We start from the raw sequence: 72089 nt of genomic DNA, 5'->3' as shown, positions 1-72089 counted from the left end.
TGTCGCAACCTGAAAAATACAGTGTGCGAAAAAAAAAACCGGCGAAAGAGAATGACAGAAGAGTCGCCACCGTGCGTTATTCATCCCAATGGAGGGAAAGGAAACGCTCGAAGTAAACCTGAAAAAGGAAAGGACAAGACAGGGTCTCGCAACCAAATCTTGGGTTCGGGAGTCGGTTATGCGAAGGGAAGGTATTAGCACCCCTACGCATCCGTAGTACTCTACGGGATCCACTTTTGTAGTTCTTGTCTAAAGGGTGTGGGTTTATCTTGTGCTGTTTGCCAAAAAAAACAAAAAAGGGTTAAATGAAAATGACTCGCGCGGATGTTGCATCCACTGCATACGTATCTCATCTGAATATGAGAATCAGAGTCTTCGTAGCTCGGCTGACCTATGGGTTGGGGGGATGTGTGCTCGCTAAGACATCGCGTCTTATGCCTACGTATCTCATCTGGAATGAGAATCAGAGCAAGTCGTAGTTCGGCTAACTACGGGGTTATGGATTGGGTTTTGGACAAACGACGTCACTACGCAATCTACCGGATGCTCGACCTTTGGAGACTTACTCGCCTGTAGTAGAAGGAGTAAACGTGTTGCTTTGGGTTTTAGGGTTTGGGATGCTCGAGGGCAAACAGGCAGTCCTTGACGAAGGAACCGCGCTAGATGCGGGGATATGAATACAAAACACAAAACATGTATCTCAAAGTAAAATGCCACCAAAGGGCCCAAACATTGCCTCCTATCGAGGTCTTCCAGCTAAGAAAGCGATAAAGTACGAGAAAAGGAAAAAATTACCACACGGATAAAGATCCGAAGTTACAGCAATTAAAGGATTAGCAACCCTGAGATCTCTCCAGCTAGACCATCAAAGAAAATCAGTCAATACGATTAATCAGGATAAACCTCCGGATGGTATCCCTACAAGAGTATGTGAGCCCTCGCGAAAACTCAATAGAAAGGTTAGACAAACAAGGTGAAATCCAGGGAAAACAATGTCATGGCAACGCAAAGACAGGTTAGAGAAACAAAATAGGGTAACCCAGAGTTGCCCCTAAATCAAAATGTAACCACATGAATAATTCCATCAAAATTCACAAAAGGCTCACAAAAAAGGTATCAAATTCACCCATAATACCTCATACATTTAGAGCATTCAAATTAAAGGCATAAAGATGATGGATATAGGGCAAACCTGATTGGAGAGCTTGATTGAAATTGAGTTGCACCCGTGAGGTTTACAAGTTGAGTTCCCTTCAGGGTTTGGAGGCTGCTCTGAGTTCTCTGTCAGGTCTTCTCTCACTATCTTTTTCCTCAGGGAAACCTCAGAGTGTTTTGCTTCTCTTCCTTCTTTCTCCAGTGAATCTTCCAGTGTAACTCCAAGTGTGTTTTCCTCTACTGAAACTTCAGTATTTATAGACTGATTTTCGTGGGTAATGGGCTCAAATGAGGGAGACCCAAGTCCAAAATAATTTGTTATATTTTATTTATTTATTTTATTTATTTAATTAATTAATTAATTAATTAATTAATTAATTTTATTTTTTTTTTCGTTTTTTTTTTTTTTTCGTTTTTTTTTTTTTTTTTTTTTAGGAAAAATGAAGGGTAAATTTTGGGGTATTACAATTTCCAGTAGCATCGATTGGAGGGAATAAATACTTTGTGTTATTTGTTGATGAATTCACAAGAATGACATGGGTATCCCTTATTAAGTTTAAACACGAGGTGTTTGATGAATTCAAGAAGTTCAGAATGAAGGCTGAGAATCAGAGTGGTTAGAAGTTGAAGATTCTTAGAACTGACGGTGGAGGTGAGTATAACTCCAAAGAGTTCCAGAAGTTCTGTGAGGAGAATGGAATTGAGCATGAGGTTACTGCTCCTTATACCCCTCAACACAATGGTCTTGCTGAAAGAAGAAACCGCACTTTGCTTGATGTGGTGAGAAGCATGCTAAAGGAGAAGAAACTTCCTCAGAAGCTCTGGGGAGAAGCTGTTGCCACTGCAACGTATGTACTCAACCGATGTCCTACGAAGAAGTTGAAGAAAATAGTTCCAATACAGAAGTGGACTGGAGATAAGCAAAGTGTTAGTCATCTGAAGGTGTTTGGTTCTGTTTGCTATAAACATGTTCCAGAAGCTAGAAGACAAAAGCTAGATGATAGAAGCAAAGTGATGATTCTGATAGGGTACCACAGTACAGGTGCATACAAGCTCTATTGTCCAGAAACCAATAAAATTGAATTCAGCAGAGATGTGATTGTGAAGGAATCAGAATTTTGGAATTGGGATAAGTCTCAATCTGATTCTGATGTTAGAACTTTTGAAGAAAGGTCAGAGTTAAGAATTTCTGAAGTTGGAGTAAACTCTGACGTTGATTCTGATTCTGATAGTGATTCTGACTCTGGAGAAGACTCAGAAGATGAAGGTGACTCTGATGATCCAGACTCTGATGACCCAGACTCTGATGGTAATCCAGATTCTGGTGGCAATTCAGACTCTGGAAATATGCCAGCCCCTGAAAATGGTCAAAGCTCTGGAGGAAGTCAAACATCTGAAGCTAGAAACTCTGAAGCTCAAGACTCTGAACAAGTTCAGAGACCACAAAGAATCAGAAACATCCCCAGAAGATATGCAGAATTTGACATGCTGCAAGACACTGAAGTAGACTCTGAAGGAGAAGTTATTCAGTGTGCCATGTTAGTAGACTCTGAACCCATAAGTACAGAAGAGGCTCTTAAGCAGAAGCTCTGGCTGAAGGCCATGAAAGAAGAAGTTGATGCTATAGAGAGAAACAAGACTTGGAAGCTGACAAAACTTCCAAAAGACAAGAAAGTCATCAGCGTCAGATGGGTTTTCAAGCAGAAGTTAAAACCAGATGGTTCAATTGGCAAACATAAAGCAAGGTTGGTAGCCAGAGGATTTCTACAGAAACCTGGGTTGGATTACTCTGAAGTGTTTGCACCTGTAGCAAGACATGAAACAATCAGAATGGTGATTGCAATAGCTGCTAACAGGAATTGGCCTCTGATGCATTTAGATGTAAAATCTGCATTTCTGAACGGTCCATTAGAAGAAGAAGTTTACGTGTCACAACCTCCTGGATTTGTGAAAAAGAATCAGGAAGGGATGGTGTACAGATTATACAAAGCTCTATATGGATTGAAACAAGCGCCCAGAGCTTGGAATCAGAAGATTGATTCATTTTTCAAGAAGCAAGGCTTTCAGAAATGTGAGATGGAGTACGGTGTCTATGTTCAGCATACTTCTGAAGGAAATATGACTCTGGTATGTTTATATGTTGATGATATACTGCTGACTAGAAGTTCTGAACAGGAGATAGCCAAGTTCAAGAAAGTTCTGATGAATGAATTCGAAATGACTGATCTAGGCAAAATGACATACTTTCTAGGGATGGAGTTCAGATACTCTGAGAAAGGTATTATTTTGCATCAGCTCAAGTATGAATTAGAAATTCTGAAGAGATTTAATCTGAAGAATTGTAAGATTGCTGTCACACCTTCTGATACAAATCAAAAACTGGATTCTGACTCTGATGGAAAGGATGTGGACGCTACAACCTTCAAACAGTTGGTTGGTTCTCTGAGGTATATCAAGGGAACTCTGAAGTATGGAGTATTATTTCCTTCTGGAAGAAAGGATGAGTCAGAACTTCTGAGTTATTCAGATTCTGATTGGTGTGGAGACAGAGTTGACAGAAGAAGTACGTCTGGGTACTTATTCAAATTTCTGGGAGGTCCCATTTCTTGGTGTTCTAAGAAGCAACCTGTTGTGGCGTTGTCAACTTGTGAAGCTGAATACATTGCAGGTGCTGTTACTGCATGCCAAGCTGTGTGGATTCTGAATCTATTGCAGGATTTGAAGATTAAAGTAAACAAACCTCTGAAGCTGATGATTGACAACAAGTCTGCAATCAATCTTGCCAGAAATCCAGTGTTGCATGGGAGAAGCAAGCACATTGAGACCAAGTATCATTTTCTGAGACATCAAGTTCAGAGGGGAGTGTTAGAAGTTGTACACTGCAGCACTCAGAAACAGTTGGAAGATGTTCTGACAAAAGCTATCAAGACTGATCAATTTCTCAGATTAAGGGATGGAATTGGTGTTACAAGTTTTGATGGAATATGAATTAAGGGATGGTATTAGAAGTAATTCATATTTATTAGTTGTACTATTTTCTTAGCCCCTAAGTTTGTTAGAGGGTATTTTAGTATTTTATCCTATTCTAGTAACCCTAGTTTTAGCTTATAAATAGGGTGGCAATCATTGTAACTTTTATCATGTTTTGTAGCCGTCATTCTCTTAATAGAATATTTCCGTTCATCATTTATTCTACCTTTGTACCAACAGATATTAATTCAAACTATTATAACTGACAAGAGATATAGTACATAGGAACTCAGTTGGTTTCAACTGACAAGCAATTAAGCATTTAAGAGTATATGGGATATTACAGATTCATTAATGTCATTCTAGATAATGGACTAATTCAATTTAAGGATAAGGAAATGTCATTATCAAAAGTGTTTATATTTTTTTCTAAGAAGTGGGTGTTTCAAGAATCAAGTAGTAGGAAAATTACAAAGAGCTATAAGTAGTTGAGTCAAGAGTAATTATAGTGTCTGTTTATTGAACCAGACTCATTGGGATCCGTTTAATAATAAAGTTACATAATCAAACTACCAAAAATAATCATGGTTTGAAATAGTGGAGCACTAAATAAACATACATGAATACCTCATAAACAAATTCATATGATTTATTGATCTAAAAAAGTTCTAGGTTTGTATGAAGATTGGGCATGAAGATATTAATTCAGACTATTATAACTGACAAGAGATAGAGCACATAGGAATATAGTTGGTTTCAAATGACAAGCAATTAAGCATTTAAGAGTATATAGGATATTACAGATTCATTAATGTCATTCTAAAAGTATTCTTCATTTTTAAACGGACCCGCAGTGAGTCTGGTTCAATAAAGACACAAACTAATAAAATGGTTTAATGAAGAAATTTTAGATTAAAACCAACATGAAAATAAAAAGATAGAAATATAAAAAATTGTCAATTATGAAAGATGTAAATCTCCAATTGATATATGTGATTGTTCTACGGTACTATGCTTTGACGCGTACTTCCTCAATGGAAGTATATCTCATTTTTCTTCTCTCTCTCAGTCTGCAATGATGCTTGCAAGAAACCAAGAAAACGTCATAAGCAAAAAAGCAAACAAAATGTCCAATTCCAACAACTAATAAATAATGATAATCTCCAATTACATTTTAACTCAAATGCCTGCACCCTATTAAAAGATGTTCATTTTTCATATCAAAAGAATAGATGAAAACTTGTGATTCATTAGCAGATGATAAAATGTTCCATTACCTTCAAATTTTTACCAATGGCGAGGGTAATATGCATAGCAGTGAAATCTAATTTCACAATAAAATCAAGCATTTAACATTGAAACTTATTATAGGAAGATGATAGAATATGTAATCCAAAATACATTTATTTCAAAAGAACTTCTGGTTGTTTTTTATTTGTTAATATTTTACTTTTGTTGGTGTTTTCTTATGTTGAACAACAACGCATAAATGTAATTTTATTAGTTTGATCGAGAGGTACTTTTGATTGTTTTTTATTTGTTAATATTTTCCTTTTGTTGGTGTTTTGTTTTGACTTGTTTTTGTTGGGGCCATATTTTGTAAAGTTCTTATTGGCGCTTCATATTTCTGATTTTGTGCTCTCCTTATGTTTAATTTTGGAACCTATGAGTTAGATTGTTTTGGTTTTGTTGTTGTTGCACCATGTATTCCTTTTTCACTTTGAGTTTCTGTAGCATATGTATCTTGAGTTTGGCCCTGAACATGTGTTCCTTATTAAGCTTGAGTTTGAGACTATGATTAAGATCTTATAATTAGTTTTAGGATTCTTCTCTCCTTCATTTTATATGTTAAATGATATTTTTTATATTTTTTATATGAATTTTCATTGCTAAGAGTTACACAGTAATTTTATGAATTAATTTTCATTTTGAAAATATAAGAGTTGTGATGTTTTTAGTATGATAATTTTCGTTGCTAAGAATTACACAATAATAATGAAATCGTTTTATTTCTTTTATTTGATAGTCAATAATCAAAGAGAAAGTTGTAGAGATAGTTATTCCAAGGAATCTTTCAGTGAGGTGTAAAGTTAATTGTTTCATTTTTTCTCTCTTTAACTTTTATGGTGAGATATAACAAAACTGCATGATTAATTAAAATCTAACAATATAAATTTGGTTTAAGTGAATAAATATGATGTCAATATATGTATAATTCCATGTACTTTAAGAAATATATAATGTACAAATTTTATGTCATAACAAATTAATAAAAATCCAACATGGTTTGTTGGGGAATAAAGGTGTCATCAACTATTCTATATAAAAACAGCGATACAACATTTGATTTAATGTATGGTTCTTTTTATAGGGTGTTATGTAAGTGTGTTGATAGTCATATATCAACAAAAGCAAAGGTGGCAGAATATGATAAAAATAACAAATATGTACTTAAAGTTGTTTATGTGTTGGAAAATATTAGCTAATGTGTAAGATCAAAAGATGTATGACAAGATACCTGGCTTGTGAGATAATATATATAAATTCAATCTACCATCATCACATATATCAACATTGCTCATGATTTATAATAATAACATGAAGTTCTTAATTCTCTTTAGCCTCACTTTTATATTCAGAAATGTACTTTCAAATGTCAATCCTCTTCCCTACGAAGCTATATTTAATTTTGGTAATAAAATGGTCTAATGAAGAATTTTTTTTATTAAAAACAGCATGAAAATACAAAGATAGAAATATTAAAAATTGTCAATTATGAAAGATGTAAGTCTCCGACTGATATATGTGATTGTTCTATGGTACTATGCTTTGATGGCGTACTTCCTCAATGGAAGTATATCTCATTTTTCTTCTCTCTCTCGGTCTGCAATGATGCTTGCAAGAAACCAAGAAAATGTCATAAGCAAAAAAACAAACAAAATGTCCAATTCCAACAACTAATAAATAATGATACTCACCAATTACATTTTAACTTAAAATGTTTGCACCTCATTAAAAGATGTCCATTTTTCATATCAAAAGAATAGATGAAAACTTGTGATTCATTAGGAGATGGTAAAATGTTCAAAGGAAAGACAAAACTCAAGTAAGATTCCATTACCTTCAAATTTTTACCAATGGCGAGGGTAATATGCATAGGAGTGAAATCTAATTTCATAATAAAATCAAGCATTTAACATTGAAACTTGTTATAGGAAGATGATAGACTTATCATAATGACTATATATCCCATAATTGGATTAGGGTAGTAAATCCTTAACAACAACTACTTTAAATGAGATTCTTTTTAAACATTTCTAGAAATTTCTTCATACATTTATTACATATGTAACATAATGGTATACTTAATATGATTGTTTGGACATGAGTACCATACAATTTCACAGCAAGAATAAATGATAAATTCTTAATTTGAATAAAATTTCAAGACAAGCACTGCATTTCAATTTTTCATAATGAACTTATTAAGGCTAACATACACAAACTAATACGAGGTTTCGTTAAACTTAACATACACAAATTAAAGGTCATGCTAAAATGGATTGTTACCTGGTGATTAATGAGCCTTCCCTCAATGACCTTCGGCTTCTAGGAAATCACTGACAAAACCTGAGCAATCACAACCTCACCATTTTGCTAAAAGCACAAAATGATTCAAAAAAAACAAAACATCAATCATTAACACAAACACATAACATGCATATAACACACAGTTGATTAGGGAGTAGTAGTGTGACAAATCATAACTAAATATATAGTGTGAAAATGTTGGTTTCTCAAAATCAAAAGAGTCAAAACTTGTTTCATCGGTGAACGAGTTGTTAATAGTGGACCATGAATTCAAACATTCTAGCAATCACGTAGAACAAATCAATTATTGTTCCTTAGCTATATGCTTTAGCAAGATGGAACAGATATACCACCACACCTACAAAAAATACCTCAACGTTCTTGATAATATCTATATGAAAAGGTAAACACTAAATAAACAACAGATAATCATAGGAAGAACCTAAAATACTACAAAGATATAAAGTATGTCTTACCCCCACAAAACCACCATTATAGTGCAAATCTCTAAATCTTTGAAGATCTGGTACCGATTGAAGATCGTATGTTTCTCTGAAGCAACATCTTTCTTGTTTTTCATTTATTTCTCTGGATTAACTTATTCATTGCTCTTTGTCTGTAAATCAGACACATCCTCTTCTTTAACCATGATCTCTTCCTCGTTGCGAAAGAAGGAGAAGAGAGAAGAGAGAATGAGAATAGAGAAAGGGGTGACGGCTAACTTAGGGTTCCAAATATCAAATTGAGTTTTCTTCTTCTAAACATAAACATGCTTTGAATAAGTCAAATAAAATCATTTCAGATATTAAAAATTGATCAAAATCCTGGCCAAATATTAAAACTCCATCAACATTGTCATGTATTCAAGGTTAACATTTTTAGAAAATTTAATGGCAAGGACCATTTTGAGTAACTCAATAATTTTTAAGGGACTATTATATAACATTTTTTAGTTAATTGGTCAAAACAATAAATTAAGTTAAGAGACTTAAATATGCATTAATCCTACATAAGGGAGTGTTAAGAACCAAGGATGAATCCAATCGAGGGAGGGAAATGAGGCTCTAGCCCCCCTCCCCTCTAAATAAAAAATTAACACGTTTTTTTTTATTATGCATAATCGTTGTTTATAATATTTTTAAGAGTGAAGACCCATATGCTAATATTTTTTTCAAACTATTTTTCCCTACTTTTGAACCGTGATTGGACTGTCATGTGTATTATTTTGTCACATGTATTTTTTAATAATTATATGGAAAACCATGTTTGATTTTATAATTTATATTTCTTTTTTAAATACTTATTGATTTTTATTTTTAATTTAAGTTTTACTTTTAAACAATTCAGATTTTAAAATATCAAAAAAATATTGTCTTGGAAGGAAATCGAACCCAAGGACCTTTATTCATTGCTATTTGTCTGTAAATCAGATACATCCTATTCTTTAACCATAATCTTTTCCTCGTTGTGAAAGAAGGAGAAGAGAGAAGGAGAATAGATAAATAAGGGTGACGACTAACCTAGGGTTCCAAATATCAAATTGATTTTTCTTCTTCTAAACATAAACATATTTTGAATAAGCCATATAAAGTCAGGTCAAATATTAGAAACTCATCAAAATCCAGATCAGATATTAAAAATCCATCAACATTTCAGGGTTAACATTTTTTAGAAAATTTAATGGCAGAGACCATTTTGAGTAACACAATAGTTTTTAAGAGTTTTTAAGAGACTATCATGTAAAAGCACAATAATTTTTTAGTTAATTGGTCAAAGCAAAATAATAAATTAAATTAAGGGTCAAAAGATACATTAATCCTACATAAGAAGTGTTAAGAATCAAGGACGAATCCAATCCAGGGAGGGAAAGGGGACTCTAGCCCCCTTTCGTCAAAATAAAAAATTAACACTTTTTATTATTATGCATAATCATTGTTTATAATATTTTTAAGAGTGAAAATCCATTTTGGTCTCTCACAAAAATTACTGAAATTAATTTAATCCACAAGAGAAAAAAAAGATCTTATTTAATTCTTTTGCTAATATTTTGTTTCAAACTGTTTTTTTTTTCTACTTTTGAACCAAGAGAAAAAAAACTGTTTTGATCCACAAGTGAACATGTATTTTTTAATAATTAGCTGGACAACCATGTTGGATTTTATTATTTATTTTTCATTTTTAAATAATAAATTGATTTTTATTTTTAATTTAAATTTTATTTTTAAACAATTTAGATTTGAAAATATAAAAGAAAATTATCTTAGAAAGAAATTGAACCCAAGGACCTTTAAGCAACATCTTATGTCTTTACCATTAGGCCAACATACATTGGTGACAGATAATTCTCATGTGTAGTAATATTAAACAACTTTGAATTTAAAATAAAAAATATTAAATTTGCACCCAATCACTTTACCTTTGTTGTTGATATTTCTAATAATTAAAAATAAGCATTTAAATATTTACTTATTTCAAATAACACACAGATAAATATTTATTTATTTTAAATTAATTCAAATTAAATAATAATCAATCAACTTTAGTAGTAATTCAATTAATTATTAAAATATTTAACTAATACAAATTATATAATCAACTAATTTTTTTAAGTATTTAATTAGTTCAAATTAAATAATAATAAATTAATTTAATAGTAATTAAATTAAATATTAATCAATTTATTTCTATTTGATTAATTATATTTAGGATTAATATTTTATTTTTAAATTTGTGTATTATTTGAAATATTTGAAACAAGAAAATATTTATTTTAGTACATTGACGGGGTGGTGAAGGCGTGGGATGTGGCTTAATGGTCCATGAATTTGATTATTTCCAAAATAAAACTTGTATTTTCTTTTTATATTTTCAAATGTGAATTGTTTAAAAATAAAATTGAAATTAAAAATAAAAAACAATTTCTTATTTGAAAAATAAAAAAATAAAAAATAAAATTCAACATGGCTGTCCATGTAATTATTAAAAAATGTATGCAACGTATGACAGTTCACTCACGATTTAAAAGTTACTAGGAATAAATTTTGATTTTTTTTTATATTTTTAAATCTGAATTATTTAAATAGAAATAAAATTAAAAATAAAACTCAATTTAGTATTTAAAAAATGAAGAAAAAATTTAACGTGATTGTCCATGTAATTATTAGAAAAAAAAATAATATACATGACTGACAAAGTTTAAAAAGTAAGAAAAAACTGATTTGAGAAATATATTAGCAAAATGATTAATATGATCCGATTAAATTTTATAAAAGATTAAATAGAGTATTTTTTTTCTCGGAGATTAATTTGGGTTCTGTAATTTTAGTGAATGAGCAAAATGGATATTCACTATATTTTTATATGATTTATCTTTATAATTAATTCTTTAACAATATAAAATTAGAAGAGGAAAAAAAATACACATTATAGAAAGAAAAAAAAACTTTTATATTACTATTATATTATATATTATATTACTTATCGATCAAAGACATTTTAATTGTTTCCAATTAAATATTTTCTTACGTTTTCATTTTGTTTTGTATGATTTACTTTTAAAAATTGGTGTTCTAGTAACATTCTTAAGCGCTTTATTAGTCTCCCTGGATGGTCCCGACTCACCCATTAGGTAACAGATATTTCAGAACTAGGTACAAGGTGGAAATAATTGCCCCTAGTGCATTGATGGCAAGTCTACCAAATATGATATTATAGGGTGACAGAGCGTTCATTATGAGGTTGTTAACTTTAATCGTCTTGGCGTCTGGTCCCACACCACAAGTTGTGCGGAAGGCTACATGACCCCTTATTTGCACTTCTTCGCATGATAAACCTGAAGAAGAAGAGCGATCCAAAATGCAGCGGAATTTAAAAAATTTCTCCTTTAGTGATCCTTACGAATGGGCATGATCAGTGATAGAATCGTTACCTCTTGTGGCGATTGAAACCTTTGATGCAGATCTATGGAGCGATCACGAACATTGAACGATGACAACGCCTCTACTCAGTCCACACGAACGGATTCCTTCGATCTCAGTGCTAGCTGCTACGAATGAAGGCTTTGAGTGTGTGTGTGTGTGTGTGTGTGTGTGTGTGGTGTGTGTGTGTGTGTGTGTGTGTGTGTGTGTGTGTGAGAGAGAGAGAGAGAGAGAGAGAGAGAGAGAGAGAGAAACGAAATTGCAACTGCACAAATGCTTCTGCACAAGGGTTTTATTTATAAAACCACTTGTGTGGGCTGCAAGCTAAAAAGCTCACTTAAGTGTATATGGCCCATATCTTATAATATGCCAAAATCACTTAAGCGCGTGGTACCTTACCATATTTCGTATTCTACTTAAGTACACCGTACCTTATGATGTTCTACAATTCACTTAAGTACACCATACCTTACGGTGTTCCTTAGTTACTCTATCTCTCATCAATCCGTCCTTTTATGTGTGACCCTGTAGGTTTTCGCGGCATTGGCAATTATATTAAATCACGTATTTAATATAATAAACAGTGAGCGGTATCTAGCAACACATCACTACTACCCAAGACACGAAAATGTCATGTGATCTGACAAATCCTTTTGTGATAATACTTATGTGTACAATTACCCTTTTTCCCTTATGTCTATATTGAACACAAGGCATATACCGTGTCATCCTTATCCAGTTCAATATTGGGCCCATAGACATTTATCCTGTTACGCAGGATGGGCAAATTCCATCTAGATCACTCATGTCCCTCAGCATGCTTAGTGGAGTATCCATCAACTGTCTTTATTGTCATCCAGTTATAAACAATGTTTGATCAGCAATGAGGCACTCAACTCTACATCTAGGGTCCATAGTGGTTTCAGGTCGAAGGGTGGTATACACCATTATCACCATGAGAATAACTTATGACACTTTGCATAACATTATATATTGTATTCTCATAGCGGGTCAATCCAATATAAATATTACACTTAATATTCATACCTATGTTTAAGACTTGATAACTCCTTATCCATGATCCATGAGATATGATCATCAGTCTATATACATAATAGTTTTAATGCTTTAATGTTATCCCACTTCACAATAAAGCTCGACTACAAATACTTTAAGAATAATGTCCTTATGTTTAATGTGATCTCATGATTAAGTCACACTTGATACATTAAACGGACTAGCTATTCTAGGGACTTTATTAAACAAATATAATAAAGAAAAAGCCTTTTATTATTAATAAATAATTTGATACAAGTACCAAAAGTATTGGCCTCTAGGGCTTACACCAACAATCTCCCACTAGCACTAGAGTCAATCAGGCATACCCCTAATGCCCATAGATCTAGTATGGCCATCATGTTTCTACTACGCAAGAGGCTTTGTCAGTGGGTCAGCAATTTGTCAAGTGTAGGTACTCTGTATATATTCACATCTCCTATATCTATTATCTCTCGAATGAGGTGATAACGCCTAAGTATGTGTTTGGATCGTTTGTGAGATCTAGGCTCCTTAGCTTATGCGATAGCACCATTGTTATCACAATAGAGACCAATGGGATCCACAATGCTAGGAACTATGTCAAGTTCACTAATGAACTTTTTGATCCAAACAACTTCCTTTGCTGCACTTGAGGCAACAATATACTCGGCCTCGGTTGTAGAATCAACAACTGTATTTTGCTTTAAACTTTTCCATCGTTTAAGCAAAACACATAACCAGATTGTGATCTAAAGTCATCCTTATCTGTCTGGAAGCTAGCATCGATGTATCCAATTACAACAAGCTCTTTCTGACCTCCATATATCAAGAATGAGTCCTTAGTCCTTCTCAAATACTTAAGGATATTCTTGACAGCTACCCGATGAGCATCACCGGGATCAGATTGGTACCTACTCGTTGCACTTAAAGCATACGAGACATCTGGTCGAGTACATAACATGGCATACATGATAGATCCTATTGCAGATGCATATGGAATCTTATTCATGTGATCCCTTTCTTCCTTAGTTAAAGGGGATTATGTTTTGATAGACACAAGCCATGTTGCATAGGTATGAATCCTTTCTTGGAATCATGCATATTAAAGCGTCTCAGTACTTTGTCTATGTATGTACTCTGACTTAGGCCAAGCAACTTTTGTGATCTATCTCTATAGATCCTGATTCCCAATATATAGGCTGCTTCACCCAAGTCCTTCATAGAAAAGTATTTCCCCAACCAAGACTTTACTTGTTGCAGGGTAGGGACATCGTTTACAATGAGTAATATGTCATCTACATATAATACCAGGAAAACGATCATGCTCCCACTAACCTTCTTGTAGACACAAGGTTCATCTTTGTTCTTGATGAATCCATATTGTTTTACTGTTTCATCAAAATGAAGATTCCAGCTTCTAGAAGCTTGCTTCAATCCATAAACTGATATTTGTAACTTACATATCTTTTGGGCTTCTTCTGGTATGTCAAATCCTTTAGGCTGTGTCATGTACACATCCTCAAGAAGATTCCCATTAAGGAAAGCAGTTTTGACATCCATCTGCCATATTTCATAATCATGATATGCAGCGATAGCAAGTAAAATTCGAACAGATTTAAGCATTGCAATTGGTGAAAAGGTTTCATCATAGACAACCCCATGAATTTGTTTATATCCTTTTGCAACCAGTCTTTCCTTATAGGTATGTACCTTACCATCCATGTCAGTCTTATTTTTGAAGACCCACTTGCATCCTATAGGGTTAACTCCTACTGGAGGTTCTACCAAGGTCCAAACTTGGTTTGTGTACATGGAATCCATTTCAGATTTCATGGCTTCTAGCCACTTCTCCGACTCGGGACCAGTTATGGCCTCTTGGTAGGTCACAGGCTCATCTTGATCCATGAGTAATACATCACCTTGATCAGTTATGAGATATCCATATCTCTCAGGTAGGTGACGTATCCTGCTTGACCTACGCTGGTCTTGTTCTACTTGAGCAGGTTGCTCTTCCACAACTACTTGTGTTTCCTGCTCTAATTCCTCCATAGGTGTATCAATGCTTTGTGATTCTTGAATTTCTTCAAGCTCTACTTTCCTCCCACTTATTCCTTTGGAAATAAAATCCTTTTCTAGGAAAACTCCAGTTCGAGCGATAAACATTTTTCCCTCAGAAGGATTGTAGAAGTAATACCCTCTTGTTTCTTTAGGATACCCCACAAATAAGCATTTGTCAGATTTAGGCTCAAGCTTAGTTAAAATTTGTCGTTTCACATAAACTTCGCAACCCCAAATCTTCATGGAAGACATATGTGGTTTCTTACCACTCCATATCTCATATGGTGTCTTCTCAACCTTTTTGAATGGATAACGTTTAAGTGTGTAAGCTGTTGTCAATAGTGCATGTCCCCAAAAGGAGTTTGGATGATCGGCGTGACTCATCATGGATCGGACCATGTCTAACAGGTTTCGATTTCTTCTCTCAGACACACCGTTCCATTGGGGTGTTCTAGGAGGAGTAAGTTGGGATAGGATCCCACACTCTTTCAGATGGTCATCAAACTCTAGGCTTAAATACTCACCACCTCGATCTGATCGAAGATTTTTAATATTCTTACCTAGTTAGTTTTGTACTTTATTCTTGAATTCCTTGAACTTTTCAAAGGACTATGATTTGTGTTTCATTAAATACACATGACCATATCTACTGAAATCATCAGTAAATGTGATGAAGTACTGAAAACCTCCTCTGGCTGGTATGTTCAGTGGTCCACATACATCAGTATGTATGAGGTGTTGGTGTAAGCCCTAGAGGCCAATACTTTTTGGTACTTGTATCGAATTATTTATTAATAATAAAAGACATTTTCTTTATTATGGTTGATTAATAAAGTCCCTGGAATAGATAGTCCGTTTAATGTATTAAGTGTGACTTAATCATGAGAACACATTAAACATAAGGACACTATTCTTAAAGTATCCGTAGTCGAGCTTTAGTGTGAAGTGGGATAACATTAAAGCATTAAGACTATTATGTTTGTAGACTGATGATCACATCTCATGGATCATGGATAGAGAGTTATCAAGTCTTAAACATAGGTATGAATGTTAAGAGTAATATTTATACCGGATTGACCCGCTATAAGAATACTATATAGAAAGTTATGCAAAGTGTCATAAGTTATTCTCATGGTGATAATGGTGTATACCACTCTTCGACCTGAAACCACTATGGACTCTAGATGTAGAGTCGAGTGCTTTATTGCTGATCAAACGTTGTCCGTAACTGGATAACCATAAAGACAGTTGATGGGTACTCCACGAAGCATGCTGAGGGACATGAGTGACCTAGATGGAATTTGCCCATCCTGCATAACAGGATAAATATCTATGGGCCCAATATTGAACTGGACAAGGATGACACGGTCTATGCCTTGTGTTCAATATAGACATAAGGGCAAAAGGGTAATTATACACATAAGTATTATCACAGAAGGTTTTGTCATATCACATGACATTTTCGTGTCTTGGGTAGCAGTGATGTGTTGCTAGATACCGCTCACTGTTTATTATGTTAAATGCGTGATTTAATATAATTGTCAACGTCACGAAAACCTACAGGGTCACACACAAAGGACGGATTGATGAGAGATAGAGTAACTAAGGAATACCGTAAGGTACGGTGCCCTTAAGTGAATTATAGAACATCGTAAGGTACGGTGTACTTGAGTAGAACACGAAATATGGTAAGGTACCATGGGCTTAAGTGATTTTGGGCATATTATAAGATATGGGCCAAAATACACTTAAGTGGGCTTTTTAGCTTGAAGCCCACACAAGTGGTTCTATAAATAGAACCCTTGTGCAGAAGCATTCATTGCAGTTGCATTATTTTCGTTTTCTCTCTCTCTCTCTCTCTCACTCAAAGCCTTCATTCGTACCAGCTAGCACTGAGATTGAAGGAATTCGTTCGTGTGGACTGAGTAGAGACGTTGTCATCGTTCAACGTTCGTGATCGCTTCGTGGATCTGCATCAAAGGTTTTGATCGTCACAAGAGATCTGCACCAAAGGTTTCAATCGTCACAAGAGGTAAATATTCTATTACTGATCATGACCATTCGTAAGGATCTCTAAAGGAGAAAATTTTAATTTCCGCTGCGTTTTGGACCGCAATTCTCCTTCAGTGGTATCAGAGCCACTTACGAAACCATGAATCGGATAGCTGTTTAATTTCTGTATTAATATGATTAAAAGACAGAATGAAATAATTAATTAAACGGGTAATTAAATTTGGCATCATGATGTACGAGTTGGATGATTGATGTTGACTATGCTTCGGAACCGACATTAGTATAGTGAAGCAGCGATACATCGATCATCCATAGGTTACGCAATTGAGACCGATCAACTTATATATGATATAAGTAATCCTAATGCAAAGTACGGTATATATGATATATTGTTTCTGTTTCGTTCATTCAAACACTAAATGGTTGTTTTCCTTTGAGCGATCAATGGTCAATTGCTTCGGAATCCGACATTAGTATGGTGAAGCAATGACCTGTTGATCAATCATACTGAATCAACAATCGAGGTGTGTTTGACGGTCTGAAATTGGCGCATTAGGGTTGGTGACGGCGCAAGGGTTGTGCCGTCAAAGAGTTGTGAATTTAGGGCTTTTGGAACACGTCTGTTGACTGTTTCAAAGTTTTGTTATTTTGGCCGCGTGAAGCTCGTGACGAACGTAACAAGCTGGATGCGTGACGGTCGTAACAAGCCCGTGACGGTCGTAACAAGCCTGTGACGGTCGTCACATGTTTTGTGACGGTCATCACATGCTTTGTGACGGTCGTCACACTCACAGATCCAAAATTGCCTGTGACGGTCGTCACACTCACAGAGTCAAAATTTTGGGGTTTCAGTTTTGTGACTACGCAAGAGTTGTGTTAATGCAAAACAATGTCCATTTCAAATGAATTGTTCGTTAAAAATTTTGGACAGGGGCGCTGCCCCTTGACCATCCGCTGACCGGGCAGCGGAACCCCCGGTTAACTCTGCGTAGTGTGATCGGTCGCCGAAATTTAATTTGGTTTTAATTAATTAAAGGAATTAAAATTAATAATAATAATGTGTTTATTATTATTGCCTTGTTGTGATCAGTTATGGCCTTAGTTGTCCTTTATTTTGTTTTGGGTTTTTAAATACGACTTGCGTGTCGTGCCTCTCCTTTTAATCTCTTAATGTAACTTCTTTTCTCATCTCAATTCCTCGTATGTAAAACGAGTTTCTTCTGTAATGTAATGAAGAAAGAAAAGAAGACAATGTTATGAAGAAAGAGAGGAATTCAATATCAAAGGAGGACAACCTTGAAGATCTTGCTTGGAGAAGCTTAGAGAAGAATTCAATATAAAAGGAGGACAACCTTGAAGATCTTGCTTGGAGAAGCTTAGATCGTTATTAGGTTAGCTTAGGTTCTCCCATTGGCTTGGGAGAACAATTGCGCTAGGGGCCATAACTGTTTCATTATGTATGTTGATGCATGTGTATGTATGTTGATGCATGTGAGAGACGATTTATATGATAAATAAGCCGGCGAGATCAGAACAATTGCAATTCCCTCAAACTAAAATATTAAGTTTATGCTTTCCAAGTCTTAGCACTCATCAAGACTAGTATCGGATAATGTAGGTTTCGCCTACGCGAGGTGCATGATCTACATATTAGTAAGGTGTGATGGGATAATTGTAATATCCAACTGCTAAGACAATGGGTAAAACTTAACTAAACAAATTATAATAATATTATATATGTTTGCTTTCCAAGTTTTAGCACTCATCAAGACTGGTATCGAATAATGTAGGTTTCGCCTACGCGAGGTGCATGTTTTGTATTAGTTAAGGTGCGATGGGATAATTGTAATATCCAACTGCTAAAACGATGAGTCAAACTTAATTATAATTTTATTATATATGTTTAGAAGCAAGAGTTGGGAATAATCCATATGATGGATTGGAATAAGGAATTATTCACCCAACTGAAATTTTCAAGAGTTGTATGAGATACAACTGGAAGGAGTTCCTACCTAAATAACCTAGTTTTGTGTAATCCGCCTACGCGGACTTAGAACGAAGTGAAATATGGATCTCGACCCACTAGAAAATCTTCCAACGGGATTTTCCGAATCAAATGATGAGGGTCATTTGTTTTGAGTAAAATAGTGGGAGCATATTTAATTAAAGGCCTAATTAAATATGTCCATGATACTTATATTTTCATTAATCCTTATGTAGATTACCATGACAGCAAACACCTCTAACAACATTTTACGATCAATCCTTGATAAGGAAAAATTGTCTAGGACAAATTTTCTGGATTGACACCGAAACCTGAGGATTGTCCTCAAACATAATAGAAAGTTGTATGTCTTGGAGACACCTGTTCCTGAAGAGGAACCTCCTAGTTCTGCACCTAAGGCAGAAAGAGATGCTTATAAGAAGCATGTCGATGATGCCAATGAAACTGCTTGTCTCATGCTAGCTACCATGAACTCAGAATTGCAAAAGCAACATGAGAACATGTCAGCGTTCGATATGATCGAACACCTGAAGCTGATCTATCAAGAGCAAGCAAGACATGAGAGGTTTGAAGTTTCAAAAGCCCTTTTTCAAAGCAAGTTAGCTGAGGGAGCCCCTGTAGGTCCCCATGTACTCAAGATGATTGGGTATGTGGAAAACCTTAAGAGATTGGGTTTTCCCCTCGAAAAGGAACTTGCGACTGATTTGATCTTGCAATCGTTGCCAGATAGTTTCAGTCAATTTGTCCTAAATTTTAATATGATTGATATGGACAAATCTCTTCCTGAACTGCTAGCCGTGTTAATAATTGCTGAGCAGAATCTGAAGACAAAAGGGAAATCCATTCTGATGATCAGAAATGGAAAGAGACAGAACAAAAGGCCCACCAAGCAGGGTGATAAAGGGAAAGGCAAGGAAGTTGCCAAACCCAGACCCATTGTTGCTGCTTTGAAGCCTAGTGGAGGCATAGCAAAGGCAGACACCTGCTTCCATTGCGGTAAGACCAGACACTGGAAGAGAAACTGCCCAAAGTACTTGGAAGATGACAAAATCTCCATTCACAGGAGAAGGTGAAAGAGCTGATGATCTTTTGGCCCTCATACATACTGATGTATGTGGACCACTGAACATACCAGCCAGAGGAGGTTTTCAGTACTTCATTTACCGATGATTTCAGTAAACACGGTTATGTGTATCTAATGAAACTCAAATCGGAGTCCTTTGAAAAGTTCAAGGAATTCAAGAATGAAGTACAAAATCAACTAAGTAAGAATATTAAAACTCTTCGTTCAGATCGAGGTGGTGAATATTTAAGCCTAGAGTTTGATGACCATCTGAAAGAGTGTGGGATTCTATCCCAACTCACTCCTCCTGGAACACCCCAATGGAATGGTGTGCCTGAGAGAAGAAATCGAACCCTGTTGGACATGGTCTGATCCATGATGAGTCACGCCGATCTCCCAAAGTCCTTTTTGGGACATGCACTATTGACAGCAGCTTACACACTTAACCGTGTTCCATCCAAAAAGGTTGAGAAGACACCATATGAGATGTGGAGTGGTAAGAAACCACATATGTCTTACATAAAGATTTGGGGTTGCGAGGTTTATGTGAAACGACAAATTTCAACTAAGCTTGAGCCCAAATCTGACAAATGATTATTTGTGGGGTATCCTAAAGAAACAAGAGGGTATTACTTCTACAATCCTTCTTAGGGCAAAGTGTTTGTCGCTCGAACTGGAGTTTTCCTAGAAAAGGATTTTATTTCCAAAGGAACCAGTGGGAGGAAAGTAGAGCTTGAAGAAATTCAAGAATCACAAAGCATCGACACACCTATGGAGGAATTGGAGCAGGAAACACAAGTAGTTGTGTAAGAGCAAGCTGCTTAAGTAGAACAAGACCAGCGTAGGTCAGGCAGGATACGTCACCTACCTGAGATATATGGATCAAGGTGATGTATTACTCATGGATCAAGATGAGCCTGTGACCTACTCATGGAATCTTCGTTTTGATGAAACAGTAAAACAATATGGATTCATCAAGAACGAAGATGAGCCTTGTGTCTACAAGAAGGTTAGTGGGAGCATGATCGTTTTCCTGGTATTATATGTAGATGACATATTACTCATTGGAAACGATATCCCTACCCTGCAACAAGTAAAGTCTTGGGTGGGGAAATGCTTTTCTATGAAGGACCTAGGTGAAGCAGCCTATATATTAGGAATCAGAATCTATAGAGATAGATCATAAAATGCTTGGCCTAAGTCAGAGTACATAGACAAGGTGCTGAGACGCTTTAATATGAATGATTCCAATGGTTATGTGTTTTGCTGAAATAGTGGCGTTGTGAGCTTGAAAAGTTCAAAGCAAGATACAGTTGCTGATTCTACAACCGAGGCCGAGTATATTACTGCCTCAAATGCAGAAAAAGGGAGTTGTTTGGATCAAAAAGTTCATTAGTGAACTTGGCATAGTCCCTAGCATTGTGGATCCCATTGGTCTCTATTATGATAACAATGGTGCTATCGCACAAGCTAAGGAGCCTAGATCTCACCGACGATCCAAACACATACTCAGGCGTTATCATCTCATTCGAGAGATAATAGATAGAGGAGATTTGAAAATATGTAAAGTACCTACACTTGACAATATAGCTGACCCACTGACAAAGCCTCTTGCGCAGCAGAAGCATGATGACCCACTGACAAAGCCTCTTGCGCAGCAGAAGCATGATGGCCATACTAGATCAATGGGCATACGGGGTATGCATGATTGGCTCTAGTGCTAGTGGGAGATTGTTGGTGTAAGCCCTAGAGGCCAATACTTTTTGGTACTTGTATCGAATTATTTATTAATAATAAAAGACATTTTCTTTATTATGGTTGATTAATAAAGTCCCTGGAATAGATAGTCCGTTTAATGTATTAAGTGTGACTTAATCATGAGAACATATTAAACATAAGGACACTATTCTTAAAGTATCCGTAGTCGAGCTTTAGTGTGAAGTGGGATAACATTAAAGCATTAAGACTATTATGTTTGTAGACTGATGATCACATCTCATGGATCATGGATAAAGAGTTATCAAGTCTTAAACATAGGTATGAATGTTAAGAGTAATATTTATACCGGATTGACCCGCTATGAGAATACTATATAGAAAGTTATGCAAAGTGTCATAAGTTATTCTCATGGTGATAATGGTGTATACCACTCTTCGACCTGAAACCACTATGGACCCTAGATGTAGAGTCGAGTGCTTTATTGTTGATCAAACGTTGTCCGTAACTGGATAACCATAAAGACAGTTGATGGGTACTCCACGAAGCATGCTGAGGGACATGAGTGACCTAGATGGAATTTACCCATCCTGCATAACAAGATAAATGTCTATGGGCCCAATATTGAACTGGACAAGGATGACACGGTCTATGCCTTGTGTTCAATATAGACATAAGGGCAAAAGGGTAATTATACACATAAGTATTATCACAGAAGGTTTTGTCATATCACATGACATTTTCGTGTCTTGGGTAGCAGTGATGTGTTGCTAGATACCGCTCACTGTTTATTATGTTAAATGCGTGATTTAATATAATTGCCAACGTCACGAAAACCTACAGGGTCACACACAAAGGACGGATTGATGAGAGATAGAGTAACTAAGGAATATCGTAAGGTACGGTGCCCTTAAGTGAATTATAGAACATCGTAAGGTACGGTGTACTTGAGTAGAACACGAAATATGGTAAGGTACCATGGGCTTAAGTGATTTTGGGCATATTATAAGATATGGGCTAAAATACACTTAAGTGGGCTTTTTAGCTTGAAGCCCACACAAGTGGTTCTATAAATAGAACCCTTGTACAGAAGCATTCATTGCGGTTGCATTATTTTCGTTTTCTCTCTCTCTCTCTCTCTCTCTCTCTCTCTCTCTCTCTCATTCAAAGCCTTCATTCGTACCAGCTAGCACTGAGATTGAAGGAATCCGTTCGTGTGGACTGAGTAGAGACGTTGTCATCGTTCAACGTTCGTGATCGCTTCGTGGATCTGCATCAAAGGTTTTGATCGTCACAAGAGATCTGCACCAAAGGTTTCAATTGTCACAAGAGGTAAATATTCTATCACTGATCATGACCATTCGTAAGGATCTCTAAAGGAGAAAATTTTAATTTCCGTTGCGTTTTGGACCGCAATTCTCCTTCATGAGGGCCAAAAGATCATTAGCTCTTTCGCCTTTTCCTGTGAATGGAGACTTTGTCATCTTTCCAATTAAACAAGATCTGCATGTCTCATATGATTCATAATCAAAAGAGTCCAAGAGTCCATCTTTATGGAGTTTGGAAATGCGTTTCTCATTTATGTGGCCTAATCAACAATGCCAAAGGTAAGTTGGATTTAACTCATTAGGTTTCATACTTTTAGTATTAATGTTATAAATAAGCATTTCAAGATCAAGGACATATAGTCCATTGTTCATTTGTGTAGTAGCATAGAATATATCATTCAAATAAATTGAACAACAATTGTTCTTTATTATAAATGAACAATCAAACTTGTCAAAACAAGAAACAGAAATAATATTCCTGCTAATTGCAGGTACATAATAACATTTCTCTAATTGGATTATTAAACTACTAGGTAAAGTCAATACATAAGTTCCTACGGCTAAAGCAGCAACCTTTGCTCCATTGCCAACTCGTAGGTCAACTTCACCTTTTGCCAAATCTCTACTCCTTTTTAGCCCCTGCACATTGGTACAAATGTGAGAACCGCATCCAATATCTAATACCCATGATGCAGAAGTATATAAATTAATTTCAATAACAAAAATACCTGAAGTTGAAGTCTCTACTCCATTCGTCTTATCTTCCAGGTACTTTGGGCAGTTTCTCTTCCAGTGTCCGGTCTTACCGCAACGGAAGCAGGTGTCTTCCTTTGCTATGCCTCCACTAGGCTTTAGAGCAACAACAATGGGTTTGGGTTTGGCAACTTCCTTGCCTTTCCCTTTATCACCCTGCTTGGTGGGTCGTTTGTTCCGTCTCTTTCCATTTCCGATCATCAGAATGGACTTCCCTTTTGACTTCAGATTTTGCTAAGCAGTTCTTAACATGGCTAGCAGTTTAGAAAGAGATTTTTCGAAATCATTCATATTGAAATTAAGGATAAATTGACTGAATCTATCTGACAATGATTGCAAGATCAAATCAGTCGCAAGTTCCTTTCCGAGGGGAAAACCCAACCTCTCAAGGTTTTCCACATACCCAATCATCTTGAGCACATGGGGACCTACAGGGGCTCCCTCAGCTAACTTGCCTTGAAAAAGGGCTTTTGAAACTTCAAACCTTTCATGCCTTGCTTGCTCTTGATAGAGCATCTTTAGGTGTTCGATCATATCAAACGCTGCCATGTTCTTATGTTGCTTTTGCAACTCTGAGTTCATGGTAGCTAGCATGAGACAAGCAGTTTCATGGCATCATCAACATGCTTCTTATAAGCATTTCTTTCTGCCTTAGGTGCAGAACTAGGAGGTTCCTCTTCAGGAACAGGTTTCTCCAAGACATACAACTTTCGATCATGTTTGAGGACAATCCTCAGATTTCGGTGCCAATCCAGAAAATTTGTCTCAGACAATTTTTCCTTGTCAAGGATTGATCGTAAAATGTTGTTAGAGGTGTTTGTTGTCATGGTAATCTACATGAAAATAATGAAAATATAAGTATCATGGACATATTTAATTAGGCCTTTAATTAAATATGCTCCCACTATTTTACTCAAAACAAATGATCCTCACCATTTGATTCGGAAAATCCCGTTGGGAGATTTTCTAGTGGGTCGAGATCTACATTTCACTTTGTTCTAAGTCCGCGTAGACGGATTACACAAAACTAGGTTATTTAGGTAGGAACTCCTTCCAGTTGTATCTAATACAACTCTCGAATATTTTAGTTGGGTGAATAACTCCTTATTCCAATCCATCACATGGATCATTTCCAACTCTTGTTTCTAAACATATATAATCTTATTATAATTTGTTTAGTTAAGTTTGACCCATTGTTTTAGCAATTGGATATTACAATTATCCTATCACACCTTACTAATATAGAACATGCACCTCGTGTAGGCGAAACCTACATTATCTAATACTAGTCTTGATGAGTGCTAAAACTTGGAAAGCATAAACTTAAAATTTAATTTGAGGGAATTTGCAATTATTTTGATCCCACCGGCTTATTTATCATATAAATCATCTCTCACATGCATCAACATACATTCACACGCATCAACATACATAATGAAACACTTATGGCCCCTAGCGCGATTGTTCTCCCAAGCCAATGAGAGAACCTAAGCTAACCTAATAACGATCTAAGCTTCTCCAAGCAAGATCTTCAAGGTTGTCCTCCTTTGATATTGTATTCTTCTCTTTCTTCATAACATTACATTACATAAAAGAAACTCGTTTTACATACGAGGGAGTGAGATGAGAAAAGAAGTTACATTAAGAGATTAAAATAGAGGCACGACACGCAGGTCGTATTTTAAAATCCCAAAACAAAATAAAGGAAAACTAAGGCCATAACCGATCACCACAAGACAATAATAATAAATACATTATTATTGTTAATTTAAATTCTGTTAATTAATTAAAACCGAATTAAATTTTGGCGACCGATCACACTATGCAGAGTTAGCCGGGGGACCGCTTCTCGGTCAGTGGACGGGGGTCAAAGGGGCTGCGCCCCGACTCAAATTTTTAATGAACAATTCATTTGAAATCGACGTCGGTTTTTGCATCAACACTTAATACTTTAAAGAACAACTCTTGCGCAGTCACAACCCTAATCGCATAACCCTCTGACAGCACAACCCTTGTGCCGTCATTAACCCTAATGCACCAATTTCAGACCGTCAAACACATCTCGATTGTTAATTCAGTATGATTGATCAACACGTCATTGCTTCACCATACTAATGTCGGATCAAGAAGCAAATGACCATTGATCGCTCAAAGGAAAACAACCATTAAGTGTTCGAATGAACGAAACAGAAACAGTATATCATATATACCGTATTTTGCATCAGGATTACTTATATCATATATATAACTTGATCGATCTCAATTGCGTAACCTATGGACGATCGATGTATCGCTGCTTCACCATACTAATGTCGGATTCCGAAGCATAGTCAACATCAATCATCCAAATCGTACACACATGATGCCAAATTTAATTACTCGTTTATTCTTTGATTCATTCTGTCTTTTAATCGTATTAATACAGAAAATAAACAGCTATCAGATGCATGGTTTCGTAAGTGGCTCTGATACCACTGAAGGAGAAGAGTGATCCAAAATGCAGCAGAATTTAAAAATTTCTCCTTTAGTGATCCTTACGAATTTGCATGATCAGTGATAGAATTGTTACCTCTTGTGGCGATTGAAACCTTTGATGCAGATCTACGGAGCGATCACGAAAGTTGAACGATGACAACGCCTCTACTCAGTCCACACGAACGAATTCCTTCAATCTCAGTGCTAGCTGCTACGAATGAAGGCTTTAGAGAGAGAGAGAGAGAGAGAGAGAGAGAGAGAGAGAGAGAGAGAGAAACGAAATTGCAACTGCACAAATACTTCTGCACAAGGGTTTTATTTATAGAACCACTTGTGTGGGCTGCAAGCTAAAAAACCCACTTAAGTGTATGTGACCCATATCTTATAATATGCCAAAATCACTTAAGCGCATGGTACCTTACCATATTTCGTATTCTACTTAAGTACACCGTATCTTGCGATGTTCTACAATTCACTTAAGTGCACCATACCTTACATTGTTCCTTAGTTACTCTATCTCTCATCAATCCGTCCTTTTGTGTGTGACCCTGTAGGTTTTCGAGGCATTGGTAATTATATTAAGTCACGTATTTAACATAATAAATAGTGAGCGGTATCTAGCAACACATCACTGCTATCCAAGACACGAAAATATCATGTGATTTGACAAATCCTTTTGTGATAATACTTATGTGTATAATTACCCTTTTGCCCTTATGTCTATATTGAACACAAGGCATATACCGCGTCATCCTTGTCCAGTTTAATATTGGGCCCATAGACATTTATCCTATTACGCAGTATGGGCAAATTCCATCTAGATCACTCGTGTCTCTCAGCATGCTTCGTGGAATACCCATCAACTGTCTTTATGGTCATCCAGTTATGGACAATGTTTGATCAGTAATAAGGCACTCGACTTTACATCTAGGGTCCATAGTGGTTTCAGGTCGAAGGGTGGTATACACCATTATCACCATGAGAATAACTTATGACACTTTGCATAACATTCTATATAGTCTTCTCATAGCGAGTCAATCCAGTATAAATATTACTCTTAATATTCATACCTATGTTTAAGACTTAATAACTCCTTATCCATGATTCATGAGATGTGATCATCAGTCTATATACATAATAGTCTTAATGCTTTAATATTATCCCACTTCACAATAAAGCTCGACTACGGATACTTTAAGAATAATGTCCTTATGTTTAATGTGATCTCATGATTAAGTCACACTTGATACATTAAACGGACTAGCTATTCTAGGGACTTTATTAAACAAACATAATAAAGAAAAAGCCTTTTATTATTAATAAATAATTCGATACAAGTACCAAAAGTATTGACCTCTAGGGCTTACACCAACAAAACCTACCAACGATCTATGGAACGCCTTAGTCTTGCTGGGATCGAGTTTGAGCTTTTGAAAAGTTTCCCAAAAGAGGATGTCAATTGAGCTTTCTGGATCTATCAAAACTCGTTTGATATCCAAATTGTTGTGTTGCATAGTGATGAGCATGGGGTCGTCATCATGCGAGATGATTCCAACATTGTCATTGCTGGAAAAGGTGATGTTGGCCCCTAGTTCTCCTTGACCGGCTTCAAAGAGTCTTAGGGATATTACATTCGTGATTATCACCTGCTTAACGTATTTCCTTCGGGAGGAGTTGGAGCTTCCTCATTCAACGAAACCTCAAACTATGGAACTTTGTTGGTCATCTTAAAAAGAAGGCGGTGAAAGCGATGATAACTAAAATATGACACATGTTAGTTTTACCAGGTCCTCATGGTGGGAGCCACTGTACTTGTCAAAAAATACATGATTGCGTGACACCAATATGCTGGTAAGGATGACCAGAGGCCTTAGTATTTTTCTAGTAGTTATGGCTTGCCCACGACGATAAGAGACCATGTTTGGTGGTGTTTTTGGCTATAGAGAGAGAGAGCAAACTCAAGTGAGGTGAGAAGTTATGTGTTTATGCGTTATTATTGGTGTATTGTAATTTTCCCCCTCAACCCTAATATTGAGGTATTTGTAAAGGCTCCTAGGCCTAGAGTTTCCTTGGAGAGGGTAACCAGCCACTTAATCAGTGGTGGATCGTTGAATCCCTATTTTCTAGGGAGATGTAGATTAAACTGTTGACTCTAACTTCTCTCTAAATAAGGAACATCTTTTCCCATATTTCCCGTGATTGGATGAGCAAGGAATATTCAAGGTAAGGCGCTCCCTAACGAAGGTTCCTTAAGGTGATCCCTCAAGGTGGTTCCTTAAGGGTAGTTTGCAGTCCCTTCACCCTTAATAGGTATTTTACAAACATATCACTATACTTTTGATTTCATTTCAGGAGTATGTTTTATGATTGAGATAAATTTCTTTGCAAGCCGCTCAATTTTAGCTTGTCAGTCCTACGACAAATGAAATCACTGACTGCCATAACTGATTGACTATCCTCTTACTAAATCTTATGTGAAATGGACATTTTTGGACCCAACCAACAACTATTTTTTTCTATCATTTTTCTTAAAGTGAACTTTTTTTCTTTCTCTCTCCCTCGCATAAGACTTAAGTGCATCTCTAACAAGTGGCAAATGTCATTGCAAAGTCTTACCTTATTACCATATTTATGCATCTTACAATTGAGAAACTTAGGTTGATCCCCTTCATCTTCACTTCCTAAGAGAAGAGTATGACATATTTTCGGATACCCATTAATTATCGCATATTAATTTTTTCTTTAAAAAAATATAAAAAGAAAAATTGTGTGAAATCAAAATAGAAAATTAATTTGGTAAGTATAGTAGAAGGACCAAAAAGTTATTTTTAGGATTAATTTGAGAGGCTTGAATTCAGTTATATTTTTTCTTTTTCAAATGACAAATTTGGGTCTTAGAAAATACTAGTTGAAAACATCACAACTCTAGTTACCGGAGTGAAATCGGAAAACCATAGTAGCAGTTGTCTGGAACAAGCGAGCGAACAGGTAGCACGATACCGAAATGAAGTTAGCTCCGGTCACAGTGTTTATGTTCAGAGACTCAGAGGGTTTCGCCTCTGCTATCTCAGAATCTCTTCACCCTAACCCTTCTTCCTCCTTCACCCGCCTGTAACCGTTCTTCCTTTTCTTTTTCTTATTCTATTCTTTTTACATCAATATTAATCGGTTATTCCTTTTTTTTTTTATTTATAATTATTTTGGTTTCAGAGAGGATTCGTTTGAACTCTCTTTGGAGAGTTATGGAATCAAGGACCATAAAGCATCAGGGAATGTTCTTCACTATGTTGATAATCACGGCATTTACAAGGTCCTCCTTTTTTTCAACTACACTTTTACCTATTGCAATTGCTCTATCATTTTGTTATGCTATATAGTAATTATTTCAAGAAATGGAGCTTATACGAGCAGGAAAAACAATGATATCATTTTTTTTCTTTAATGAAGTTGACCTATACTTGTAGGATCTCTTTCAATTTAGGGGATTAGGGTTTGAAATTGCGGTTGTAGTTGTAGTTTACGATGGAAACCTTGGTATTGTGGTTGTAATACCGTTGTAGAAAGTATAAACCCCTAAAACCTTCGTATTGGGGCTGCAATTGCCCACCCTAGCCATAAATATGTTTGATATATTTTACTTTGTCTACGATGAAGTCTATGATTCATTGTATTTGTTTAGTTTCATTTCGTCATATTGAAGCATACAACAACAACAACCAAGCCTTATCCTACTAAGTGAGGTTGGTTTTATGGATCAATTCCACCATGATATTCTATCCAGGACCATGCCTCTATCCAAATAATCTCGAGATCTTTCTTAATAAGGAAACATTTTTATTCTAGTTTTTCATTGTTTAGATTTTAGTTATCTTCATGAACAGAATGCAACCTAATCATAAATAAAAGCGTTGAACAATGTTAGAAACTGCTGTATCCATTGTTGTCAAATAGCGGCACTACATCGTTGTGAATTTTGATGAATTCGCTAATTAGCCGCTAGGCCCATTCTGGGGGTGTAACGTGTGGTATTGGTTATTTGAAGCTGGTAGAAATGAACTGATGTTTATTTCTTTTCTTATCCCTTTGTTATGGTTCATTAATCATAATTTTGATTTTGTTCTATATTCTTTGACATTAAATTCAGTCTTGAGTATGTACCACGTGTTGTAGACCTTTGAAATTAAAGAAACTCTCTGTTGAATGCGCCACATACCATTCACTTTACCTTTGAACGTCGTTTTTGACGTTTGGCTTTAAATATAGTTGGCTAGCTCTTATTTGATTTTCAAATAATAGTTTGGTGGCTGGATTATAATGATTTGATACTAATGTCAGATAAGATAATGAATCAAAACACCAATGCTTATGAAGAGGAGATTGAGAGAATAAATTTACTTTTTCTCCCATTGTTTTTTCCTTCCTAAAGGCAGAGTTTAGCACTTATAGATGATTTGTTTACCAGTGCCGATTCTTCTGGTTTTATTTGATACTCACTTACATGTGGACATTATTTTTAGATCTTTTGTCAAAGTTGTTTCTCTGTTAACATATAATTACACTTCAACTTAGACGACTACGAACTTCGGCATTTTCTTTCCAATAGATAAATGCCTCAACTGGGGTTGACTTATTAAAAACAATGTATGCTTCTCCTTGACTTTAAACTAGGGGAATGTGATAGGAACCAGAAAATAAAATAGAAAGAAACTGGAATTTAATGATGCAACAGTGATACTAACAGAGATTGTATTCTCTGTACTTTACAGAAATTGGAAATATAGAAGAAATTAAAGATGAAATGGAGCAATGCTCCTCACAGAAGTGATGAAATTAAAAGGATAAACACAGAAATGACATAACTATTGAACCCCTTTCTCGCGGAAGAAGAACCAACTTCTTCAATTAGCCTAGCCCTATATTCCTTTAACAATTTTTATGATACTCTTTTGGTTACATGCCCCCTCTCTATATTCCTCATTCTCCCCTCTCATTCCCTAATTCCAGTATCTTCACTTCTCCGTCTCAGCCACACAACACTTTCTATTGTTTTCCCCACTTTTTTTCCCCCAACGAAATGTAAGTGTTCCCATCGTCCTCTAGTGCCTCCTGTATGTTCTAGCCTATTTGAGTTTATTATCAATACTGTCCACAATGAGTTTCGCCTTGTGTTGAAAGTGAAGGAGATAAGTACCCAACTGCCTCTTCCAGGTTCTTCCACCGAAGTCCTATAACTTGAAATAGTATCGCCGAGCTATGCGTGAAACACGTGAATTTCCTCATGAATTCCGTTGTTCATGGATTGAAATTTCTGCCACCAACGAATTGGAAGTAGACCAGCCAGCTTGTAACCTTTGCTTTATCACGTCCATTTGCCCAGCTGTTGCTGAAATCTTAAATTGATGCTATTGATTGTTCCTCGAATTTTGTTATTGCTGAACTCACTCCAAATGGCTCAACTTAAAGACCATGGTTTGGAAATTGTCGTACTTGGACCACAAGAGATAATAGTTAGGGCTTGACCCATTAAATTCAGAGTGTGCTTTCCCTTCCATTCTCTCTATTGATTTGGTTTTGGCTTACTCCTCCATTTTTAAAATCCTGGTAGGTACCAGATAATCTCATACACCAAATAAGGGAAATAAAAGCCTATTGTATTAAAGATAAAGATTCTGAACAGTTATCCAGAATCAGAATAACAAAGTTTACAAGGTTAAATAAAAAGATGCACAATGGGCAATTCAAGAGTGCCAAAACTCTCCCAAAATCTAACTGTTTTCCAGCCACCTTTGCAATCCTTCTTTCACTCTGCTTAACTGCTACCCATGACCTGTAACTCCCTCTCTTCGTATATGTGCCACACCCTCTTTCTGAAAATGTTGAAACTGCAATTCAAACTGCATAGCCCCCTACGCAATCGAGAAAGCTTCTGACATTTCATGTGGTGCAGTGGGTGTTTTGGAAGCCATGTGTCATCTGATCCACTCAAGAACCACTCCTCTGGGCTGATGCCATTTCTTATCCTCTTTTGACATTATCTCTGTTTCGATGCCTATATTCACACCATGGTTGTCACTATCCTCTGACGAAGTACCCTTGTATGCAGTGCTCTTCACTGTTCCTTCATTGGATGGTCTAGCTGAGTGCCTTCTCAAAAGTTTTACAGGTTGACATTAGATGGTCTTGCTTCCATGAAGACCACCATAGCGAAGCTTCTCCCTCATAGCAAGCATAGCGACCCAGTTAGCTTCATCTCAAGTACTCTTTTCCTCAAAGCACTGATCAAGCAAGATTATCTAATGTCTGGAGTGATTCTTCTTTCAGAGAGCTATAATTGTTCGTTATTACTTATTAACATATATTTATCATTTGCTACTAATTATAAGTTCGGTCTCACTAAAGTGCTTTATGGGGAATGGTTAAAGAACTAATGTATAGAGTTTTATTGAGAATCTTAACATTCAAAATTTTAAAAGCTTCATTTTTCTATAAAACACGCCCATATCAATTTCATATCAATTTTAATTCATATGATTTTAAAAGAAATTAATGGTTAAACATAAGTCTCAAATAATTTCCTTGAAAATTTGTTATCCAGGTGTCAGTTGTGATTATGCAGCATTATGATCCGCCAGTACTAGCATGTGCTCTTAACGAGGTCCTTAATAAAATTTTAAAAGGCGATGATCCATCTACCATGCCTACACTTTTGGTACCTTTTTTGGTGGAATCATCCAAAGTTAAAGGGAACAGTAAATCCCTAAAATCAGATGAAAGCAAAGCCTTAACTTATGGCATACAGATTGGTCAAATTACAGACATAATGCAGACCTTACTACAGAAAACCCAGGAACCACCATCTTCATTGCGGATTCAACATGAAAATTTTGCATGTTTTCTTCACTTTGTTCGTGTAATGAAGTTACCTACCTTTTTTCTAATTGGACAAACTAGTCAATATTCGGACAATAAATCTACCAAACAGCATGAGGTATTCATTTTCCTTACCACTTTTAAAGCACATGATATAATTACATTTCCTTAAAGAATGCCCATAATTACATTCCATTTTCTTCTGCAATAGATGGGCGTAAACTCCTCCATAGCTAATTTTTTGTGATTTCTGCTAGGCAATTTGTGAAATAGGTGAGATTTTAGCTAGCAGTACAGGTCTGCAGTTTTCAGAAGACAAAGTGATATGGAATCCAAAAAAGACATCAAAAGAGATCAAGGAGCCATGGCGCGAGTTATATGGTTGAATAACAGGTCCCTTACATGCAAACAAGGAACTAGTCTTTTCAAGGGTCTGATTCTCACAACCATGGTCTTTTTAAACTGTTTTCTTTTTAACATGTTCATAAGAATTATTTATCTTATTTTCTTTGTACCTCCCTAAAGTATCCTAGTCTCTTGTATTGCGTGCAATGAACTGAATGCTGGCATAGGTTTTGACAGACTAAGACATTCATCGCATACTGAACTGGTTTGATGCATTTACAACAGAGCCATAGTTTTTTAAAATTGTTTCTGTAATACAGTAATAGTTGCACTTCAGTACTAATGAGAGCTTGAACTTTTTAGTATCCACGATTTTGGTAATGTGAAGAAAAGACATATTCTATTATAATTATGAATAATTTCTAGGCAGCATTTGGTTAGATGGACAAAATGGTAAAAGTTCCGGTTAAACCTCATGGGATGATGTTCCAGTAGAAGAATTCAAGTATGACGATTATGTTAAATTCTTGTGGGTGTGGTTCTGTTTCTCATTTCAAAGTATTTATTCTATGGACAGATTATATCACAACAATAAATAATAGAGATAGAGATGCTATTGATCTTCTGCCGAACTGTGTCAATGCGTCTACTCCAGGGTTGACCAAGATTTGGGTCTTGAGAGTATACTATTTTCAAGGTTTCAAAATGGGTCCTGCAAGTGGATGATGAGATTGAGAAAATTTTACCTTGTACTCCTACAATTAACCCCATACCCCTACAAAAATTTAAAAATTCCCATTTTACCCTTAATTGGTTTTAACCAATTTACCATTTCATTTTTACCATTCAGTTGAAAATTGCAAAAATTACACTTTCACACCCCTCGCACCGGAACTCTTGCAAAAAGACTTCTGGTATGTATTTTTCCAAACCGGAAGACTTTAGGAAAGACTTCCGGAACACAAAAAAAGCAAACTGGAACACTTAAGGAAAGAGTTCCGGTTCAGATAAAAAAAAATTCAAAAAAATGTGCATACCGGAATTCTTTGGAGAAGTGTTTCGGTATGCATTATGTGTGTTCCGGAAGTCTTTCCTAAAGTCTTCCGGTATGTTTTTTTTTTTAATTTTCTTTTTTAATTTTTTTTTTATTTATAGAAATGAGGGTATTTTGGTCAAAAAAAATTTAATGTAGGGGTATGGGTACAATTGTAGGGGGGGTATAGGGTAAAATTTTCTGAGATTGATCTCCTTAAATTAATCACTCACAAAATTGGATACCAAGTTTTAAAAAAAAAACTTAGTCCGGAATATGTTTCCTATGTGTGATTGCACGCAGCCCTATATTTTCTAAAGCATGAAAAATTTATATGCCACAAAGTTAAGGGTTCATTTCCCCTCTAAATTTTCGATCTAAAATCCCAAGTTCATGAATTATTAGGCCTTAAGCTTGAATAATTTTAAGATGTTGCCTATTTTTTTCATTTTAAAATTCACATATATATATATATATATATATATATATATATATATATATATATATATATATATATATATATATATATATATATATATATATATATATATATAACCCTAACTTGTAAGTACATATACATTCATACATTGTTTAGCATTTTCTCTCATGTTCAAGATTGAATACTTGAAGTGTGAATATAAATAATATGTATTTACAAGTTAGGGTTATATATATATATATATATATATATATATATATATATATATATATATATATATATATATATATATATATATATATATATATATATATATATATATATATATATATATATATATATATAACCCTAACTTGTAAATACATATACATTCATACATTGTTTAGCATTTTCTCTCATGTTCAAGATTGAATACTTGAAGTGTGAATATAAATAATAGATGATTCAGTAGTAGAAATTTGATAATAGGGTGTGATTCAACGAATTTTAAAAGAGTCTCTTATACCATCTTAAGAATTCTGGTTGAATATAAATAATAGGTGATTCAATAATAGAAATTTGATAGTAGGGTGTGACTCAAAAGTCTTAAAAAAGTTTCTGATTCCATCTTAAGAATTCTGATTACCATCTTAAGAATTTTGGTTGAGTCTAATCCAACTTTACGAAAATGACTTGTTAGGTGTGAATTGACTCTACTTATAAACACAAATTCAAATTATATATTATTTAAAAAAATTAAAAAATAAACTAGTGAATAATTTTAAGTAAGAAAGATAATATGGATTATTTTCCATGATAAAATTGAAATTTTTGATGAAGTGAGCGATATAATAAAAATAAATTCATGTGTTAGAATTTCATATAACTAAAACAAAACCATTTGAATTAAAATGTTAGAATTTCTTATATGTAAAATAATTATTTGATGTGACATGTGCAGACTATCTTGAATAGTGTCGAGCAGTTACTAAAACACCAACTTTCTTCTATCTTTTGTATACGATCGAAAGTGACATTTTTTGGGAACATTTGTTAGCCTGAAAAGCTGAACGAATTTGACAAAGAATGATAATAACTACGTTTGAAAATGCTAAGTGTCAAAAGTCTAAAACATAACTTCGACATATTAACTATGTCGACTAAAAATGGTTCGACCACCTTGTCGGATGACTTGAGACATAGTTTATTTTATCGCCCATCAAGTTTGATTTGGAAGAGTCTTAGAAACAGATCTACAAGACTAGGATCACTCTTTCTTCGAAACTTGTCCAAAATGTCAAAGAGATTTACACAAATCAACACTTCGACAAGGATTGAGTTCGATACGTCGAGCAAATGCTGGGGACTTAGTGTATTTTTAATATATAAGACATCAAAACTAGGGATGTTGAGAAAACATTACGAGGATTGACTAAAGATTCTCGACCATAGGTAGTTAAAGGATTCAAATGCAGTTATCAGCGTTATGGGTGGTTTCTAGCTGTTTCAACATTGAAGACACATGAGAGCAAGTTAGAGCGTTAAAGCCCATGCAATGAGATACATGTCAAATTTTTTGAAAATAGTTGTTGTCGACGATTATCATTGTATTAATATATAAGTCGATCTCATTATTGGGATTATGATCGCAAATTTTATATATTTTCTATAAAACTAAAGTATTGAAGTCATATAGAGAAACCCTTTCTAAGATAATGTATAATTATGCATCCACTCTTTAAACTCTTCAAGTATTTTTAATTAAAACATTTTTATTTTAACGACATTTATCACGGTTTTTTATTATTATTTTCATCCAAAACTTATTCTTATTAAAATTTACATTCAGTTTTTCATTATTCAAACAATCAAAGATTCAATTACACATTTTTTACCACATTCTTCAGCACAAATTATTGTTTATTAAAAATACCAATGAATACTGTGACATCTACTTAGGCAGATAATTTTCCGATGATTTAGTAAGAGAATTTTTTTAAGCTTTTAAGCAAATCAAACACACGTTAATAATCAAAAGTCCATCAACACGCACCTGATCTATCCCATACCCTACCCAATATCTAAGCTTGATTAAGAAGGTTAGCTTAGGCATGTTGGCTTGTTATGGCATTATAGATTCTAAATTCTGCAAGAGACTATGGGCCAAGAATCATGATAAACTATAGTTTCCATTGCCTTGGAATTATGCAAAGTTGCAAACTGATAATCTTATATTTTATGAGCCCAACACTAGTATTGCAATTTCAAATAGGCAATGATTTGCTTTAGCATCACCTTTCTTTGTAGTTTACTACTAGCTGCTAATAACCAAACCTATTAGATCCTCATAATCAGATAGAGTTTCAGACACATGATAAAATTTTTATATGGAAATTAATTTTACACTGACGTATATTGAGAATCGATTATGATGGGCCTAAATGCATAAAATAGTGATAAAATGGATATAACAGTGTAATATGAGTAATGAAACTGCAATTGTATTGCTATGAGATCCACAATTACAGGAAGATAGGAATAGAAAAATAGGAAAATAACAAATTGGTAATAGCTACCAATTCCCAAGCACGCAGTGCTCCCAAATCACCAAGAGGTGACCCACCAGATTCTAACTGAATTCCTTCCTGATTATTCCCTTCCAGCTATAGCTATATATAGTCACTCTCATGCACTTCATGCGTTCCTCATGCATTCACAGCCACGTCATCATCTTTCATTCCTTTTTGTCTTCTTCCTAGTATAAACTTTCCACGCCCTTGGCCTAGGCCCCACTTCACTAATCACATGTCTATCAACTCCCACCTTCTTAGACAATGCCTTGTCCTCAAGGCAAACTTCAGGAAGCTGGCCACGCAAAAATTCTTTATCCTCCCATGTCACATCCTCTAAAGCTTTGTTTTTCCATTGTATCAAGGTCTGCTGAACCTTATTACCCCCCTGCACTATGACTCTTGAACCCAACACCTTGTCTGGATACACATCAGTCTCCTCAGTCACTTCCAAGTCTTTAGGTAACTCTCCCTGTACCTGATAGTTCCCAACAGCTCGCTTGAGTAGTGACACATGAAAAACTGGATGAATTCTAGATGCTGATGGTAGTTTCAACCTGTAAGCTACTTCACCAATCTTTTCCGCCACCTAGAAAGGTCCATAGAATCTTGCAGCGAGTTTCTGATGAATTCTTTTTACCACTGACTGTTGTCTATGGGGTATAAGTTTCAGAAAGACCCATTCTCCAACTTCAAAACACAAGTCCCTCCTCTTCTTGTTAGCATACCTTGTCATTTGTTCCTGAGCTTTGAGCAAGTGAAATTTGAGTTGCTTCAAAGCCTCATCTCTTTCACTCAACTCCAATGCCACAGCAGCCACCTTAGTCTCATTAGACAAAAGTCTCAGCAATGCAGGAGGTTGTCTTCCATATACCACCTCGAATGGAGTCTTCCCAATAGACACATGAAAGGTAGTGTTGTACCAAAACTCAGCCCAAGGGACCCACAATGACCAAGTCTTTGGGTGATCAGAAGCAAAACACCGCAGATAACTTTCCAGACACCTGTTAACCACTTCCGTTTGACCATCTGTTTTCGGGTGATATGCTGAACTCATTTTCAGCTTAGTACCCTACAACTTGAACAACTCCATCCAGAAATGACTCACAAATAAAGGATCTCTATCACTGATTATAGAACTTGGAATTCCACGAAGTCTCACCACTTCTTTAACAAAGAGCTCAGCAATTGACTTAGCAGTATATGGATGTTTGAGTAAAACAAAATGACTATACTTAGATAGTCTGTCCACAACCACTAACACGGCCTCATAACCTTTAGACTTAGGCAACCCAGTCATAAAGTCTAAGGACAAATCCTCCCACACCCCATTAGGAATAGGTAGAGGTTGTAACAAACCACCAGGAGTAGTAGCACTATACTTTTGTCTCTGACAAACATCACAAGATCTAACATAATCCCTTACACTCCTCTACATCCCCACCCAATATAAGGAATCTTCCAGTCTTCGTATGTTCTTAGAAAACCTGAGTGCCCTCCAACAGGAGTACTATGAAATTCTTCCAATAGCCAAGGAATAGAGGGTGATTCGGGGGAAATCACCAGCCTGCCATGATAAAGTAAAACTCCTTGTTTCACCAGAAACCCAGGTCTAACATCAGGAGACTCCTGTACTTCTTTCATTAACTTTTGAATGTACGGGTCATTAGTTATTTCATCCAAAAGTTTCTGTCTATCGGCCCACAAGGGAAAAGAAATGAGAGAATTCATTTCTACCTCACCATGACATCTGGACAGAGCATCAATAACTCTATTCTCTAAGCCAGGCTTGTACTTGACTTCAAATTGATAGCCTAGTAGTTTAGCCAACCAACACTGCTGATCTGAAGATGAAACTCTCTGTTGTAAAAAATGCTTCAAGCTTTAATGATCTGTGTGCACAATAAATTCTCTGCCCAATAAATAATGTCTCCAGTGCTGAATACAAAGCACAAGGGCCATCAATTCCTTCTCATAGAAAGATTTTGCCAGATTTCCATCAGATAAAGCTTTACTGAAGAAAGCAATAGGTTGCCTCTGCTGCATTAGAACAACACCTATACCTCTGCCAGCCGCATCACACTCAACTTCAAAAGGTAAATCAAAATTTGGAAGAATTATCATAGGGGGAGAAGTCATGATCCTCTTCATCTCATCAAAAGCCTTGACAGCTTCTATTCCCCAAGAAAAATTGTCTTTCTTAGTCAAATCTGTGAGAGGTTTTGCTATTTTACCATAATCCTGGATAAACTTTCTGTAATACCCTGTGAGTCCCAAAAAACCACGTACCCCCTTCACACTCTTTGGTGTAGGCCATGCAAGAATACACTTCACCTTCTCAGGGTCCACTGCCACACCTTCTCCAGAAATGATATGGCCAAGATAATCAATTTGAGCACAACCAAACCTACACTTTGCTTGATTTTCCACAAAACAATGCTCAACTAAAACAAACAAAACCATCTTCAAATGCATTTGGTGTTCCTTGATATCTCTAATGTAAATCAAAATATCATCAAAAAGCACCAAGACAAACTTTCTCAAATATGGCCTAAAAATGTCATTCATGGTACCTTGGAAGGTAGCTGGGGCATTCATTAATCCAAAGGGCATTACTAAGTACTCATAATGGCCATTATGTGTTCTAAACGCCGTTTTAGGGATGTCATCCTCATGCACTCTAATTTGATGATATCCAAATTTTAGATCAATTTTAGAGAACATAGTAGCTCCATATAGTTCATCTAACAACTCATCAACTATAGGGATTGGGTACTTATCTGGTATTGTAGCTTTATTTAGGGCCCTGTAGTCTACACACATTCTCCAGCTCTTGTCTTTCTTCTTGACTAATATCACAGGACTTGAAAATGAACTCATACTCGGCCAAATGACTCCAGCTTTCAACAGTTCTGACACTTGCTTCTCAATTTCTTCTTTTTGGTGATGAGGGTACCTGTAGGGTCTGACATTAATGGCACCATGATCAGGATAAAGCTTAATATGATGCACCTGACTCCTCTCAGGAGGTAGCTGAATGTTATCTCCAAACACTTCCTGGAATTCTTCTAGTATATGATTTAAGCCTTTGGGAACCACTGACTTGGTTGCTTCCATTGACTGTAAATGAGCCCACCACCAGCCTAGCTTAGTTCTGCTATAAGTGTCCTCAAGATAGGAGTTCAGATAACATTGTCTGGCCACCTTGTTGCCTTGACCTTGCAATTTCACCAACTCATTTTCATAAGAAAATTGCATATTCATGGCCTTCCAATCCATAATCACCTTCTCAAGAGTGCTTAACCAGGCAACTTCTAACACCATATCCATTCCCCCTAGCTCCAACACCAGCGCATCCACAATCACTTCAATCCCTCCCACCTTCATATTGACCCCTTTACACACTCCATTTGTTATCACCTTATGACCATCACCAAGCTTGATACTCTTAGCTGCTGTAGGTGTGATGACAAGACACAAAGCAGTAGTCACTTTGGGAGAAATGAAATTGTGGCTCGCACCACTATCAATCAACACCAATAAATCTACATTCTGTATCTTCCCTTCAACCTTCATGGTGTGAGACTCACCCATGCTTCCCAATACCCCCATCAGTTTACATTCCACCTCCACTTCTTCTTCACCTTCCACCATCACGTCCTCCATACTCACAATTTCCCCTTCCTCTGTCATGGTTTCACCTTCTCCTAGGATTAGAACCCTAAGAGCTCGTTATGGACATTTATGCAACGTATGGTGGTATTTTCCCCCACATTTGAAACATAGACCCTTCGCTCTCCTCTCTTAGAATTCATCATTGTGGATACTTCGTATTCCCTTCCACCCCTCAATCGCGTCGGAACGCGGACCCTCGTCGTTTTTGCGAGCTGAGGAAACCAAAGACGAAGTTGAATTTATGTTGGATCCAATCGAACCCGTTTTCTGACTCGGGTTTGACCCACCCGACTGAAACGAACGAGTTGCATCCCTGGGTTGAGACCCACCTTTACTCCTTAGTAACCCGGCCCAATCCTTCTGGCCCACAGGCTCGTACCCCCCTTTTTTTCACATCACGACGCTCACCATCGCCGTCTTCCTCCTTTAATTCCTCTTCAACATCTTTCGCAATCCTCATCATCTCCATCCTATTTCGAGGATTCAGAGTACGCACCCTCCTCCGAATTTGGGGTTTCAATCCACTCATAAAATATCCCAGGTATTGTTCTTCAGGAAGCCTTCCAACTTGTGATGACAACAGCTCAAAAGCTTCGACGAATTCCTCCACACTTCCCTTCTGTCTCAACGTCGAAAGCTCCTCGAACGGATTCTCCAGACGACGTCCTCCATAACGAGCAATTAACGCTCGCTTCATCTTCTCCCATGACAACTCATCTTTTGTCTCCATCAACAGGTTGAACCAATGAATGGTTGAACCTTCCATGCTCAGGCGAGCCAACTTCACACGCATATCATCCGATGTATTCTGAACATCGAAATAAATTTCGGCCCGTGTAATCCAAGCCACAGGATCATCACCATCAAACAGAGGCAATTTCACCTTCTTCCCGGCGAGGCAAGATTCACTCTGTGCAGAGCCAACAGAGGCTTCCCCCTCTAGAGTCTCTCCTTTTTTTCCGATCTGTTTGCTTAATTCTTCTAGAACCAAGCTTTGTTGATGCATTTGCTAAGCGTGTTGCTGCATCTGTAGAGCGAGATCTTGCAGTGTTGTTGTCACATTCCCCATCTATGTCTCCAAAACGTCAACTCGGTCACCCATCTTAGGCTTCCTTGGCATCTACAATCTTCTTCGTTGTGTGAGTTTGATTCGGTAGGTCGGACCAATTGATGGGTCTAAATGCACACAATAGTGATAAAATGGATATAACAGTGTAATATGAGTAATGAAACTGGAATTGTATTGCTATGAGATCCACAATTACAGAAAGATAAGAATAGAAAAATAGAAAAATAACAAACCGGTAATAGCTACCAATTCCCAGGCACGCAGTGCTCCCAAATCACCAAGAGGTGACCCCACCAGATTCTAACCGAATTCCTTCCTGATTATTCCCTTCCAGCTATAGCTATATATAGCCACTCTCATGCATTTCATGCGTTCCTCATGCATTCACAGCCATGTCATCATCTTTCATTCCTTTTTGTCTTCTTCCTAGTATAAACTTTCCACACCCTTGGCCTAGGCCCCACTTCACTAATCACATTTCTATCAGATTATTTAACCACATCACCCCACTTTTGTAACTAAATTTTAAAATTGGTGTATGAAATGGTAAAATGGAGGCTTCTCATTGAATGTTAACACTCATAGTGTATAGCGTTAAACTCTTAAAACAATCGGCTAAAGAAGAACAAATATCTTAACCCTTTTGTGCTTCCTTTCTCTGTAACTCAATTTCATCCTTGACCATGAATTACCATCAATAACCAAACTTCCAGCAGCAGCCCTTCTAAAATCTCTCCTTCCCTTCTCAAGTGCTCCTCCCCTTTCCCTGTCAACCACGGCTAAGGGACCGCTTGGTAGAATTGTTATGAGGCTCTTTGCATCATCAAGAAGTCCCAAGTCAACCCTCAGGTACAAGCAAGATTTGTAAAGAACGAATAGTTTGTATCTTAGTAACCTTAGTTTGCCAATCATTCTCATCAGTTCTGCAATAACCAGACCATCTTGGTCATGAAAGCACACAATTATGCAAATCAGCTAACATGATCAATATGTAATAATTTTTTATACATTTTATCTGATTACAGCGGCTGATGAATTCTGCAGGGCTTATCATCGCAATCTCTTCCACCAGACAACAAAAAATATTAGATGCTGGCTTCAATGGCAGTCACTTCTCGAATGAGAGTTAAACAATTCCCATTATTCACAACAGTACCGTAGAATCTTTGTATAATCTACTTGAAGCTGATGCTACTATTAGTTAACATGCTAGCTCAATATTGCCAAAAGGGCAAATACTAGGTCATTAGCCATAGCTTCGAATAATCTGCCAATTTCTATCATCACACTGACTCTCCCATTGCTAGAATACTGCTTTTGGGGTTACAGCTACTTTGTACAAGAAGTTGCAGCCACATTTGTTGCATTTATCTGAAACTATAATGCAACTACACCAGTGGCTTAACAAGGGTCATAATCTTATTGCAACTATGTCCACAGTTTAAAATGTTGGTCATCAAATAGCTTCCCGCATGCTAGAATCACCTTTTCCCGTACAAGCGTTCACATGAGAACCCTTCCGATTTTCACTATCAATCCAGCTCTTACCGGGCAACTTCTTAACCCCTCTATCTTCCATCAACTTCCTGATCTCCAAAGCATCGTCCCACCGGCCAACCTCTCTGTAAATGTTACCAAGCAGAACATAGCTCAAATGGAAGTTAGGTTCCAATTCAATCATCTTCTTCGCAATGCGTTCGGCAGTGTCGTAGTCAGAACACTTGGTACAAGCTCCAAGAAGAGCTGCCCAAAGTGATTTATCATATTTGCAATCTGCATTTTCCAATAAACACTCAGCCTCCTCTATAAACTCAGCACGCCCCAAAAGATCAATCATGCAATTATAATGTTCCACAACAGGCTTAATCCCATATTCCCCCATCAAAGCAAAAAACCGTCTCCCTTCATCAACCAAACCCGCATGACTACAAGCAAAGAGAACCGCAACAAAAGTGATGGAATCAGGTATAATCCCTTCCTTAATCATATCCTCAAACAACACCAACGCCTCGACCCCATTTCCATTCTGCGCGAACCCACTGATCATCGAGTTCCACGTGATCAAATTCCTAACCTCCATATGCGCAAACACCGTGCGTGCAAAATCAACCATACCACATTTTGCATACAAATCAACCAACGCAGACTCAATTATAACATCTTTCCAACCACCATTCCTCACATATTTACAATGAACCTCTTTCCCATGATTCACCGCAGCCAACCCCGAACACGCACGAAGAACAATCCCAAATCCGTAAAAATCCAAAACCCCCCTCTCCCTAACAAGATCAAGCACATTTTGATATTCTTTATTCTGACAATACACACCAAGCATTGCAGTCCAAGTCACTGAATTCTTATCATCACTTAACCTATCAAACACAATCCTAGAATGCCTAACAGACCCACATTTTCCATACATATCCAACAAACTACTCTCAACAACAACATTTCCACCAAAACCTAAACCAACAACCTTAGCATGAACCTCCTTCCCTTGCCTCAACAACCCTAAATTAGCACAAGCAGTCAACACCGTCCCAAACGTAAAACCATCCGGAACCAACCCACGAACCCTCTGCATCACATAAAACAACTTCAGCGCCTCTTTAAACATATCATTTCGCGTAAACGTCGATACAATCGCAGTCCAACAAAAAACATCGTCTTTTTCAGGCAAATCATCGAACACCCGCTGTGCATCCTCAACCGCGCGACTCCAACCATACATATCAATCAACGAGCAAGAAACAACAGTGTTGGAATCAAACCCACGTGTTATAACCATGGAATGAAAGCAACGACCCAGGGTTAAGTTATTAAGCTGGGAACAAGCTTTAACAACGGAAGAGAGAGTAAAAGCATTGGGCTGAATAGGAAAGGTTAACATTTGGTGGAAAAGAGAGATAGATTGATGTGGCAGACCGGAGCGGGTGTAACCGGAGATGAGAGAAGTCCATGAGATGACATCTTTGATAGAGAGTGAGTCGAAGAGTTTACGGGCCTGAGATAAATGGGGGCCCGGGCTTAGTTTAAAGTAGAGAGTGAGGAGACTGTTGCCGACGAAGCGGTCGGAGTGGAGTCCGGATTTGAGGACGTGGGCGTGGACGGAGGTGCCGTGGTGGAATGAGGAGGTTTTGACGCAGGTTTGAAGGAGGGAAGCGTAGATGACTGGTTTGAGAGAGAGGGTTGGTTGTGAAGTGTTGAGGAGGTTCAGGGCTTGAGAGAGAGCGCCGTTTTTCAAGAGGTGGAGGATTTGGGTGTCGGGGGAGAGGAAAGTGTGGTGTTGATTCAAGGGGAGAGCGTGGAGGTGGTGGTGGAGGTTCTTCATCAAACTTTCTCAGACAAATTGCGACGGTTTTGTTCGACGGTAAAAGAAGAGTTTCGAGTTTCTTTTTTATTAATTGGTACGGGATTAATTGTTGGTATAAAAAATTTTATATGCATCAAAATCATCTATAAAATATTTTATACCGTCAATACATCAAAATCATCCGATTATATTATTTTTTAAATATTTAAAATAAAAGTCAAACATTTAAGGGATTGTGAATTTTAAGATATAAGATTGTATTTCAATCATTTTAAAGGAGGAATAATTCCAATCATTTAAGGAATACTACAAGTTAGTCACTATTTTTCTGCATAATACTGTTTGAGTATTCACTTAAGATCTGTGGCTAGTTTTCGTTTCCTATTTCTTTGAAAAGAAAGATTGTTATTGGAGAAATATTGAAGGTAGTGTGAAGAGGCATTGTGAAGACGAATTGAGCGAAGAGTCTCCACCCAGTGATGTTTGGTGTTCATGTTTAGCTCTTCTATGTTGTGAGAGTTCTGAGTCTGTCATCATCATTGTGGATATATTGTTTCAATTTAATAGAGGAGAGAGATGAGTAAAGAAGGGGTTGTATAAATTTGACAGAATATATCATTCCAAGGTTTAATGGTGCAGATTGCCAAGTGTCAAACAATTTTGGAGAAGGCATGTTATAAAATATTTTTATAAAAATGTGATGTGTCAAAAAAAATTGTGACCTGACACCACATACACAATTTCATTTCAGGTTAATGTCACATGATAAAATGAAGTGCTAATTAGACAAATTTGAATGACATAAAAAAAACTTCAAAAATGTTAAATAAGAGACCAAAATGTTGAGTTTTTTTTGAAGAGACAAAAAAACTTAAAAATATAAAATAGGACGACTTAAAGTGCATTTAAGCATTTATTTTATCTATTTATTAAAGTACAATAGTTGAGAGAGAAAATTTGCTCACGTGGAGATTATGAGAATCTCCCTCTATTTTTTCCCTTGAATTTAGTCGATGATCATTTCTCAATTCCAAGACTATGTTATATAAAGGACTATCGGGCCTAGAAAAGTATTTTCTTCCAATTCCTTGTCAGGAATGTGGGAGTAATGGGAGACCAATTCTTCCATAAATTATGGGTAGACACTTTTTCCCTTTTGACTAATACTTCAAGGTTGTTGCTACTTCAACATTTCTTGGGCCACGAATACTAAGCAATATGGACCATTGATACTAATTTGAGCGACTAAGCCCACCTTAGACGCTAAGGCCCATTTCAAGCGACGCTCAAGTCCATTTCAGACGCTCACCCATCCTACCCGCACTTAGTTCGCTCTTGCTATGAGCTGTTTTATTATGGACTATCCTTTTTTAGGCCTAATAAAGTTATCCCAATCCACAACCCATCAAGCACGAGGTCTTAGAAAGGAAAAAATGATTTAATTTGAGCGTATTGCCAACTTAAAGATTCTGCGAGTCCCTTAAGTGAGGCTTGTGGTTAGTCCCTTAAGTGAAGCTTAGGGCTAGTCCCTTAAGTGAGGGTTAGAGTGATTCCCTTAAGCGAAGCTTGGAGATAATCCCTCAAGTCAAACTTGAGGTTAATCCCTTAAGCGAGGCTTGGGTCAGGTCCTTTAAAGAAGCTTGTGGCTAGCTCCTCACGTGTCACTTAGGGGAGCACATGAAGCATTAAATTTTTTTCATGATGGGTCTCACTTGGAAAGCTATATCTGCTGATGAACCTTGGTTCCCTCACAAGTGTCAGGAAGGGATATATGTGGAGGTTCACCTTGCAATCATTGGTGTGAATCTACAAGAAGGCAATAATGGCATATGCAACCTAGGTTCTTTATCTTATAAAAGAAGAGATTCAACTCATTTTCCACCCACGCTATTTCAAAACTTTCACTTAGAAAGGCAAGTTGTACTCAAACCTTTCAAGCTCAACTTCACCCTTTTTTCTCACAAACAAGTATAACTTCTTCTTTCCTTACTTCTTCCTCCTTTTTTCCAAAAATGACGATCATTATGGAGCTAAACAAAATAGGGTAACATGATTGAACCTTCCAATAATATAGAACTTACGAAATTATATGAATATTGCATGAAAAATGCTAGGCGAATCGACGAACCAATGGAATACAAGCTTCTCGAAATATGGATGTTTCGATTCTAGAAGTAATAATGGTTGTATTTTTTCATGTTCTTTCTCAAGAAATCTAGAGTTTTCAATGGTTTCCAGCTCATTCAAATGTTCAGGAGTGGAGGACTTCGAAACCTGCTACACCTCTGAGAAAAGAGTGACTGCTTTCTGGAAATGTCAAAACCTCTCTAGAACATGCGACGAGAGGAGGTTATCCCGGAGCCTTGCTTCAAAGAGGAACGTACCAACATGACCATCCTATAAGATTCGCCCTACGCCTTCTTCTATAACATCAGTCATTCACGAAATTTGAGTACTCATTCCCTTCATTCATTTAAAGTCGGAGGTTTTTGCGACCATTAATATCACCCCTCCCAAATAACCCCCAATGGTTGGGATTTGGTAAGAGCCTTTGAGATTATTTGTTGACGCCTAAAATCTAACCCTACCATAGGTATTTTCTTTTTTTTATGGTACTAAGACAGGGCCCAAAGGTTTTTGGATGACTCTAGGCACCTTGCCATGAAAAATCTTATCCATAGCCAATATAACCATTGCAAGAACTGGAAAGACAAGTTTGTAAGGGTGGGGGGCAAGATGGTACATCCGTCATTACCACTGGGGAATACGATACCAATCATTTCCCCTTATATTGGATGTAGTTTCTTGTGTTCATAAATGATTTTGACTTTGAATACTTAACCACCAGGAAAGAGAGAGGTGTTTAATGTTCTATACGAGTTTACTATTATGAGCTTTGGGGAGATTATGAAGCTCGTTCGGGGAGAGGATTGTAAAATTAATAAGTGTTTGTGTAAGTTTTATTTCTATAGGCATTCCCAATTAGGTTTCTCATACCTCTCAATGCTTACTATTTATTTTCTTTTTTGCAGGAAGGATATCCCCCATGAATGTCACTGAGAGGGAAGCTCGTTTGGCAAAGTAGAAAGTTGCTCGGAGCGAGCAATGAAATGATTGTCTAAAAAGCTACCTTGGCGACATCATGATGAAGGTATGAAAGAAAGACACTGAGGGAATCATTATTAATAACCTCAACATATTAAAACCACGAATCTTGAGAGGTTTGGAAGGAGTTAGACCTCTGCATAAGGTTAGAAGGACAATGGCGCAATGTTTCTAGAGATGGTCATTCTGGAGGACGAGACAGAGGGAGATGACCATAAGAGATCACCCATCAGAGCAAAAGTCCCTAAAAGAAATCTAGAAGGCTTTACAATGCAATCCTTATGGAATAAGCGTTATTGTGCTAAGGGCTCTACTAGTACCCGTGTCCCCTTTGCCAAAGATTTTCCCAACAACTTTAAAGTTGTGAGTCAAATATGGACTAGATATTTTCCCAACATGGTGGAGAGCCATCTGTTCTGGGGCTTGATGTTGGAGCGCATATTTTTCAGTACTCATGACCAATCGGGCATGTCTGTTGATGAGTTGAAGGCCGAGTTGAATAGTACCAAGAAATAGTACAAACTAGTCTTATGGTAAACTATCATAAATTGTTTTCCACTATATTGGATTTTTGATACGTAGGTTTTTGGTTACAATAAGAATATCACATAAATTTACTTAGAAAAAAGCTTAACTCCTAAGAAATATAGTATTCTTTCTTGACTTTCTTTTATCTGAAACTTAACTAACTAAGCTCTAAGTCGTAATCCTCTACTTGATATTGACTTCAACACCTTTAGCCTTTCAATATCTTCAATCTCGACCTCTACAATAATTTTTTCAAAATTCTACTTGGAAGCCTTGAACTTGATTCTTGAATGGTTGATGGAAGCAAGAAACTCCAACACTTGGAGTAGACACTTACTTTCAAGTAGGATAACAAGTCAATCAAGCCTTCAAAAAGGTCATACTCAAGCCTAAAAATTAGCATATCACAGACTATAGACCAAACTTAGGCTTTGATTTTTTTAGCATATCAGACTTAAGCCTGGTAAAGCTTAACTTGGCCTAACCTATTACCACCCTAACGAAGATTCACTCTAGATATCCACCTTTAACTAGAAACATTTAATTACATAAGTTACCAATCTAATGACTTCCTCACAAAAAATTACATTTACAAGGTGAATCAATCTTCATGCACAAGATGAAACTTATTATAATTGAGAGAGAAGATGAATTTTCTAGAAAATCATTAAATTGACTTTGATATAATTTTTGAAAAAAATGAAGATTAAAAGGTTTTATATATGCTTGAGAAAAGGCACAAAACCAGTGTAAACATCCTTTAATGATTCAAGTTAACAACATGCAATGAATCGAACAAAGTAGCAAAAACAACTGAATTTTCCAAGTTGTGACTCGAGTCATATGACTTGATTTAAAAAATTCTATGACTCGAGTCACATTTCTAAAACTACAAACAAAATTAAAAAACTCAGTCAGGAATCGATTCACGATCAGGCTTGAATTGAGTCACATTTCCATAATATAAATGTGATTCATAAAAACTCACTTGACTCGATTCAAGAGTGACAGTGAATCAAGTCATGTTTCTTGAAATCAATATTTTTTGAAACATTTCATCATGACTTGTTTCACACACCTGCTTGACTCAATTCATGTATACGAAAAAGCTTGAATTAATTCAGCAACATATTTGACTTGATTTAGTAAATGTTGACTTTAATCAAACTGGCATGTCATGCATGAAAATCATTTTTTAACCTAGTGTGAGTGTAGGACTTTCGTAAGGAACTCAAATATGATAAATCTTAAATAACGACAATGCATTAAAACATATGTAACCGATAAATTTTCCAATGAGCAATTTCAAAGGTTGAAGAAAAAGAGCACAAAAGGAAAGAAAAAGGCACATGCTTATCTCTACACAACAATAAAGGTATTCCCATTTCTTAGATTGATTTTATGTTGGATTTCATCCATTATACATGTTTGACTGTTGGATTTCATCCCTTATACATGTTTGACTTTTGGTTTTCATCCTCGATACATGTTTAAATTTTAGATATCATCCCTTATGCATGTTTGACTTTTGGATTTCATCCCTGATAGATGTTTCTTCTGGATTGAAACTAAATTTGCAGGGTTTAATCCCCGTGTTTGAAGAAATGTTTGAGAGGGTGGAGCACAAACTATATCTTAGGCATTTATATGCCAATTTCAAAAAGAAGTTTGGAGAAGGCACACAGATTAGGGACTTGATGATGGCAGCAGGAACAAAGGAAACATATATTCAGGCATGGGAAGATAAGATGAAAGAATTGAAGGGGATTAATGTAATGCTTGAGAGTGAAGTGCTAAAATACCTACCAAAACATGGTGTAAGCATGCATTTTCTTTCTATCCTAAATGTGACGTGCTTATGAATAATGTATCTGAAGCATTTAATAGTAAAATATTAGTAGTTATGGATAAACCAATCATAATCATGTGTGAATAGATAAGAAACTACATCATGAATAGGAATGCTAGCTTAAGAGAAAGAGTTTATAGTTGGCAACATAGGATAATGCATAGACCAAGACTTAAGTTAGATAAAGAAGTAGAACATGTTGGTAATTGGATTCCCAATTGGTCTGGTGAGACAATTTGGAAAGTTGAACATGTTCACACTATACATAGTTTCATAGTGGACAAGAACTTGCACCTATAATTTCTGAGAATTAGTTGGCATACCTTGCAGACATGCAATATCGACGTTAGGTTTTAGGAACCAATACCTCGAAGACTTTATGGATGATTACTATTTCAAGAAAACATATGTGACATGCTATGATTTTAATGTAAGCCCAGTTAATGGACAAGACATGTGGCCAGAGGTTGACATTGAAGAAATTTTACCTCCAGCATACAAAAGATGACCTAGAAGGCCAAAGAAATTGAGGAGGAGGAAACCTGATGAAGACCTTAACAAGGGAAGGACACAAACAAGTTATTGTTGCACAAATTATGGTATACATGACCATAATGCAATAAATTGTATTAGTCTTATGGTTGATCCTGAAGCTCAAAAAAGAAAGGTATTTACTTATCTCCATGTTATGTATTATTGTTAATGCCAATGTGTAATATTAATTCCATGATTAAAATATACAGAGAAAACCAAAGAAAAATGCAAGCAAAGCTACATCTGAAAGTACAACACAAGAACAAACACAACCTCAAACTGGAGTTGCATATGGAAATACAACACAAGAATAACCTCAAGAACAACACCCTTTTGAGTGTTAAACTGAAGTTGATCCTAGATTTAAAATGGATATGTTCCAAATGCTCAAGCTGCACATGACTCTGGTATAAATGGTTCACAATCTGATTATATTTTGTCTACACTTGTTCCAAATGTTGAACATGTTCCTTAGGTAGTTGTATATGCAACTCTAACCAATCCTAAACCAGTTGAGTTGCTTAAACTAATTCAGTTTATTAGTTTCAATTGTGTTTATTGCATGTATTATAATATTTGTGTTATGATTGTATCTTTGTAGAAAAAGTAAGGCAAACAAAAAGTGGCAAGGAAATTGGAGTTGAGTAGAAGTGATAGAACACGAGTTCTTAAATGTAAAAAGTTCAAGGGAGAATGAAGTGACCCAACATAGTCAATGACATTGTAGACATTAATGAACTTTATGTTATGCCTTTTTTGACTTATGTATTTTGGTTATGTTGTACTTTGAGTCATGAACAACTTGGTTATGTATTTTGCCTTTATGTATTTTGGTTATGTCTTTTTTTTTGGTTTTATGTGCTTTGACTACGTTATACATTAATCATCATCATGGTTTAGTAATATTTTCCCTTTTTGGCTTTAACTCATGTCTTATTTAAGTTTATGCCTTTGTATCATATGTTTTTATGCCTATTTATGCCTTTTCGCCTCGTATCTTATTTTAGTGTATTATGAAACATGGATGAAAACAATAAAATAAACATATAAGGACCCAAATTCAAAACACCATATTCATTCATTATACAATCATTACATGTAGAACTAAGGACGACATATAGAAAGAGTGCTTGTTGTAGGGACTAAAAACAAAATAAAAAATTACACACATTCGAATGAGAATCACCACCGTTTATGGTAAGCAATGAAGAAACCCCATGACACAATCAACAACAATTTGAATAAATTGATTTTTCTCCTCTCGTTTTTCAACTTCAACTTCATCTTTTTTTTATCTAACCTCGAGCTTCTTAGCAATGCAACCTAAATCCTTCACAACCTCTAAGCAATTGCATCCACTTCTACCTTCACTTGATGTGTTCCGTTCAAGTTCATCATTCCATATGAACAACTTGCAACTTGACATTAATCCAGAAATTTGACATTTCCAATATATTCGTTTAGGGTTTTCAAGTGAGTTTGAGATGAACAATTTCATTGATCTATTGCAACCACATACTGGAACTTAAAACCGATTACAGTTAGCAGTTGAGGAAGAAGTCATAGATGTATGTGTAGATGAATGTGAATGTAATAGACACCACTTTGAGATGAAGAGAGAGAGGAAACAAGTTGCAAAATGAAAGTTATTTAAGATTTTATCCCTCCTTTTAATAACCTACATGTTGCATTTCCACGTGTAATAATATGTTTCATGATAAAAAAATTAAAAACAAAAATCAACTCAACACCTTTAATCACATATTTTTCTTTAACAGAACTTTGACGTCAAAGACTAACATCAATAAAAAAGTAAAATGTAGAGACTTCAATTTAAAAAAAGATTTAGAGACCAAAACCAAAAACTCAATACTTTCTTGGTTAAATACGAGGAAACCGCCTTTAATATTGAGTATAGAGTACATATATTTTGGTCTTGAAGGTATGAGAAAGTGACTATTTTTTGTCTAAGAATATATGTCGTTATAATTATTCAAGTTATCAACATCAATCTCGGATAAATCTGCTTATTTAGCTTTGATAAGTTCTAGATTGCAGGTTGACAATTATTCTCTTGAAGTCTCTACGATATTGTCTTTAATTTGGAAAAAGTTTTTCTTGTGGCAGTTACTTCAGGAACTTCTTCTCATCGAGTCTCAGTGGATCAGGAGGGGACATCATGTGTGTTTTGTCTGGATTGCTTGGAGTCTACATATCACCACTTTGTTACTTGTCAGGTGGCTGGTGCTCTTAGAAAATTATGTATTAATTGCTTGGTTTAAAATAGAAAATACATCTTTTTATGAATTGATTGCTTAGTTTAAAATAGCATAGAAAATTGTTTTCTTGCAAACAGGTTTTCCCACAACTTAGGTTCGGGTTTCCTTTTGTTAATTGTAACTTAAAGTTCAACAAAATCAGTGGGATGAAAAACACATTTTCTATCACTTTCATATTTTGTATTCAAATATTATTTATTACTTATATTGTGAACATGTTACATTACATAAATTACTTTCACATCCTTGGAAAATTTCAAACCATGATCATGGTTTTCTAAGCCTAGCCTTTGGAGTAATGTGAGTAATTGAAAACCTAACTGTCACACCAACTACTTCCTGCAGAAATCAAATGCAAATGCAGTATTCAGTTATCTATATCAAACAAGTAAAAATTAATAACCAAAAGGAAATGCAACAAATACTAAGAGAGAATGTGGTTACCTCTAAGTTTGAAGTATTCTTGACCAAATTTTTTTCAAGGAGCTAATAAGAACTTTTGTGCGGCCAAAAAGATGTCCTTCCGTGAGTCTTTCGGCGGTAGGTCCCATTTCATGAACAAATTTGACAGACTCTGACAGTCTATTGAGAAGATTCATCAATGCAATTACTTCATTTCTTTGAAGTTGCAGCTGAAAGACCAATAAGTACAACGTCAATGCCGTTTTATTGTTCATAGCAAGCAGGAATAAACATGTTTGAAAAGAGAAGAAGAAAAACAACACTACTTACGGCTTGAACCATGTTTTCTTGACCATCATCAGAGAAGAGAATCTTTAATGCAGTTCCAAGACCAAGAACCTGAAGCTTTCCCCACAATCGACACTTCTCACAGCCTACACAATCCATCAATGCGCTGCATACCACAAAAATTATTCCATTACCAATGAGTCAAATGAACATTAATGATGTGTATATTGATACAACAGTGTCTGTTTATAGAATAAAGATAAAAATGTGTTCAGATAAGCACTTAAAAAGTCAAATAAATTAGCTTTCAGAAATGAAAAAGTAAAATTCTAAAACAGACTATGGAAGACAGAACCATATCACAGGATTAAAATTATTGAAGGCAAAACCAATGTAAATATCAAATCTATGTATTAAAAAAAACAATTTGCAAGTCACAATAAGAATCAGTTAACTTATTTTCTTTCCTACACATTCATTAGCGTCATAAAAAACGTCTACAAGAGCTAAGGCCATTGGTTTTGAGTTAATACCTGATGTTTCTGAATTGATGTTGAATTTTTTGTTTGAGCTCAGGTCCACTTTGGCCTTTCCACAACTTAGCTTCATCAAATGGAACTGGACATGCAGCTTGAAGTTTGGGGTTATAAAGTAGCTGTTTAACCAAGGATTCTGTTTGCAGGTCTTCATTAGTGTTACCAGTATTGTACTCAGCCTGCTCGAGATAATCTGCAGCCTGAAGTTACAACTAGATTGCATCAAGAATACTTTTATAAATGAAAGTTGTAAAAGAAGGAGAAAAAAAAACATCAAGATAGGTCAATTAAAATCAAGGTAATTTATACTCACTTTGGTCACTGCTCGCAGAACAAAGAGAAAAGTGAAATACAAATTTCTGACGCGATCAGGGTATTGTATGACTCGGTCATACATCAAAGTAAGATTGTGGCCCCACTAGAAAATAAAAAGGAAGGAAAGAAGTTAGTATCTATTATAATTTTCTTAAGTTAAAAATGTTGGCAATGCATATTTTTTTTTAACTAGGTCCATTATAACTTCAAAGCTAAATATAAAAAAAAATAACAGAAGAAACCTACAAGCTGCTTATATACCAGGTATTCAATACTGTATTGATTGCACAAAAGCAATGAAAAATGATTCTTTTGAAACAGAAAATTAGCTACTTCAGAGAAAAGGAACACAAGATTTACCACATTTGTAGCTTCGTCAAGTAGGTAATCGGAAGCTATATGTACTGATATGGAGGAGTGAAGACCTGATATCAATTTATACAATATCTTCTCCTCCTGGCATGATTCTTGCAACAGATCTGTCAATGATATCAATTTATACAATATCAATTACTTAATGCTCCTGAAATCGGCGAAACATACATACATAGGTATAACAGAGTGCAGTTCCTCATGAATAATCAAATTCAAGATGCCTTTCACTCAAGAAAAAAATGATTAGAACAAACTAGTATTCACTCCACATGTGACGAACTAGATATTAGATTGTTGAAAAAATGCAACATCTATCGGTTTGTCAATGTGATAATATGAAAGGCATAATCCATCTACCTAAAATAAAATCATGGTTTTTTTGCAAATTATTAAAGAAGTTCGGTTGTTTTCTGAAGACGACTTACATTTGGGGCAGTTCTCAGAGTAGACAGCATCCCATATCCTTCTTGCAGATGGACCAGTGTAACCGGTATATCTTTCGGGATTCAGTAGAAGATTCACATATGTCATCTCATCTGTCAATGAAACCATTATAATGATTTAATTGAATAACATAACAGTGTAAAAGTATGAAGTATTTTACACTGAATGTGAATTCCATGGTGCTACTGATACCTCTTTAAAAGGTAAACTACTTAATATTTCAGTATGACAAACTACAGCGATAAACAGAAATCATTCACACGTGAACTTGTAGACAGAGTAACACACCATTGTCAGTCTCATCATCATTAGTCCATGGATTGTCTATTTCTGTCCATCCTCTGAAAACTTTACTATCCAAAGTACGGTCAACAGCTGCCTCAGGTTTTCCTTCTTGACAAACAAGATCATTCAACGGAAGGCGATTAGGCTCCTTAAATGACTCCGGGAATTCATTTTCTGCGCATTCACATACAGTACAGTCCCGCAACCGGCACATGCCATCATCAGGCCAAAAAGGGCAGTCACACCATAGCTTGGCCTGCATAAAATTTCATCTAACCTTTAGTGCATAAGGAACAAATGAGGGTTGACAAGAGGAGAAAATAAGAAGCAATTCAGTAATTAATATGATAGTTGAACAATATCATAATTGACATGTAAACACATGTCAAAAAAAGATATCACGTGTAACCACAATCCTCAACACCATTCACAGTTCAAACTTTGTGTATAAAGTAAATTAACATTCATCCTACACCAATTACCAAACAGTATCATAAACAGTAATTTTCCTACTCAACAATGGTAGTAAGTTCGATATTAAAATCCATAAATCTGGTTAGAATAGTTTGAGCTTAAGGCAGAATGTTCAGTTGACAACTCAAACGATAGCACATTGACTCGGTTCTAATGCTTTAAAGCGTCTTTAGAATATATAGAGTTCTTTCAAATTTCTCAAATTGTTCATGAAAGCAAATTTTGGAATAGCCCAGTGATGATTAAAATCTACAGAAATAATCAATAAACAAGCTGGAACTTAGTAGTAGAATTCATTTAAAATTCTTTTTCTAGAAAGGCCGCTCGAAATTCCAATCCTAAATCGTGCTGTTGAATGAATCAGATACTAGCAATAGTTACTGGTCATTCATTTAAGGGGTTTAAAAAAAAGCAATGCTACTAAATTCAACATAGAAATTACAAAAAAATGTATCTTGAAAACCAAATGCTTTAATTGATCTCAAGTTATAAGCATCAACAATATCAAACAGGATGGCCGCCAATACAAAATGTAGACGTAAGAATCGACAACAAGCAAACCTTAAAATACCGAAAGAACGGGGTTTTCACAAGCTCTTGGAGAGATGGGTGCAACACTTCCTTGTTAAGACGGTCTACAGTTTCATAATCACAACAACAATCCTCCACAATACCACTATACTTCGGTGTACCCTGCAACAGACATAAAAGAAAAACAAAGTCTTGACTCATCATTCAAACCAAATTTATCAAACTAGCCGACACAACACCAGTATTGTCAATCACAGATCACAGCAAATAGTATTTCGTTTAAATTCCAGAACAATATATTATACTATAGTGCTCTAGCAAAGTTACAACAACAACAAACCCATTCCTTTACTATTTTCAATGCAGAATTCAAAGCAAGAACTATACATCTACAAGAAATCATCAACGGAAAACTAGTTAAATAACTTTGTAAAAGCAACATTTAAAAAAATGCACAATTTACAGCAAATTTGAATCTGCTAAAAATAAAAACATCATAAACTACACAAATGCATTGAGATTACGGATTCCAGATTCCACAATTCAAGTTTAAATGCAGAACAGAAGAACAAGAACAACATGTATGAATGGATCTGAAGAGTGAAGTGAGATTGAATACCCGAGCACACTGACATGCTTTCCCAATGACTCCAACGAGAGAAATTTTGGACGAATTTTTGGAAGAAACCGCAACTGCAACAATGGCAGCAATAAGAGGAACAACAATCCAAATCCATTTCGCTCCAAAACCCTTCTTTTTCTTAAACTCTTTATTCACCATCACCTTTACGTGTGGTGAAAAACAAAAACTAACAGATTTTCAGAGGAAATTGTTGAGAGAAAGGAACGCGTTTTGGAGCGAGTCAACTCAGTGAATTGTTCGAGTCAAAGTTTTTCCCCGCCTGTGTGTTGACTCGGGTGGCGACTCGCCGGAGAAGAAATCGGTCCTAGATCGAGTCTAGGAAACTAAAAACGACAACGGAGTATAGTGAAACGCACCGTTTTGGTTGGGAAATGGTGAATACTAATTGTGAAACTGAAAGTGATAGACTAAAAAATATTTATATAGAAAAACTTAATTAACGAGAGATGAAGTTTTACCCTTTTTCTTCTTACACAATCTTTCTTTCTTTATGAGGGAAAGTGAAAATTATGGGCGTTGTTAATGGTTTTATGTTTTCCCTTGGGCAATAATATTTTTTATTTTAATGATAAAATTATGTTTAGTTTTGATCCTTATAAATATTTTAGACCAATGAAATAATTTAAATATTATATTTAATTGAAAACTTAAAAACTAAGGAAAAAGGATTCAAAGGAAAGTAAGTCAATTTGAAAGAACGTTTATATTTATTGAAAAGGTAGGCAAAGTTTGATTTTTATTTCATGTCGGCGTTATAAGCAATGTAGGGTCAGGCCATGGGATAATTTAATACTATTGAATATTAATGTACAATTAGGTGGGCGTTGATCTTTTCCTAAAGATAAAAAGAATTGATCTTCTAAAGTCAATTTGAAATATTTGATTTGAATGTGCATTTTTTTTCATACATGTTTTTCAAAAATACACCTATATCCCATAAAATTACAAAGAACATCTTTTTGACCTTCAATTTTGGTGGTACAAATATCATTTCTTTTAACTTATTGTGTATAGTGTATCTAAAGCTATAGGTAAACTATAGTTCTAGTTGTGTATTAACCCCTCAAGTTTAGTATCTATGTTAAATGGACGAGGAAGCAAGGACTTCGTGAAAGAATTGCAATCTCATCAATTTTTCTGGGATACAAATAATATCTTTAAAATTTTAATTTGTAGGTTTTGTCTCACAATGTTGCATAAATTGTAACAATAAAAAACACAAGAACACGAGTTTGGAGAAGTAATGTGAAGATCGTTGAATAGGTATAAAAATCATTGAAGTTCACAAATGACAGTTTCAAGGGCTCTATTCTATATTCTATCTTGGAAGATGATATTGATATTGTGAGTTATTTCTTAGTTCTCCAATATATGAGAGATTTACCAAGAAAGAAACATTAACCTGAAACTTATCTTCGAGAATCTATGTAGTCATCTCAATCAGCATCTGTGAAATCATATAGTTGTAGTGGAGAGTTTATGGGAAAAACAAACATTTGTATGAACATTATTTTAGATACTTGATCACTTTAATTGTAGTTTGGTGACGAATAACAATAGGTTTGTTTAAGACTTTACTGAGTTATTGTGTGGTATATGTAATGTGTAATGTTAGGTCTTGCTGTAGTGAAGTGCAATAGTCTTCCGATAAATTTTCTATATATAAATTGAGCACCACAATCCTATTGTGGTTTCAGTGAGTAGTTAGATGATGTGCGTACATGGTTGGATCCTAAGAAACATATGTCTGAAATAAGATAAAGGCATTACTTTCTTTGACAAATGTCAATTCCTTATTTGGAATAGAAAACTTCAATGTCAAGGAAGTAGTTAAGTTGACCCAAATTCTTGATGTTCAAGAAGTTATAGAGAAAAAGTTTGATGTTGTCAAATTCAAAGAGGGAATTACCATCTAGTATCACACCATCTACATATACTAGTTGTAATGTGAAGGACTAAGATGTATGTTTGATGAACAAAGAATGATCAAATCTGGCTTGGTGATAATTGTGTTGAACGAGTAATTAGGTGAGTTTCTCATGCCATATAGTACATATTTGTTTAAGGTCGTAGAGTGATTTAATGAGTTTACACACTTTGTTTGGTTTAGATGCAGTAACACAAAGGGGTAAGGTCATATACACATATTTTTGATGTAAAAAGACATTGTCTACATCAAATTGATGTATGTGCCAATTATGGATGAAGCTGAGGGAAATTATTAGTCTCACAATGATCATTTTGGATACAATGGAGTATGTATAAAAGTAGTCAAGTCCCTTAATTTGGTTGTACCTCTTTGCCACTAAAGTAGCCTTAAATATTTCAATACTTCCATCTGCATGATGTTTGATTTTGTATATCCGCATGTATCCTATTGGTCTAACATAAGGAGGAAGGTAAACTAGTTTCCATGTACTAATCCTCTCAAGGGAATTTAATTCGACTTCATTGGCTTGGTTCCAACAAGTATACTTACTAGCCTCAACATAAGACATAAGTTTAGTTTTTGTAGTGATAGACAAGGCAAAACAACACTGAGATGAAGACGGTAAGATAATTACTTAGATATAATCATGAAATGTGTTACATATGTAATCTTTAAGATGTGATAGTGAATGCTCCTACCTAATGATATTCTATATGGTTTAATGATTGACTCAGAATTCAAAGAAATGTTATTTGATGGACAATCATAATTGATAATTGTAGTGATAGATGGAATATTGAAGTCATGTGTTGAATTATGGTCAAGGTCAAGCACATGGGTTTCTGTATGATTAGGTATTGAGTTTTGTATATGGTTAGGTGTAGTGTTTTGTTCAATACTTTTTGCAGCGTCATGTACAAAGTAAAATGGAAGGACATGTGTATAATTATGTGTAATGTTTTGTATTTGTGTTGGTCTAATATCAAGTACATGGGTTAATTCAAGGTTCATATGCATGGGTGTATTGTCAAAGATAGAAGCATGTATATTTGTATGCGTGGAAGGTGTGTGTTGATTTTGAGGGGATTGGGAAATATTCCTATTGATTGTTGAGTGGTTAAGGAAGGGTTTGTTCATGAAATTGTACCTGTTTAGATATGAAAAATTCTTTGAAATTTCGGTCATATAAAACATATCTTTTAAATCATGTTTTATAGCCTAAACATAGCTCGAGGTTCAAGCTTGGCTCTATGGGGATGGTGAGCTTAATGCATAACATAGGCAACCAAAGACTTTGAAAATGTCTTAGGGGGATATATATTTGTATAGAATTTGGTAAGGAGACTTATTCTGTAAGAGAAAAGTGACGACTAGATTGATAAAAAAAATAGCATATAGGAGAACATAAGACTAGAAAACTTAGGTAATTTGGATTAGTAGAGTAAGGCATTTCCTACATCGAGGATGTGTTAATGTTTTCTCTCAAATATCCATTTTGTTGGTGGTGTTTCAACACGGTATCTCTGATGCTTTAGACTCATAAAATTCAATTAATGGAATTTAGGACTATCAAATGCCCCACTTGCTGAAATACTTGGTTTGTGAACGTTGGGGTGGTCATGTTTTTTTATAACAAAATTAGTATCTCCATATAGATTGCAATGGGCGCATAATTAACTATTTTTGGCATGATAACCTCTACCGCAACCTCAATGATGTCTTCTTGAATCAAAACATTGATGAGTGAAAATGGTTCTTCAATGAAGATGATAGAAACTTTGCTACTTTCTTCTTGAACAATAAGAGAATAAATTATGTTGATGGGATGAATAATTTATATTAGTAGAATCTAAGTTCTAACAATTGAAAAATATTCATTCAAACCAGCTAAGAACAGAATCACTTGATCTTCAAGATAATAGTGGCGACTTAAGCATATAGTTTCACAGCAACAAGGACACATGCAGGTACAATTTGGAATAAGTCTATGATAATTTAATTTTTCCCACAATGTTTTCATTTTGATAAAGTAGTCAAGAATTTTTTTGTCTGAGATTGTTTATTTGATTCTGAAATATTAGCAACTCGAACTCGTTCAACTTTAAAGAATTAATCACATAGTTCTTCCCCAACCTTAATAGCATTCTCATGGAAGATAATAATTTGTATGCAATAGGATCGGAAACCAAATTGATGAGCCTTCGGTGAATGATAGTTTCTTTTGATCAAAGAGCTCTTCACGTCAAATGACTCCATGCTGGATAATTGGAATCGTTGAGCTTAGGATTAGGAGACAATCCTTGAGACCTTTACTTGGATGAGCATAAAACATTGATTCAGTGTTAGGGTTGTTTATGATGGGAGATGTGCATGGAGATACAATGATGTAATGTTACATTTGTGAAAGTCCTCAAATAAGGGTGGCGTGAGGGTTCCCGCCTCAAGAGGTGACGCTTGGGCGCTACCTTTACATGGTAGGGGCTCTCCCTTCTAATAAGAAACGTGCACAATATCATTATCTCTCCATCACTTATGCGTACTGAGTCATATTGTGGCTTCTTGAAGACTAGGTAGTCAATAATCCCTTCAGTCAAAAGGAAAGCAGTTACCACCTCCTAGGGTTTCCTAAGTCGTAGGTCCAGAGGCCTCTATAAAAACCTTTCCACCTAATGGGAGAGAAAAAAATCATAACTTGATAAAATACTCCAAGCACCACCCTAACATACATAGTCTTTCACCTCATATGAGCGGATCCTCTAAAACCATCGTAACACCATCATATTGGGTTTCTCGCTGTCGGGGGCAAGTCGTAACCATCCTATATTGTTATAAACCTAATAAGGCCTCTGAGTATCCTCTTCCCTCGTAGGGATACCATGAACGTTTGTACTTTTTTACCAGTATAAATGAACACACAAGAAACTGATCAAAGTTGAAGATAAAGATGAACATATGAAAGAAACATGTAGTGTTGAAGATGAAAATTACTCACTTTTGAAGATAAAATCACACAAAGTTAAAGATATAAGAATGAAAATGCTCAAAATTAAAGATTCAAAATAATGAAGATGAAGAAAGGGAATAAGTTATATGAAAGAAAAATGGATAAACAACTCAAAGTTAATTGATTTTAGCTGGATTCAAAGTGAATTATAGCTAACTCTCCTAGAGAGTATTTGATATCTTATTATGAAGAAAGAATATGGAATGAAATACAACATACTATTAATCATGGAAGAGTACAAATACTACAATATATGTAAAGAGATACACACTCTAGCTTATTGAGTATGTGACTACATGCTAGCAAAAAAATAATATAATATATAATTCTTGTTATGTATTACAACAACCAACAATCAAGCCTTATCCCACTAAGTGGAGTCAACTACATGAATTAACTTCTGTCATAATGTTCTATCAAGGACTATGCTTCTATCCAAATTGTTATTCTCGATATTTTTTTTAATAATTGATCTTATAGTTTTTATAGGTTTTCCTCTACCTCTAGTTGTTTGACTCATATTCATCTCATCTACTCGTTTTACCACATAATCTACATGCATTCTTTCTATATTCCTAAGCCACCTAAGGCTATTTTCTATCATCTTTTCTATTATAGATGTTATGCCAATACTTTATAATATTGTCATTTCTAATCTTATCATGCTTAGTCTTACCACACAACCAACTCGACATCTTCATCTCTGCTACACTAACTTTATTCTCGTGTGAATTTATAATTGTCCAATATTTTATCTCGTACAACATCGCATGACTTATTGCAATTCGATAAAAATTTACCTTCATCTTGAGCATTACCTTTGTGTCACATAAAACCCATGAAACATTCCTCCATTTCAGCCACCCTTCTTGATTTCGATGGTTTATATTCCCTTGTATTTCTCCATTATTTTATATTACAGATTCAAGATAGTTAAACTTTGTGATTTGTGGGATTATATAGTCTCCAACTTTCACCTATAGATTAAAAACATAACTCTTTTTGCGAAACTTACATTACATATATTCCATTTAACTTCTGCTTATATGAATGTCATATATTTCTAAAGGTCATTAACCCCTCATTTAAATCTTTCTTCTAGTATATGTTTGCACATTAATCAATACCCCATATCTTAGATAAATCAAATATATGTAATACTAATCCCTTCCTACACTATTAATTTCCATAAAATTTCTCTAGACTATTATACACCTTCTCTAATTCAGTAAAAATTAAATGTAATATTAATGGTGAAAACTAAATGTCTCTAAATTGAGACATTGTTTAGATAAAAACATGTTAGAAAGAAAACATTCAAATACCAAAAGGAATAAAATAAAGTGCAAAGAAATCTATAAAATAAGTTAAAAAGAAATAAGATGCAAAACAAAGTTTTTTTGATATATATATATATATATATATATATATATATATATATATATATATATATATATATATATATATATATATATATATATATATATATATATATATATATATATATATATATATATATATATATATATATATAATGAATAACTCAAAGACAATTTTTATTTCAATGAATTGACTTTTCTTTATTTTGTTCTTTCTTAGTCAAGGTGATGCATATCTATTTACTCATTCAATCTAAATTATATGTTTTTTCATATAAATTAAAAATACAAATAGTTTTATATGGGAAAAATAAATTATATAAGTTATTTTACAAAATTACTTTTTATTAATAGTACAGAAACAGAAATAAATAAATAAATAAATAAATAAAATAATAAACAATATTTCTAATAAAGGAAAGAAACATTGTATTTTGTATGTATTGTAAAATAAAACATAAAATAAAATTATAGCAGATATGAATGAAAACATGATAAACTCTACAATGCATAGAAATTAAAGACAAAAAGACATGAAGATGGAATGCAAGAATGTAAAGAGTGAATTGAGATTGAATAACATACTCTGTTGAATACTCCAAAGAGAGAAAGTGTAGAACAAGTTTTGGATGACATGGAAATTGCAACAATGGCAGCAATAACAGGAACCACCAACCAAATCGATTTCGCTGCAAAACCCTTCTTTTTCTTCAACTCTGTTTTTGCCATCAATCTTGTGGAGAAAAACGGAAACCCAGTAGGAGACTTTTGGGGTTTTGTTGAAGAAATTGTTGAAGGCAATGAAATATGAAATGAAGAAACGAAGGGGAAAGAGTTTCGGAAGATTTTAATTTTTTTCAAAACGAATGTATTTGATATAAGTGATTTTATTTTTTTAACCTTAAAATTTAATTAATAAAAAATACTGAATTTAACAAATATGTTTACACAATCCTCCAATAAAAAATTATTAATTTATTATGTCATATCAATATTTTAAAAATATATTTATGGTTGTTGGAATATACATAAATTGACAATGTAATTATTGTATTGTATCAGTTCACATTTTATTTTCTTAAAAATATTTAACTTTTTTTAATTATAAAAAATTATATAATTCTATGCTTCTTCACAAATATATAATTTTAGATATTAAGAATAAGCTTAAATTTATTTTACCCCATTCAATGCGAATGAATTTTGATTAAATTATTGTAATTTTTTTTTAAAATTCTTCCTTATAAGATTTAGATATTGTTTTTTGTCCATTTAATGATGTCATTATTATAATTTAATGATGTGACCATTATAGAATCTTCATATTTATTGACTTACATGTGATATTTTATTTTATTATTTATTTATTTTATAAAATTCATATAGTTTTTTTTTTAATATTTTATTGTTTGAAAGCTAAATAAAAAAATTCACAACTTTCATAAATTAATACTAATAGAATTTGAAGACCAAAGATGCCTCAATCACTAGACTGAACTAGCGGTTTGGGTAAGGATATATATATATATATATATATATATATATATATATATATATATATATATATATATATATATATATATATATATATATATATATATATATATATATATATATATATATATATATATTAATTATGTTATTAGTTTTCAATATTAAAACATTTATTTTTGAAAAAAAGATTATATTAATTATTTGATATTTAATGAAATAAATTAATTTTCCACTGCCAAAGAAAAAATATATAATTTATTAAAAATATTAAAATTAATTAACTCAATCAAAATTAATTATGGTATTGTAAGATTATTTTATTATTTTGTTTGAAAGAAACTAATTAATTTCTTCAAAATTAATTAACTCCTTTAAAATTAATTTGCAATTGTATTACGGTACTTTAAAAAAAATTAGAATAAAAGTCAAAATTATATTATTTAATTAAAACACAGAATTAAAAATAATTGCATAATAAATAAATTTTACTTTTAATTTAAATATAATATTATAAAAAATATATAATTTTAAATATTGTTATTTATTTAAATGAATGATATAATGAAAAGAAATTATTAAAAATTATTATACCACACATGCAACATGATGGCTGGGGCACCCTCTTTCATAAAAATTTAATTTTTTTTGATAATTATATAAAATATAAATATTTTAAGGATAATGTTAACTTGTGTCATAAAACATAAAATAAGAAATAAAAAAAAATAATTTTAGATTGGAAATTGTATATTAATTTTAATATATATATATATATATATATATATATATATATATATATATATATATATATATATATATATATATATATATATATATAAAATTAATTTTATAATTAACTTTTTAAATACAGATTTTGAGTGTCTTATATTGTGTCCTAAGACACAAGTAGGACACAAGTTAGCATTAGGCATACTTTGATATTTTGATAAGTTGTCTTTGCATGCTCTTAAAATAAGGATTATTTGTTGGATTGATAAAACATCCCAAATTGGACACAATTCATATCCACCAAATAAATACTAAGCAATATCCTTACAAAATGTAAATATAACAATTTATAATAAAGACACACTTATGAAATTTTATTCTGGACTTTTTATTTGAGACATTTTCTATTACATATAAGAAACATGATCTATAGACACCAAAAATGACACCTTAATTCAAAAAAGGGGAGATAAATTAATAATAAAAAAAATCAAAACCGTATTTATATAGGGTGTGGCATCCATCGGATGTCAAAATAACTTATCCGTACATTTAATTCATAATTTTTATTTAAAGGAGGTTTAATTCAAAACTTAAAAACTAGGAAAAATAATCAAAGATTTAAGTCCATTTTGAACTCTGCTTATTTATTATTTATTGAAAAGTTTTGACAAATTCAATGGACTTTTGTGTTCCCTATTTAAGAGCAATTTATCTAATTTTCTCATATTTAATCAAAGTATTTATTTTTTCTTTAGGATAATGCTAACTTGTGCCCTAGGGACACAAGTTAAGAACCAAATAAAGAAATATTATTTTGGAAATTGTGTATTGATTTTAATAAAAATATAAAATTAATTTTTTAACTGTTTTTTTCAATACAAATTTTCTATAAATGGTTTTCTTGGCTCGTACTTCCATACAAACTTGCATGTCATTATTAATCGTTGAATATTTAAGTTTATTTAAATAGTAATCAATTTAATTTATTTATTTTACCATAAACATATAAAAGAAAATATGAAAAAAATAGTAATTGAAATTGATATGAAAATAAAAGTTGAAAGAAAAATATTATTAAAGATGAAAAACATAAAGATAAATTACATATTAATTAGAAACTTATTTTATAAACATGACACTTGATATTTGTTGAGTTAACATCGAATCTAAGTCAAGTCAAATTTTGCCTCTGAGTGTGAATAAATTAAATTCACAAAACTTATCTCATTTATAAATCAATTTTGTGTTATGCACGCGTATCTTAAATGTAATAGAGTGAGTATAATTATTTTCCATTATCTCCATATAATATAAGAAATTGATAATCATAATTTCTTAATATTGTTGCAAAATCGACATGCAATTTCTTTTATAATAAGACATAAAAAATAATTAGTTTAATAATACATAATATGATGAATTTTTTTAATTCTATGTAATGAAACATTGATATATGTTAGGGTAATATCAAACGCGTAAATGTCCTGGTGGAAAATATATCTACTATGAAAAATGTAGAAATTCAGTCCGAGAAGACATTGGAATAATGTTTTGTAGTGCAAAATTATTGTCACCATAATATCCTATTTAAAGAGCAACTTCATCCTATAAATTCTAGTATTTCACATTATCATATTGAGTTAAATATATTTGTTGTCCTCTTAAATATCTCAAATTTTATTTTTTAGTCCCTCAAAATATTTCCTTTAAAGAATGGTCCTCATAAAATTTTATATTCATATTTTTGGCCTCTCCTGCAACTTAACGACTGAATTAACAACGGTTTTTACAGTTTAGCGACTAAATTAGCGACAGGTTATTACTTAATGACTGAATTAACGATATTTTTAGTATGAATGAAAATTTTAACAGGACCATTCTTTAAAAGAAATATTTTGAGGGATTAAAATTGAAATTTAAAATATTTATGAGAACCACAAACATATTTAACCCTATCATTTCAACTACTTATTATAAGTGAGTGATCCCGATCTTTATTATATATTATTTCATGATGTACTCCTTGATTATTCAAATTGTCCATCTTTTTTTGAATTCTATATGATACATATTAACAAACACATGATTGATTTCAGAATATGACTAGTAAGAGAAGAAGAAGTTAAAATGTAAAAATGTTGACATATTTAAACTGAGAAATGACAACAAAAAAATAGTGAATTATCTTATAAAGCACTTGATTGAGAAGAATTTTGAATACTTGAAAAACTATCTATAAGTGTTTGAATGAAGAAGAAGTCTTGTTAATTTCATGAGTTATAAGAAGATTTGAAGATGCTTTGTTCAAGTTATTTTGTTATTAATTGAAATTCGTTATAATAACTTAGTGGTTTCCCAAAATAATTGATAACTATTGATAAATGGTAACATAATGATGTGAATTCTTTCATAGTTGGGTTTTATTAATTTGGAAGAGATAAAGTCATGGTTTTACCGAATCATTCCTAGGCTTCTACTGTCAATATATAAAAGTTGAATACCACCATTATTACATTTTTAACCGATTTAAAACAATTTTAAGGGCTAATTTCATGTCCTTAATGGTTATTTTCGTATCATTATCTCATTGCAATTATGATTAACATTGATATAATTAAAAATCTATTTTTAATTATGATTTGAAACCATATTTTCACGCATGTTGTTGCAAAATTATGATAGTAGGTCAACCTTCCATTTACCAACGTGAAAAGCATAATTAAAAACTCTTTGGAAAAAGTAAAACATGTTGTGTTATCAATGCATTTGAAATATTTTCATTATCGGTTTGTTATTCGTTTCCATTTCCGTGGATTCATGCATTTCTTGATCCATCTTGCTTCATCCATCTATTTCGATTTCATCCTCCTTTTTCTCTGCTAAAGAAGCAATCCAACCAGTTTTCTCTAATTTCTATCATAATTTTCTATTTGAAACTCATAAGAGTTAGGAATCATTTTAAATAATGCATATGTAATGTTTATCGTTCACTTATAAATCAGGTACAATATGCATTGTTAGGATTTATTTTCAATTCTTTGACTATGGATTTATCTTCAATTTGTTTTATATGCAGGGTAATGTCTCTTAAAATTTGATTTCGTCAAGGATATTAATGACCATGAGTAAACATGATGGCTTGTTGTTAGGTTTGTTTTCAATTTTTAAAATATAAATGCTTATGTGAAAATAATCCAACTTTAATCCATAGGTTCAAGTTCTCTAAAGACAATCTTGATGTGCTAGTTAGACTTTATTTTCATTTGATTTTTGTTACTCTCTCCGTCTCATAAAAAATGTCTTATTTGAACAATATGCGGTTCTTAAGAAAATGATAAGATGGGTGGGTTTTAGTGAAAAAATTAATATGATTTACTAGAATACCATTATTAAATGTAGTTAAAAAAATAGTTGAATCAAATGAAAGTTAATGAGGAGAGGTAAAGTAGTGGAAAGATAATAATAAATGTTGCATTGGTAATGTAAATGGACAATTATTTTATGACAGAAAAAATGCAAATGCCACACTTTTTATAAGACAGATGGAGTAAGTTCAAAATGCAAGTTAGTGAAGAAACGATGTTGTGACTGTCTTTTTAAATTTATGTTTCTAATCTAATATAATCATTATTACAATTTTCTAAATATATTATCCTTTATTCCAAATGGAACCGTATTTTTATCTCTCTTTGTTTCTTCAGGACAGTTGCAATCAGGATCTTAATTTTTGATGAGTTAAGTGTTAATTAATTTTTATTTTAAATATTTGAGGAATTTGATTTTATTATGTTAATTTATTTTAACAATTTTGTTTCCTTGAGTAATGGTACCCATCATGTCTTTAAATTTTGTAATTTTTCATTGTTGTTATTCCGAACAAAAATAAGGCAGATGTATGAGAATATGAATTAATAATATAAACATTTTGATTACCATTAATATTAATATTCGAATCAGCCGTACCAAGCAACGAAACTTAGACTTGGAAGATATGGGTAAGCAAGTCAGTGAGGAATTTGAGGTTAGCAAGAAGAGATTAAGGGAGGTGGAAGGCAAAAGAGTATGGGTAGGTGGTCCTCTACAAGGAGCAAATTCTGAGCTAGACTTCCACAACAACAAGTTGGATCAAACGTACTGCACCATCAAGGATCTTGAAAATACTGTTGAGAGGTCAAACGCAATAAAGAAGGAAGCCCAAAAGGACTATGAGGCCCAAATCTTAGAGCTAAGGACCACTCTCAAAGGTTGCAAGGATCTTTTGGCTAAAGAGCAATTGGAAAGGGAAAAGGTATATCGAAGCTACTTGCATGAGCAACTCCAACATGGGAAAGCTTGCAAGCAAATTAAGAATTTGAAGACGGGAATCTACGACCAAGCCTACTTGGAGTACAAAACGATTGCAAATATTGGGTAGAGAGGTGTCGTGGGGCAGAAGCTTCAATGGATCAAATGAATGAGATTATCCAAAACCTCAAAACCCTTTACAAAGAATGGAAGAACAAATATGCGAACATGGTTGTCCTGACTAATTATGCCTTCCAAGACTTTCCCTAAAAGTTAAAAGAGGTTGATTTGATCATGTTCCAGAACACCCCTGAAGAAGTCTATCATTTCGTCAAATTCTGCAAGAAGACAATGACGGAGCTTATCACCGATATTGAAGCTCTCCGAAAATCTCAATGGGTTACTGAAGGTGTGAAAAACACAATAAAAGGGGATTTGAATTGGGTTTTACAAAACAAAAGCTTTTTACCAACTTAAGAACACCACTTAAAAGATACTAACAAAGAGATAAAAACACAAGTATTTTTATCCTGCTTCGCTTGAAACTCAAAGCTACTCCAGTCCACCCGCCAAGATGATTTTACCTTATACACAAGGAATTAATCCACTATAATCAACATATTATAATAACCACAAAGAATAACCTTCTTTGTCTTCTTAAGGATTTAACTATACCCTAGTCTCCTTAAGGACTCACAAAGATAACCTTTTTTGTCTTCTCAAGGATCCAACTATACCCTAGTCTCCTTAAGGACTCAAACAAACAGTTTGAATAATATTTTGTATGTTACAACAGATTTTATACAAATGATAAATAATTACTTAAAGAAAAACTATGTACAAACTTGATAGCTTTTCACAAAGAAACGTACTTGTCAAAATGTTGTAGCACCGACAGATTTCTTTAAGTCTCCAAGTCTCACTTATATAGAATAAGAAGAAGAGCGTTGGAGGGAGAAATAGGGAAAGCTCATAGAGCGGTTATCCATTGTTGGATGGTGAAAGGAGTGATATTGTATGTTGTCCTTCGCCCACAAATTCAGTGATAGGTGTGATATATAGTACTGTCATTGCTCACGATATCAGGTAGTGAAAAGGATATTTGATTTGTACTATGTACTATTTGATCACATGCCCATTTGATCTTATCTTTAAGTTCATTGGCTTCCGATGAAAGTTGATGAAGCATGGAATGAAGAAATATAAAGCTGAATTCAGAAACTTCATAATCTTTGGTCAGAGCCTTGACAACGTCAATTGTCTGACTTGAGATCTTCATTATCTTCATAATCTTCAGAAT

General features: G+C 34.5%; 4 protein-coding genes and 1 long non-coding RNA gene across 5 annotated transcripts; 1 reads left to right on the top strand and 4 right to left on the bottom strand.

Moving 5' to 3' along the window:
- Positions 1-6562: 6562 nt before the first annotated feature.
- Positions 6563-8522, bottom strand: LOC127077493 (uncharacterized). The gene is made up of 3 exons (XR_007787343.1): positions 8193-8522; positions 7696-7782; positions 6563-7009 (listed from the first exon to the last, which is right to left on the bottom strand). It is a non-coding gene; the product is annotated as an uncharacterized LOC127077493 (long non-coding RNA).
- A 20395-nt stretch (positions 8523-28917) lies between these two features.
- Positions 28918-33662, top strand: LOC127077332 (uncharacterized). Its single transcript, XM_051018715.1, has 4 exons — positions 28918-29193; positions 29293-29392; positions 32678-33070; positions 33210-33662. Exons 1-4 carry the CDS (start codon positions 29087-29089, stop codon positions 33336-33338), a joined length of 729 nt encoding a protein of 242 aa, XP_050874672.1. The 5' UTR covers positions 28918-29086; the 3' UTR covers positions 33339-33662.
- A 7645-nt stretch (positions 33663-41307) lies between these two features.
- LOC127077172 (uncharacterized) lies at positions 41308-42003 on the bottom strand. Its single transcript, XM_051018705.1, has one exon. The coding sequence runs from the start codon at positions 41997-41999 to the stop codon at positions 41325-41327; it is 675 nt and encodes a 224-aa protein (XP_050874662.1). The 5' UTR covers positions 42000-42003; the 3' UTR covers positions 41308-41324.
- A 197-nt stretch (positions 42004-42200) lies between these two features.
- LOC127076866 (pentatricopeptide repeat-containing protein At1g03540) lies at positions 42201-45484 on the bottom strand. The gene has a single exon (XM_051018686.1). It carries the CDS (start codon positions 45394-45396, stop codon positions 43519-43521), a length of 1878 nt encoding a protein of 625 aa, XP_050874643.1. The 5' UTR covers positions 45397-45484; the 3' UTR covers positions 42201-43518.
- An 8331-nt stretch (positions 45485-53815) lies between these two features.
- On the bottom strand, positions 53816-58428 carry LOC127077010 (endoplasmic reticulum oxidoreductin-2). Its single transcript, XM_051018694.1, has 10 exons — positions 57943-58428; positions 57354-57485; positions 56322-56574; positions 56015-56125; positions 55575-55693; positions 55213-55317; positions 54897-55099; positions 54406-54529; positions 54118-54305; positions 53816-54012 (listed from the first exon to the last, which is right to left on the bottom strand). The coding sequence occupies exons 1-9, from the start codon at positions 58102-58104 to the stop codon at positions 54120-54122; spliced, it is 1395 nt and encodes a 464-aa protein (XP_050874651.1). The 5' UTR covers positions 58105-58428; the 3' UTR covers positions 53816-54012; positions 54118-54119.
- Between the last annotated feature and the right edge of the window lie 13661 nt (positions 58429-72089).

This window comes from Lathyrus oleraceus, chromosome 1, assembly GCF_024323335.1.
Source record: "Lathyrus oleraceus cultivar Zhongwan6 chromosome 1, CAAS_Psat_ZW6_1.0, whole genome shotgun sequence".
Lineage (NCBI taxonomy): Eukaryota > Viridiplantae > Streptophyta > Magnoliopsida > Fabales > Fabaceae > Lathyrus > Lathyrus oleraceus.
This window is presented reverse-complemented; position numbering and strand designations above follow the sequence as displayed.

Bases quoted from the DNA above. Each gene is read 5' to 3' on its own strand.
- LOC127077010 (XM_051018694.1), bottom strand. From the start codon at position 58,104: ATGGTGAATAAAGAGTTTAAGAAAAAGAAGGGTTTTGGAGCGAAATGG. The intron at 54,530-54,896 runs GTATTAACTCAA...TGTGGTATGCAG, and splicing joins CATCAATTCAGAAACATCAG to CGCATTGATGGATTGTGTAG. The intron at 54,306-54,405 runs GTAAGTAGTGTT...TTGGTCTTTCAG, and splicing joins AAGAAAACATGGTTCAAGCC to CTGCAACTTCAAAGAAATGA.
- LOC127077172 (XM_051018705.1), bottom strand. From the start codon at position 41,999: ATGCATCAACAAAGCTTGGTTCTAGAAGAATTAAGCAAACAGATCGGA.
- LOC127076866 (XM_051018686.1), bottom strand. From the start codon at position 45,396: ATGAAGAACCTCCACCACCACCTCCACGCTCTCCCCTTGAATCAACAC.
- LOC127077332 (XM_051018715.1), top strand. From the start codon at position 29,087: ATGAAGTTAGCTCCGGTCACAGTGTTTATGTTCAGAGACTCAGAGGGT. The intron at 29,194-29,292 runs GTAACCGTTCTT...TTTTGGTTTCAG, and splicing joins TCTTCCTCCTTCACCCGCCT to AGAGGATTCGTTTGAACTCT. The intron at 33,071-33,209 runs GTATTCATTTTC...GATTTCTGCTAG, and splicing joins AATCTACCAAACAGCATGAG to GCAATTTGTGAAATAGGTGA.